This window comes from Erpetoichthys calabaricus, chromosome 9 (genome assembly GCF_900747795.2).
Source record: "Erpetoichthys calabaricus chromosome 9, fErpCal1.3, whole genome shotgun sequence".
NCBI classification, from domain to species: domain Eukaryota; kingdom Metazoa; phylum Chordata; class Cladistia; order Polypteriformes; family Polypteridae; genus Erpetoichthys; species Erpetoichthys calabaricus.
The window spans coordinates 15087354-15159442 of record NC_041402.2 but is presented as its reverse complement, the minus strand read 5'-3'; the positions used below and the strand labels follow the sequence as shown (position 1 = coordinate 15159442).

At 38.1% G+C, this 72089-nt stretch overlaps 1 protein-coding gene across 1 annotated transcript; it reads left to right on the top strand.

Annotated features, from left to right (window-relative positions):
- The first annotated feature begins 16168 nt into the window (after positions 1–16168).
- On the top strand, positions 16169–68816 carry LOC127529162 (uncharacterized). Its single transcript, XM_051931947.1, has 4 exons — positions 16169–16922; positions 27712–27766; positions 67540–67596; positions 67925–68816. The coding sequence occupies exons 1-4, from the start codon at positions 16788–16790 to the stop codon at positions 68323–68325; spliced, it is 648 nt and encodes a 215-aa protein (XP_051787907.1). The 5' UTR covers positions 16169–16787; the 3' UTR covers positions 68326–68816.
- Positions 68817–72089: the final 3273 nt, after the last annotated feature.

Genomic DNA, 72089 nt, shown 5'->3' with positions numbered 1-72089 from the left:
GGGGGCAATAAGTATACCCACACCCGCTCGGCGCCTCTCACCGGGGGCAACTCCAGAGTGGTAGAGAGTCCAGCCCCTCTCAAGGAGATTGATTCCAGAGTCCAAGCTGTGCGTCGAGGTGAGTCCGACTATATCTAGCCGGAACCTCTCGACCTCGCGCACTAGCTCAGGCTCCTTCCCCTTCAGAGAGGTGACATTCCACATCCCAAGAGCCAGCTTCTGTAGCTGAGGATCAGACCGCCAAGGTCCCCGCCTTCGGTCACCACCCAGCTCACACTGCACCCGACCTCCTTCGCCCCTCCCATAGGTGGTGAGCCCATGGGAAGGGGGACCCACGTTGCCTCTTCGGGCTGTGCCCGGCCGAGCCCCATGGGTGCAGGCCCGGCCACCAGGCGCTCGCAATCGAGCCCCATCTCCAGGCCTGGCTCCAGAGGGGGGCCCCGGTGACCCGCGTCCGGGCAAGGGAAAACGCCGTCCAAAGTTTTCATTCATCATAGAAGGTTTGTTTAACCGCTCTTTGTCTCATCCCTCACCTAGGACCAGTTTGCCTTGGGTGGCCCTACCAGGGGCATAAAGCCCCGGACAACAGAGCTCCTAGGATCATTGGGACACGCAAACCCCTCCACCACGATAAGGTGGCGGTTAAAGGAGGGGTTCATTTTTACTTCACTCATTATTTTAGGTGTCATCCAGCTGATAGAAATGTTTTGTTTTGCTTTTCACTAATAAATACTGAAACAGTTTTCTTTATTATTTTCTACTTGAAAATGTGAAAATATATGCAAAGATTATCTCTTGTATGCTAAGAAATTATTAATATTTTCATTCACTCAAGCTCTGTTAGGTTATCTATGGTGTTTGAGGGTTGGGCAATACAGATGTACATATCAGCATAGGGAGCTGATTGGCCATTAGTAAGAACAAAAAGATTCACATGCCATTTGGCATAGCTTTGCCAGTTATAGCACTGAAAAAAATGTGTGGCAGCTCTAGTGTTAAGTTCAAAGATGCAAAGTTTTGTATGAGAATATTAATGGTTGCCTGTGAGATGCTCACGTTCAGTCTTTACCAGGGACATGTGGTCATCATGAAAAGTAATAAAACTAATAATGATAACATAAAATAAATTTCTCCACTGGTCTGTGCTATAAATTTGTTTTCTGTATGATTCCGATAATTGTGACCATTTTTATAGTCAGAATCGCAGAATTTGAGCATTTCCTGTTCAAATACAATGGAGAAACCTCAAGTGCAGCAGCAACGAGCCGAGCCTCACCTTGGACTGCACTCTCCCTCACTTACTGGGCTGATGCATGCAATTGGCACGTGCCTGTTGCTGTCTCTCTGTATGTCACCAATATAATGTTTGCAGACACATTTATTATACACCCTGACTTTCCACAGTCTGGCTAATATCTTAAATGAATGTGTGTGACATATTTAGTCTTGCTGATTAGACATAAAACCGTAGTGAAAAGGCACAAGGTGAGGCAGACAGTACAATGCCACCGTGAAGGGGGTGGACGTGAGCCCAACAGGTGCCTGTTGCTACTGTTCGCATGGACTTCATTTACAAATAAAGGTAAGACCATCAACGGTTTTCAATTTTATAAAAATGGGATCAGACTAAGAAAAAAACAATCCAATATTTAAAAACTAAATTTTGACCTTATTCTTTTGTTTTCTAGTTTTCCTTTTGTTGAACAGTCTATTAAAATTGATTAAAGCAATATTTCAATTAAGGTCAAAATGGAAATCAGTTTTTTTTTCTACACCACTCTATACTTTCATTTTTATTGAATGAGTATGAAATGTGGAATCACAATGGCAAATTTAGAACACATGGAGAGAGCAAAGCAAATGCGCTCTCTCCGCTCTCTCTCTCTCTCTCACCACTATAAATTAGGGGTGGGCGGTATGACCAAAATTCTATATCACGGTATTTTTCTAAATTATCCCGGTTTCACGGTATTCAACGGTATTTTTTTCCTATGCATGAGTGGATGTTAACCACATTTTCCACTGCAGTTACTGGCTAAGAATAACCTATTCCACTGTCAAGTGCATTGTACATTGTACAAAAAAAACATTTTAATGTGCGCACAAGTATTAATACAGGTTTGCATGGCCCCATAAAGTGATAGTTTCCAAGGGGGTGGCACTAATGAAGAGAAGGAATCACATTGCATGACAGATGCAGTCAAAATATAGAACCTTTTTATTGAACAAATTTTGCAAAAACTTAAACTATAATTTTGACAACATATTTTCAACCATCCAAAGAGGCATTTAGACTTAGTAAAATATCCAGAAGTGCTTGTCAAAAGTTGTATTGCACTGAACACGTCTTAGAAAAGGAATAAATAGTAAATATTTTTTGTAAAACAACTACACTTTCTGTTAATGTTAACCATCTCTGTCCACTGACACGTTAAAGTGACTTTTTAAACAACTTTACCATCATTAAACTGCATAATATTTAAACTAATAAATAATAACAATAAAATAAATAATAGTATTATTACTGATAGTTGCACTATTACTTCAAGGCTTCAAGCCCAGGTGCATTACACAGTATTCACCAAATTAAAATAAAATAAAATAAAAAGTGCAATTTTGGTGATGACATCTTTACCAAGTGAACCATCATTTAGGCAAACTGCATTAATATGGACCTTGCTTCAAGCTAAGCTATATGCATAAATAATAAAACTAAAACTTGCATTTATAATGCTATTTGTGGTATAGCGCTACAGAATCGTATTAGGGCTACGGTGAAGAAAAAAATACAGACACGGGGAAGAAAAAATCAAACTATATGTTGAGAATAAAGTCGACATTTCCACTTTATTCTCGCCGTTTATGTCGAGATTAAAGTCGACATTTCCACTTTATTCTCATAGTTTACTTTATAATTAAAGTAGAATGTCGTAAACTAAACTTCATCCTAAAATCATTGTTTAATTTACTAGATTTTCTCAAATCCCATCATAAGTTAATGTAGCACATTAAATGCTTTGGGTTAAGTGTTCCCCAACCCAGTTGTTAATCACTACGCTTCTTAAACTGACTTCTCCCGCACTAAGAGGAGTAGCGATCACCACACAGAATCCATTCACTTCATGATATTCCTGCAATCTGAAAATTTAGAATGCTAAGATAAATACTTGATATCATTTTCATGATGAAATGCATTAAAGCAGGTATTAAACATGCACAGTAGTGAGGCGGTAGTGCTGCTCCCTCGCAGTAAGGGGTCCCCAGGTGTATGTTCAGTGTAGAGAACTTTATGGCAGGTGTGACGAGGCTCCAAAAAACTGGATGTATGAATGGCTATCGCACAGGTTTAACTTAAATATTGTGTAAATGTTGGGTTTGTGATCTGGTGGTCGGAAACACTAACACAGAATTCAATGGATGTTCTTCTGAGCAGGCTTTCTTTATTCCACGCGTGCTGTCTCTATCTGACGTACCAAAACCCCAATTCCTACCTTTCATTTTTCTTTCTCCACATAACCAATCACCACACGATAAACGTCTTTGTGAAATTAAAACTAGTTATAAACTTAGCCCACGGAGTGTTCAGAACTTTAAAAATATCTTCGTTATACATGTTTAATTATGCCATCTATTCAGGGTGGCGCCAATCTCTGAACGAGTCGCCTGCACATCGCAGGGTGAATACGAGCAAAACATACATTAGCAGGGCCAATATAGTATAACAACACCCCACATTCTACGTGACTTTGAAAGGAAACTGAAGTAAACACACCAGAAAAACATGCAATGCAAGGCAGGGTACACCCGAGACACTGTAGAAGAAGAATGTTCTCCTCAGCACCATGTATTTTGTGTGTTTAGTAAATTAGAATTTTTATAATAACTATTTTGTAACTTGCCAGTGAGAGACGCTTTGGCTTATGAACTAACAAAAATATGTTATTCCAGGGTTCAGGAGAAATAGTGTCCACATGAATAAAATGTAAGCTGTTTCTTGTTTTCCCTTTCTCAGAGTGAATGTTTCAGGGACAAGGTCACAAGGCTGCAGAAAATACATGTAGTTTATGCAAAGGCGTCTCTCCTGTGCTTAGCTTCCAAAACACAGATAATGCTTAGTTCAACAGACATATTGTTTAACTTTACTGTTTTGATAAGGATGTTCTTTCTTTTCTTATTAATCATGAGATGCTGAAGTATAAAAAACCCCTCCTGGCTTTTGATCAGGGTTCAATTGAGCTTTGCGGCAATAAGTTATGCTCTTTTGAATCTCTACTTACTGCGACTCCGAATGAATAAATAAAGTGAATTGAGAAAATATTATCTGTCTGCTTTTCAGTGTGCCTTTTTCGTCCACAGTTTTTGGCGCCCGAACGTAGGGCAGGAGACGGGCAGACGACTCCCTGGGCGGGTTCGTCCAAGTGGACTGATTTCCGCGGAACGAGGACCAGCTCCGGTAAAAGTTAGGACTGGCCTACCTTGGGTGTTTTCCTGCGTGGGGAGTCGCTGACCTCCTCCTGACCGAAACGAAAAGCAACTGGATGGGATTTTTCCAGGCAGGCAGAAGGAGTCGCGGTGAGTAGATTCGGGGGATTTCCGTTGGTTTGACTGGTGTGCTGGAAGAAATAGAAGTATACGGGGAAAAGAGAAAAAAAAAAAAAATAATAAAAGAGAATAAAAAATAAAAGCATGCGGAAAGAATAGAGAATCATGCCGTATCGACCTAGAAGGGTTTTAGGGATTCATAGAGAGTGACGGCACAGTGTGAATGCTAGTAAGTCACCCCTTAGGAATTCGAGTAGAAAGGACCGAGTGGCACGTTCCTATATTAAGAGGAATAGGGGTGAAAGGGGCAGTTAGAGTACGTGTGAAATTTTGGAAGAGAGGAGGTTGTGTTTTCCACTTGTCGACTGGTTGATTTTCCGGGGACGACAAGTGGGACGAGAAATAATCGGGGATTGAGTTACTCTCTGTTGAAGGCCTGCCGCTTACTATGGGAAATAAATAGCAAGCCAGTCAAACAGGTCCCCCAGGGTCCTCAAAACCTAATGTTAGAAGGATTATTTTCAGAGAATCACCAGGCTCCTAGTACACCGTCGGGATTGAAAGGCGGGTCCCCTAAACAGTTAATAGAGAAGCAGACTGGGTTGGATTTTAAAAGGCATGTAAGAAGTGGAATAAGCAGAGGCGTAACAACCTGCTGGCTGCTGAAGTCAAAACACAAAAAAGACAAGAAAAAATTATTGCTAGCATTGCAGAAAATGAAGATAGAGACAGCGCCCAAGCCTGAAAGTAAAAGAAAGCAGACCGAAAAGAAAGACCCCCTATACCCCGTAATCTGTCCACCCCCTCCTTACCAAAACTACCCCGCTTCCACCTCCTGCACCCTCTTCTCCAACAACACCCCTGTTAACAGACGAACCGTCTGGAGCAGGTTTTTACGATGAACAATATCTTTATGACCCATCCTCACATATTGACCTTGAGGAAGATAATTCAGATCATTCACAAGGTGCTACTGGGTTGCAATGGCAGAAATTAAAAGAGTCATCTGTCTCCCAGCGCACGAGCAGTCGGTGGACTGCAATTTGTGGAGCTGTTACAGCAGCTGGATAACATGTATGAAACAAATGCTGCACAGTGGACACAGGTGCTCCGTCGACAGCTGAGCACCGCATGGGCAACTGTAAATCACGGTGATCATAACGGTGTCCCTTGGCGTTGGAATGAAGGTCCTTTCCTCGCCCAGTGAGAGCCTTTGAAAGGAGCCCTGGCAGAAAAAATATAGAAAAAGGGCACAAACTGGTCACTAATTTCAGCCGGCTCACCGATTGCAAGATCTGATGGCTAATCACTCTGGGCTAGACAATACAAACGATAGAACTCGTGCTGCAGTGCCCCCTTTCATCTCGAGACTGAGAAGTGCCATTCAAAGCAAAGTCTGCACGTCCTGCAAAACGGCTGGAAGACCGCAACGTTCGAGGAAGACAAGCGTCATGCAGAGCATGCTGACAGTCAGGCTAAATTAAAAGAGTCAGACACACAGACCAAACTTTTGGCTGCACAAATAAATTACTATACTGGAAGAACTGACCTGGCTAGGGGGAGAGGACGCGGAATATTCTTTGGAGGTCGAGGGCGAGGGCACGGAAGAGGACGCGGGTTCCATTTATCAAACCCTAATAATCCTTTTGCTCAGATGCCTAACCCTTCGGAGCAGACGCCAGCGTCATATGCCTGTTACGGCTGCGGTGAACTTGGACATTTCAGACGCAACTGCCCACACAAGCACCTCCGTCACCCCCTCTCCCTGTGCCTAATGACATTCTTTGGTCCTAAGAATTATCAGGGACCCCAGCCATTTTTCCAGTTTCCTTTGCTTACTCGTCATGCTGAAACTGATCTTTTATTGACTTTAATGGCAAAGAAACTGCCTTTGAAATGGACACAGGAGCCATGCGCTGAAGGAGGTTCCTGTGCAGTTACAGCTCAGCATTAACAGTTTCATTATTGACTCGTTGCTTTCTGTTAAATCATTTGTGCCCTGTGAAACTGCTGGGATGGGATCTTATAACTTAAATTGTCAGTCTCAATTTTCTTTAACTGAACAAGGATTTTTGCTGCTCCATTCCTAAGCTCCTGTGCCAAAATTTCACACCCCAAGCCCTCTTTTCCAGCCTGGACCCTGAACATCTCCCCGCACACCTTCCTCTTGAAAGCCCTTCATTCTTTCCCCTCATGCCTATTTTCCTCACTTACAAGTCCCGGACACCCTGCCTTGTACTGCCCAGTATTTCCCTACTGAAGTGGACACAGCACATGCCCTGAAACTTTGCACATTCCATGTATTTTTGTTGTCTACTAAAGCTGTTGCTTCAGTGCACCTCACATATTCACAAAGCGTTTTCTATTTAGGAGATTCGGTTCCTCATGTTTCCTTAGCACTGTGGTCCCAAGGGAAAAATTGATTATGGAAGGATAGCACACTGAGCCACTGGTGATTTTCTCAAAATCTTCCTTCTGCCCGTACCGTGTCCAGGATCCTCTGTCTCCAGAGGCAGAGGCTAGCATCGCCGCCGTACATTCTGATCTCGTGAGGCGAGGAGCGATTATTCCAATTACATACTCTCCAGTCAACTCCCCCATTTTTACCTGTAAAAAAAGGCTGATGGGTCCTGGCATTTTGTTCCAGACCTATAACAAGTTAACTCAGCGGTTTTTTCCTAGAACACCTATTGTTCCTAATCCATCCACTATTCTTTCCACGATACCCCCGTCCGCCCAGTACTTCTCTGTTATTGACCTTGCTAACGCTTTCTTTTCCATTTCCCATACACCCTGATTCTCAATCCTGGTTTGCTTTTACCTTTCAAAACCGCCGATGGACCTGGACCGTCATGCCTCAGGGATATACTGAAGCCCCTTATGTTTATGGTTTTGGCCGAAAAAAGATAATAAATTGATACAGTATGTAGATAAGAAAAAAGAAAAGAAAAATAAATAAGCAACAAGTGCACATGACACTCAGAAAATTGCTATTCTTTTTAGGTGAAAATGGCCATAAAAAAGTGTCGAAGAAAAAAAAAAAAAGAAAAAAAAAAAAAACTGCAGTTACTTCAAGCTATCGTTAAATATTTAGGTCATGACATTTCTTGCGATACAAGAGCTCTCTCTAGCGGCCGTTTAACCATCATTCAAAACCTTCCAAGACCGGTCACAAAACAACAGGTTAAGTCAGCATATTTCTCTGTGGCTGCATAGCTTTTGATGGGAATATTTTCTTGTTGTGGAGTTGTGCTGTGTGTTTCCCGAGATGGATTATCTTTGTTTGCAGTTGGCACTTGGGTCGCCACGGAAATTAGTGTTTCCTTGTTGTCGCTGACCCGGTTCCGCCTCGGACTTTTCCATGATCTGGAGGCTAGCATGTATGGCACCACGGTGAGATGAATTCCTAATTTAAAAGTAGTACCAGCTTGCAGCCTGAGAAGTTGTTTGATTGTAAGTTTTTCAGGAGGTGCACAGCCTTTACAAAATCTAGCTAACACTGCGATCTGGCTGCATGCAGTGATATAGCAGGCTGACAAGGCTCTATGTGATTTAAAAAAAAAAAAAAAAAAAAATGCATTACTCTCACTGACTATTTTCTCGTCCATTCACTGTGTTCGTGGACGAAAAAGGGGGGATTAATGAATGCAGTTTTAACGCAACCACATACAGACAAACAAAGTGCTCATGAGCCCCTAACAGTAAAGGTACCTCACGCCGTTCATTCTATTTTAGTACAGGCTAAAACCTCACATCTCACAACTGCAAGAGCAATACACTATCAAAATGTACTCTATACTTTGTCCAATGTCACTGTTGAAAGATGCTCTACCTTAAATCCAGCCACTCTTCTTCCAACTGAAGAAGACGGAGAGCCACATGACTGTCATGATGAAATAGCTAAAGTTGTAAAGCCTAGACCAGACCTACACGAAACACCGTTAGATATTGGAGAATTAATTTTTGTGGACGGATGTTCTTTGCGATTGGAAAATGGAACACCCTCGACCAGCTATGCAGTAGTGAAAGGTGGCCACCTGCTGGAAGCAAACCGAATTTCATCAAATTTAAGCGCGCAGGCAGCTGAATTGATAGCTATCACCCGAGCATGTCAGTTGTCCGAAGGGAAAATTATAACAATTTATACGGATTCCAGATATGCTTTTGGAGTCTGCCATGATCATGGAGCCTTATGGAAATTAAGAGGATTTAAGACCAGCGCTGGCGAACCGATCCAACATCAAAAATTGATTGAATCCCTCTTAGAAGCTATAACTAAACCATCAAAGTTAGCGATTGTTAAATGTCAAGCTCACATAGGAAAACAAGATCCTGTCAGCAAAGGAAACGAATTAGCTGATCACTTTGCTAAACAGGCTGCATATAATAACACACCAATTTCTTTATTCCAACAGAGAAATAACCAGGACCCTGATAATCAACTTGTTTCTTTACAGAGTGCAGCCACGGACAGAGAAAAAAGAAAATGGTCCAAAGAAGGGTCCCTCTCTGATGGAGTCTGGACCCATAGGCAAACTAACAAACCTTTCCTCCCAAAGGCTTCTTTCCCAGGTATGGCAAAAATCGCTCATGGTCTAGACCAGGGGTAGGCAACGTCGGTCCTGGAGTGCCACAGTATGTGCAGGTTTTTGTTCCAACCCAGTTCCTAAATGAGAACTCAATTATTGCTGATGAAGCACATATTGCTTAAGTGACATTTTAATGCTTCATTTTAGTGGTCTCGCTTGTTAAGGTTCTCCAACCTTAATTGCTTATTTCAATCTTAAACTGCTGCATTCAGTGTTTTAATTGCTCCTTATTAACAATAAGATGTAAAACAGGGGTAGGCAACGTTGGTCCTGGTGAGCCGCAGTGGCTACAGGTTTTCATTCCAACCCAATTGCTTAATTAGAAACCAATCATTGCCAATCTCAGACCTTATTTAATTTTATGGCTTGTTAGTCTGTGCAATGTAAGGCTTTTATATCGTAGATTTTTTTCCTTTCCAAGGATATCATCCAAATGATTTGAAGCCTAAAACAGATCATTTTCAGTCTGTCACATTTTTCTATTAAGTGTTTTATTAAATCAAACCGTGCATGATGAACACACACAGATGTAATTGGAAAAAAGCTAGCTGGAGAACTGCTGGCTGCTTTGTCTTTTACATCTTATTGCTAATAAGGAGCAATTAAAACACTGAATGCAGCAGTTTAAGATTGAAATAAGCAATTAAGGTTGGAGAACCTTAACAAGCGAGACCACTAAAATGAAGCATCAAAATGTCACTTAAGCAATATGTGCTTCATCAGCAATAATTGAGTTCTCGTTAAGGAACTGAGTTGGAACAAAAACCTGCACATACTGTGGCACTCCAGGACCGACGTTGCCTACCCCTGGTCTAGACCATGCTGGAAGGGACGCCATGATTCAGGATGTTGAAAAACACTGGGAAGCTGCAGGCTTTTCTACATATGCAGAGTAGCTGCAGACGCTGTGCATTATGTCAAAAGTCTAATGTAGGAAAGGGCACCCAGGTAAGTCCAGGTAAGTCCCGCCATTACACCTAATCCAATGGGTCCGTTTGAACACCTCCAAATGGATTTCATTGAACTAACTCCGTCTAAAGCTTACCGTTATTGTCTAGTAATTGTTGATGTGTTCTCCCAATAGGTAGAATTTTTTTCCTTCTAAATACGCTGATGCTAAAACTGTAGCCAAAGCTTTAATCAAAGAAATTATTCCTAGGTGGGGCATACCACAGAAATTGCAAACTAATAATGGCACCTTAAAATCTAAATTAGCAAAAATCTGTGAGCAGACAAATTTATCCTGGCCGGACGCTTTGCCTCTGGCCTTAATGGGATTGAGGGGAAGAACACACTGGCAATTAGGACTGTCGCTGTTTGAAATTCTGACCGGACGACCCATGCCTGTGGGCATGGTTATGGGAAATGTTAACCTACATACTGTGGACAATGATCTTCTCTCTTGTCTTACAGGTCTCCGAGCTTCTCTGAAAGAAGTCCACGAGCAGGTTAACCAGGCCTGGAGGACTAATCTTCCATCTACAGACACGCCGATTCCCTTAGGCACTTGGATCCTCATCCGTGACGCTCGGAGGACACATTGGCATCAGCCGAGGTGGAGAGGACCGTTCCAAGTTCTTCTATCCACACCACATGCAGTGAAAATAGAAGGATTGCCCGCCTGGATTCACTCCTCACATTGCAAGAGATGGCACCCTTGATTGCTGTGCTACTATGCTTTCTTTTCCCTTGTCTACTGCCCTGGTCACCTTGACTTTCCCGTTAGGAATCACCACATCAGTGCAGGTTGATTTCTGCTCTATTATCAACTGTGGGACTGGTCGACAAGCCCAGTGGACCTGGTCTGACAAATACGTGTGTATGACTGTTTCGAAGTATTATTAGGGAAGTAACTGCGACACCTGGCAATGGGTTTTTGCTAACACTGGAACTGAGGACTGGGGTTCTCAACCTTTTGAGGCCCAAAAATACAGTTTGAAAAATCGATTTTCTATCATAAAAGGACATGCTTCTCATGAATGTGTTGACAACCATTGTAACCCCTTGATTTTCACTTTGAAGAACCCCTCATTACATGACTCAGGAACCTATATATTAGGGGCATATGTATCTGGAACAGACCCTTTAGGGAGATTTCAAATTAAGATTGACAATCCTGTTACTAACACCTCTCATTCTCCTGCGTTACTCCTGTGTCACCTATATTTTTGTTGGTTCAAAAAGGGGGGAATGTAGAAGAAAAATGTTCTCCTCAGCACCATGTATTTTGTGTGTTTAGTAAATTAGAATTTTTATAATAACTATTTTGTAACTTGCCAGTGAGAGACGCTTTGGCTTATGAACTAACAAAAATATGTTATTCCGGGGTTCAGGAGAAATAGTGTCCACATGAATAAAATGTAAGCTGTTTCTTGTTTTCCCTTTCTCAGAGAGAATGTTTCAGGGACAAGGTCACAAGGCTGCAGAAAATCCATGTAGTTTATGCAAAGGCGTCTCTCCTGTGCTTAGCTTCCAAAACACAGATAATGCTTAGCTCAACAGACATATTGTTTAACTTTACTGTTTTGATAAGGATGTTCTTTCTTTCTTATTAATCATGAGATGCTGAAGTATAAAAAACTCCTCCTGGCTTTTGATCAGGGTTCAATTGAGCTTTGCGGCAATAAGTTATGCTCTTTTGAATCTCTACTTACTGCGACTCCGAATGAATAAATAAAGTGAATTGAGAAAATATTATCTGTCTGCTTTTCAGTGTGCCTTTTTCGTCCACAACACCCTTGCTGCAAGGCAGCAGTGCAACCTCCACGCCACAGTGCCCCCACATGATTAATACATGCTTTAATGCATTTCACCATGAAAATTATATCAAGTATTTATGTTAGCATTCTAAATGTTCAGAAGTGAATGTATTCTGTGCGGCGATCGCTGCCGGGGCCTCCTCTTAGTGCAAGAGGAAGTCAGTTTAAGAAGCTTGGGGAACACTTAAAGCATTTAATGTGCTATATAACTTATGACGGGGATTGAGAAAATCCAGTAAATTAAATATTAATTTTACGATGAAGTTTAGTTTACGATGTTCTACTTTATTGACAAAGTATGAGAATAAAGTCAACATGTCGACTTTAATCTTGACATAAATGGCGAGAATAAAGTGGAAATGTTGAGAATAAAATCAACATGTCGACTTTATTCTCGTCATAAGCGTCGAGATTAAAGTCAACATGTCATCACACTATTACATAGTACCCAGGTACATTACACTGTATTGAAAACAAATAAAACAAGTACAACTTGGCTTGCAGTATTATCCAGTAGTATAGAAACATTATTTACACATCTGACCTTTTAAAACTAAAGTATCTCCAGGCGACGGACATGACTCCTTTTTTTCGGCAAAAGTTCTTCTGTTCATCATGTTCAACTTTACCTTTAGTTCAGTTTCGGAATGCTCTCTGTCCATTTTCACCACGCAGCATACCTATGCTACCGCCCACTATTTGGTGGAGTAGCAGTGAAAAAGAGCCCTAGTGCAACAAATCTGTGTTTAGCAGTGTAGCAGTGAAAAAGGTCCCCACTTGAACAGTTTCCCGCTGCGCCACATTCCGAACGTCGTTTAGGCAATTTAAACCGGTGTTGCGGTATAAGAAAAATCCATATCACAAAAAAAATAAAAAATGGTTTTCGGTATGAACCGGTATACCGCCCAGCACTACTATAAATGTAGAGAATGCTGATGAGATATGAAACATAACCAGTAGTCAATGTGCGGGCTGGCTGCCAATTGAATAGTGAATAAGCGACTCTTTAGGGTTCATATATTTGTAAATCTGACTCTGAAGGAGTCAGTCCCTCACCAGCCATGAACCTCGCCATACGTCACTGATCTTTACTACTAGCTGCCTAAATGTTCCAACCCTGTTCTTTTAACCTAATCAGATGACAGCTTAACCCAGCCAATTTCTCATTCATCTTAGCATGGCTATTAGGAATGCAGCTTGAATATACCAGGTATATGGGAGAGCCATGCTAAAGAGTCTCATTATGTTATATTTGGTTCCAGGGCAGAAAAGTGGGGCAAAACCACTTGTCGACCAAACAAAGATATCTTTGCCTCCTCTTCAGATAAAATTTGGACTGATAAAACATTTTTAAAAGCAATGATCAAGGAAGGTGAATGATCTTGATATTTGAGACTGACATTTCCACAAATAACTGATGCCAACAATAAGGAAGGCATTTTTGTTGGTGAACAAATCAGATACATCATCCATGACGAACAGTTCAAGGGTCTTCTAATGAGGCCAAAATAAACTGAAAAGATAGCATTCAAGGATATTGTTGAGCGTTTTCTCATTAACTACATAGTACCACTCTATGTCCAGCTGGTTGACAACATGCTTCAAGCATTCAAAACCATAAAATAAAACATGTCGCTAAAGATTGGTTTTCTGCATTTAGACTTGGACTTCACTTCTGCTAATCCTGGAGAAGTCAGTGATAAAGATGATGAAAGGTTACACCACAACACTGCAACAATGATATCAGGGCAAATTAAACTACTGGCCGACTATTATTGGACAAAGAAATAAGAAGCATCAGATGCTAAGTACAAACTAAAATCAGAAGCAAAATATTTTCAACTCAACTGAACCAATGCAGTAAGGTCAGCATCGTTAAGTGATTAAATATGTAGAATTCAATAAAAGTTAATGTTATGTTTCTACTTCCTATAGGATAAAGTCAATCTGAAGTTTTACTTGTGTTCAGCTTGAAGCTGTCTACTGAATTCAACAAACATTTTTCAGTAGGAAAAACTTTAAAAACTTGTCTAGTGTTAACAGTAAAACAATGGCTATCCTGAGAAATACAAAAGAAACTCTCTAATACATAACAGGGTCTAATCACAGCAGCATAGGGTCCTAAACAGGATATTAGACCAACGCACTGAAAAAGTTCTATTTAATTTTACTTTAAATTATAAATATTACATGTATTTATTCCCAATATTCTGTTTTGTATGATTGTTGCTATAAATTTTTCTGATTTATTTCATGATTAATAAACACTACATCTATGTATCTCTCAGAAGCAGTATCATTAACAATTTCTTCAACAATAAAGAATGTAACGTAAAATTAAAAAGAATTGGTCTTTCAGATTTAGTAGCACTAGATCACAATGTCAACCTTTAACCAACAGATATAACTGCAGAATAAGAAATTATGTTTTTGATTCTAAAATGAAAATGACCACATATTAATATGATCCAATTCTAATTAGACTGATAAAAAACATCCAGTAATTGCATAGCCAATGCTACTGAACATAAATAATCCACATTCACTAAAGTGACTTCACAAGTGTATTAACAGAACCTCAATACATGTGTTTACTATACAGAAAACCATCACTCAATAATATTACATTTAACAGAGTTTAATGAATATGCTTCCTTTCTGTGTGTCATGGCGGTGTAGTGGTTAGTGTAGCCACCTCATAAATTAATTTGCCTAGGTACCAACACCAGTCATTGTCTGTATGGAGGATGCACATTCTGTCCTTGTCCAAGTGGGATTTTCTCTGGGTATTTCAGATTTTCTTTCATATTACAATCATGTGCATGCTTGACTAATTGTAGATTCTAAACTGCCCTCATGGGAGTGTGTGGATATGCATCAATGTGTCTTGATTTGTAGCAGTGCCCAATTCAGGGTTGCTTCATGCTTTGTGCTCAGTATTGCCAGGATATGCAAGAGCTCTCTGAGACAATGAATCAGGGTAAGAGAGTTTGAGAATATTATGTCAGTTTCATTCTTACATGAACACATATTTTTCTCATATCTAATGAAGTAACTGGTTTGAAACAAATATCTGCAACCACTATGGCCCTCCAGGACCAAACCTAAGATCTCCTGTTCCAGTCAAATGCCAATCCAGACCTAAGTTGATGTAACTTACACATTTAAATACCGTCTTCATTATATTTGATATACAAATAATAACAATAAAATAATACTATTTATATAGCACCTTTCCACCAAGAGCAAGAGCTGGCGCCCTGCCCTGGGTTTGTTCCTGCCTTGCGCCCTGTGTTGGCAGGGATAGTCTCCAGCAGATCCCCATGACCCTGTGTTAGGATATAGCAGATTGGAGAATGACTGACTGACAGTTGCCTGAGTGCAATTGAAAATATACCACATCTGTTAGGAAAGCTATATCAAACTAAACTTAAAACTTATTAAAAAAACACACATTGTTTGTCCATTTGGACATTTGTATTATCGCATTTTTATCTCTTACTGTGAAGCAACACATTTGGATTCTATATGCCCGATTCTACTGTATTATAGGCTTGTGTTTAACCTTTCTTTCTTCATTAGAAAGCATTACTTAATTAGAATTTTAGCCTGTTGAACTACAATGGAAAGACAATTATTATGATAGATGTCCACGGAATAGATCAATTTTGTCCTGTGGTTTTTCCAGTTATTACAGTTGATTCCTTAAATTACATTTTTAATGTTCATGTCCATAAAATATGAAAAGCACCTATTGTCTTCATGTAATAAGTTAGCATCCACTGGATCGATCTCATTAAAATTTTGAACTCTTGTTATTTAAATAAATTTGAAAGGTAAAGTACAAACTTAACTGAGCTATCTCAAATAGTGTGTGCTGCATTTTTGAAATTTAAAAGGCTCCCATTTAAAAACATTGGCATATTTTCAAAATAATCTTAAAACGCTGAAACACTGTGCATGACACTTTAAAAAGTTACCTTACATATTACATTTTTTTCAACGTATGTTTATTTAGAAATGCATCTTGCAATTTGTTAAATAGTGTTTACTAGAAAAAAAAACGTGGCACAGTACAGAAAACATTTTTGAACTTTCATACAGGGCAAAGGCAATGAAAGAAGAAAATTAGCAGAAATTCAAATACAAAATCTAGAGACAAAAGACATGACAAGGCAAAGCTTAAAAAACATACTACGATGTTTCAGTTACAGCGAGAGGCCGGGTTTAGGACAAATAAATTCGTTATTGGATTAATTAAATGTAAACACCCGTGTAATACTAATCTGAACAAAGGTGCCTGTGGCTATATGAATCTCAGAATCTTACTACAGATATGTACCGTCCTTTTAGTGTTTGCGATAATGACGAGCATACAGGCTGGCGTTTGCTAAACACATTTTGGATACACAGTTGCGTAACATGACGGTCCGACGACGAGGGAATGCACCTTTGGCTGCCTGGAACCAGCGTACTTTTAAAAATTCAGAACCGGACGCAAGCAAATAAAAAATGAAGTCAGTGACAGACTTCCTGCCAGTTACAGTACTGAGTTCCGTAAGCCGCTAACTGTAAAATGCAACAGCAGGCAAACCGCACACTGCGTGACATCACAGAGAGTGACAACGGACAGGATCGCCGCGAAGTGCTCCATGTGTCTGCTCTTTTTTTTTGTTCTGCTTCTTCTTCTCCCGACACCCCCTCATCTTTACAAACAATGCTTGATATCTTTCGAGTCACTGGTGGAGGGAAAATCCTGCCAGGGGTGACACGCACTGGACAAAAAAGAAACGTTTTCTTTAAGATGCCGAGATAAGTCCATGAGTGGGAGACTCTTTATTAGCCGATGCGTGGATTGTGAAGACCGCTTAGTTGTTCCAAAGTAAGACGAAGAAAAATGAGCCAAGTTGAAGATGCTGCGAACGTCATCTATGTGCCTTCAGACAGGTGGAGCCGTTGGTGTTGTTTAGTAACAATTCTTATTCTGTCTCTGGCTTTACTCCTTTCGGTGAATGGGAATTTTAAGTGCGCTGTAAGTATAGCCTTTTTACATTCTGTCGTGTCTTGTTTGAAAAAACGACAAAAAACTCTCGGCGCTGAAACTCCGGGGAAACAAGTAATGTTAGCAATGTGTGTAAAATTATTTGGGACTTCCCCCTGCTCTCTATTTTGTTAGTGTTGTTGTATACTGTGAAGATGCATTCAGACGTAGATATTAAAACTGTCCTTTCTTCATCATATATGTACTTAACAATATATGAAAAGGTCGTTTTTATTTCGCATACCACATGCACGAAATGAGCAGAAAATTCAGTATTAATAACGGGCGATGTAACTAGATGAATGGCTATAAAGAAATAATTTCTTTATGCTTCGCGGTTTAAAGATGCAAGGTTTCTACCTGTTTTACTCAGTATAATGAAAGTTACAATGTCCTTTTCATATCCATGCGCAATATTCGCTTGTGATTTCTATACTGTACGTACAGTGAATAAACATATTGTATTGTAATTGAAATCGCGACAATCTGCTTTACTCGTTTGTGAAACCAGTCCTGAAACAACCTTAAGTCATATTTTTCATTGATAACGTCTTTTGGTGTAAAGTATCGTAACATAAACTATGTAGCATCACTTACATATTCAATTACAAATCCCTTTATCCGTTTGAATGAATTAAATAGACCGGGATTGATATTGTAAGGTATATTACGCTTTACTGATTTTTCATGTTTTATTTAATGTGTATGAATGATATGTGGAATGTCTATCCATCTTGTTTCCCGACTATCGAAGTCAGGCCGCGGACAACAGGTGAGGAACATTACATCATACGGTTCCAGAAACTGCAATTGCAACAAAGACATACTCTTTTCTAATGCATAATAATCTCCCAATTTGTGCCATTTTTTAAAAGTTTTCCATTAACCTATCGTTAACAACAATTATTATTACCCTATTTTTTATTATAAAAAGACGCATACTCCTTAAAACGAAAAATTAAATTTTTATGTTCAGCGTACTGGTATCCCGTCTAGGGGAAGGGACTGTGTGTAATGTGTAGAATCCTTTTTTTATTTATTTTTCTTCTTTTGGATGCCAATTCGACAATGTTTAGTATTTTTCCACACTCCGTGGAAAATACGCTTTGGAAGGCATGGAAACGTACCTTATTGGAATATAGGAGAAATGAATAATACACCTAGCGGGGAGACGATGTCTTTTCCGACTGTATTGGGCGCAAAGCCAGAATAAGTCCTGGAAATGGTGTCAGTCCGTCATGGGGTATAAAGACACACGCAGGCGCTCCCTCAGTCGTACAGGGTAAATTCAGCAAGCACTTAGTGAACGTGCAGGAACGTGCAGACTTCATTCAGGTAGACGGTGCCGTAGTCTTGCGCCATTGAACGGTACAGGATTATTGAAATACACGCATCATACGGGGATAGTAAAACTGGAAAGGACGTTCAGTATTCTAGTGTCAGTTTTATATTTAAACACATTAACTGAACTTTAAAAAGTACTGACAATTTGCCTTTGCAGACAGCACATCAGCGAGTTCTACGGGAAAATACAAGGATAGTCGAGTTGAAATCTTAATTGAACATTTGGTTATCAGAATAGATCTGACCGTTAAGAAAGACATTCCAAAACAGCTAGAACTTCAGCCGCAGCGCTAAAAAGTGTTCTAAGAGAGTTGTGTAACTAGTAAATAAAATAACCCTTAATCACACATCTTTTTAAATATATTTGAGAGAGCCCAAACCACCGGGGCACTATTCAGTCGCCGGCGGCACACGCCTTTCCTAATGTATTTACGCATGGTTTAAATTTTGAATTTCATCGCAATGTAATTGTGCGACTTTGAGCGAACATTCAAAGTATCTAAAGAAACAAACTATCTGAACAGGTGTGACAGAATCGGTTATTCATTAAAAGAGGAGGCAAAAGTGCTGCGTCCTCAACTAGAGATACCGGAAATGTCAAAAAGTTCAGTTCTGACGCAGTGAAGGTTTAGAAAAATAAGTGTTATTGATGTGAATAAATGGCATGACAGAAAATATGGCTTTGAAAAAATATTACTGATTACTGAATAATTACAGCATGGGGTTATGACAAATGCTGTATGCTGGATTCCAGTTTGCAGTAACGGTTTTTGGTAGTTATTCATGTATTTATTGTGTGTTTAATTGAGGACAGAAAGCTACAAGGTGGGTTTCACTGGGTGTACTGTATTGTTTACAGACTTTCTTTAAATAATGTTGGAATCCACTGTATATTCTTAAAAATAAAAATGCTGAAGCAGTTTTTCAGAGCAGTGCCACAGAGGAACCATTTCAGAAAGGTCAGGTCAGGTTGGGGGATATGCACCAGTACAGCTTGTTGCCGCATCCAACACACAACCAAACAGCTCAGGATCCCAGTTGGCAACTTCCCAGGCAGACGTGAAGTTCAGTCCCACCCTCCGGAAATGACCATCTGTCTGACGCACCCAGGTGTGCGTCCTCTTGGCCAGACGCTTGGGTCCTCAACAATGAGGATTCTGCGAGCAAGATCACCGTCGGGGAAATCACGCCACATGGAGGTAATTCTGTAACTGATGTGCCCTCACAATGCAGGTAATGTGCCTCATTTGGGACTCAGTGAGCAACTGCTCGTTCAAAACAAAGTGAAACTAACTGTACCCAAGGACTCTCCAAAGAGACACAGTACTGAAGGAGCCCGGTCTTCTTCTCAGGTCATTGGATAGCGTCCATGTCTCATAATCATATAGCAAAACAGGAAGTACCAGGGCTCTAAAGACTTGGGCATTCGTCTTTTTGCAAAGATATCTGGAGCACGACTCACCCCTTTCCAGTCACTTCATGACCCCCCGACCCCCCATGCTCTCTCAATCCAACTCCCGACTTAATAGGAAGAGTCACCAGTGACATGAATGTTGCTGCTGAGGTAAGTAAACCTCTTGACGTACTCAACATTCTCTCTGTAGACAGACACACTGCTGATGGCTGTGCCCAAGAGGTCATTAAAGGCCTGGATGTTGGTTTTTATCAGGGACACTCGCAAGCCCAGACACTCAGACTCCTCGCTCAGTCTCTCAAGAGCCCCGACCACAGTCTCTATTGACTCTGCAAGGATCACAGCATCATCAGCAAAGTCAAGATCAGAAAGAACCTTTATTTATTTAGATCTGTAACAGGTGCCATAAATAACCAAAAACAGATGTTGGCTGACTTGTGAAGTACCAATGATTTTAAAAGAATTCTTCCTGCATGCATTAAAGCAGGCTAGGTTTGGGTTTTCTTTATGTTAGTATACTGCTAGGTAGTCTTTCTATATATTAAAGGTTTCTGTTTTGCTCACATATTAGGGACCTTTTTAAAGCCAAAAGAACCAATTTCATATGCAAAGAAGCCTTCACAGAATTAAACAGTTCATTGTCAAGCAGTATTTCACACAAGGAATCACACAATGCAGCATAGTGCCATTAAAGAACCATTATTTTCAAAGGAAGTGTAAAATGTACTTATGAATTTTTATTTCAAAATATGTCTGACATATATGTCAGTAGTTGAATATATATGTTGCCAAACATGAACAAATATTTTTGGTATTTTTTTTTTTGGTATTACGGCAATTGGTGATGAGTGGTTAAGATGCCTGGTGATTCATATCCACAAACTGTGCACGTCTCTGACTCATAGCTCAAAATAAACATATCTACATGCACACATTTCTTAAATTTGTACAACAAATAAAGATGCATTGAAGGAGGTTTTTCATTACTCTGTATACATTACATGAGTGGTACTGAAAATAAACACAAAAGTAAATGCACACTCTTAAAAACAATGGTTCTAGAACGTCATTTTAATGGGTTGTGTGGTTCCTCATTAAACTATTACTAGACAAAGAACCATTTCATTTTAGGAAAGGTTCTTTGCATATTACATTGGTTTTTAGGGCTTTAAAAAGCTTTGTAACATATGGACAAAACAGAAATATTCAATGTATAGTAGATTGGATGGATGGATGGATGAAGAAAACATGAACTTAGCCTGTATTATTGTATATTAAAATTTGGAATTTGTTAATACTCTACAAATCTGAAATTATCTGTTTTTCTAATTATTTATGGAGTTGTTACAGATCTAAATAAAAATTCTTTTTGGAACTTTAATGGGGGTGGGTCTTTTGAGAACTAAAAATGGTTCCTTTACAGCTTCACTCTGAAGAAACTCTCTCTTATCTTTATTTGTAAGAGTGTAGGCTATATCATTGTAGGGTTGACAAATATCCAATAGTAAATCCTCCTAATTTACTAAATAATCCATGCACATAACTTGTTGCCCTTCTTAAATTCCAGACAAAATTGTTTTCAGTCTGACTGCACCTTACAAATGATAGTATGGCAGGCTGGCCAAAAACATTGTGTACTGCTGAAAAACAACAACTTGGTTGCATAATAGTATAGACATTCATGGAATTTGACTAGAGAAACCTAATCCTGTAAGCAACACATAGATAAAATTACCTTTTGAGATGTAAACTTGCTTTGAGAAAGCTGATGCATTGTAATAATAATAATAATGATTAATTACATGTGTATAGCGCTTTTCTCACTACTGAAAGCGTCCTTTAAAAACAGAGGGGAACCACTTCAACCACCATCAATGTGTAGCACCCACCTGAATAATGTGACGACAGTCTTTAATGCACCAGTATTCACACTACACATTAACTATTAGGTGGTGAAAAGGAGAGAGATAGTGATCCGGTTAGAGATACAGAGTATGATTAGGGGGCCTGAATGGTCAGGCAGTGCTAGTAAATTTAGCCAGGCCATCGGAATAAACCCTTTTCTTTTGGAAAGATGCCAATGGATCTTTTATGACCACAGAGAGTCAGGACCACAGTTTTGTCTCATCCGCAAGACAGCACCATTTTTATAGCACAATGCCCCTGTCACTGCACTGCATTGGATACTTAGTGGGCTCCACTACATGCAGAAGGAACTACTTTTAATATATGCTTGAAAAGGACAAGCATTTAATCTATAGTAGGTTTTTGTGCCCTGATAAGCTTTGAACCACTAAATCTTTAATACGATAAGCAAGGTCTGAAAAAAAAAAACAAATGCATAGCATTTTAAGACTTTGTGTTTTTTCTAAAACTCTTGTTAAGGATTACAGCAGACCAGAACTCCCTTCCATTTGAAGAGAATTCTTAGGCTGACAATTTACACTTAAGCAGTTCCCAAAACATTTCATGACATGGTTACTGTTAAAAAAATGATCATCCTAGAAATTCTGATATCTACTTTTACTTTAAAATCACCTAAGCGCAATACAATATGAACAAAAATCCAATTAGAAGAAACTGATTGCCAATATATATCAGCATATGCATTCTAAGGCATTAGTCTAATCCTTGAAATGATGCATAATGAATAAATAAAAAATGGACAACACAACTATGAAGCCGTGCTGAGCAAAACAAATACCCACATAGGATGGGCAGTGTTCATGCACCCCAACAAGAGGGATGTGTCAGCTTTTAAGTAACTGTAAAGTTCAATAGTTAAAAAGCAAGAAATTGAGTATAGAATAACAATTGCCCAGCTGCTCACATACTTTGCCTTCCAAAACACCCTCAAAATCTACCTTAGAATAGGCTGTTTACAGGGAGACACAATAGCACCATTTTGTCCCTCATGGACTATCAAGATGACAAAAAAAAGATAAGAAAGAAGAAACCAAATGTGAGAAAGATAAATAATTAATAAAATATGAAACAGCCCAAAGTGGCTGAATAAATCTGCTGACAAACTGAACTGCCTGCTCCTACCGTTTCAAAGTCTGTTACTCCAATTCTCAGAAGGCTAAGGTCATACAAAGACCTGACTGGCATCAGTCTCATTTCAATTGGTCACCACGAGAACAGGGCCTCATTGGAGGAAAGGAGAAATCAAGCTAAAAAACTCTTGATTGTGACTAGGTTTTTCTAGAAGTCATGTATGTGGGAGAAACAGAAACTGTTAAAGAACATTTCATAACCTGAAACAAGCAAATAGTTTTGGCCCCTAGTGCAACACCTCAGATCATCTTTGATATGTAAAGCATGGTGGTGACAACCTTCAACGAGAGTCTTCTTTGCATCAGGGCATGAAGGACATGTGTAGGCATAAGGTAATTTATGCAAAAACACTACAAAGAAATACTAGTAAAAATGGGTTGGTCTGCATAGGAGCACACAAAATGTCATCTTTCAAAAGAGCAATGATTCAGAATTACACATATAAGTAGCACTGAACTGATTTTACCAATTATTCATACCAAGATTGGAACAGCTGAACAATTTTGTAAAAAGTATGAAAAAGCTGATAAAGGTTTATTTTATCCTTATCCTATGGATTGAATTTTTTATGAAAAGTGAATTGATCATGTATTGGCTGAAGTGAAGTGAATATTTATGAGAAACATTTTTTAAAATGAATTATTTATTTAAAATTATCTGAAGAATTGTATTTGTTTGGAAGTTTTTAGCTTTTTCTGAGTGGCAGGAAACCTCAAATAATAATCTAGTTTGTAAGAACGTTATATGTGAAAAGTCAAAAGGGAGGTAGTTTTCCACACTTCATCATTAAACATTGTTTGTTACAGCCTACTAGCCTCTGTTTTTATATATTTTTAAATACTGAGTTTCTAAATAGTAAGCAATGTCTGCTGTGCTCAAGCTATGGTACACATATTGCTTCATGCATTTGCTGAACTTTATGAAGCTCACTCTATACAATCTCTGTATATCTGTGACACTCTTTCTAATTCATCATTTAAATCCAAGATGAAGGAACTCTTTTATATGTTGCTTTTAAAAACCTGACATTTTTTCTGTACCTGTTACTTGTTAATATCTTTTTCAAATTGTCTCTTTGATATGCTGTCCAGTTTACAATAATGTATTGCTGCTCCTGTATAATCTAGATATTATCCTTTATAATCTATTTTCTGCCTTGTTAGTAAGCAGGTTAGTGAAAACACAAGCTTACTGGAACAGTAGCTAAGTGGTCACGCATTTTTGCCTCATAGCTCTGGAGGCCCTAGATTTGAATCCAGACTTGCGTTACTGCCTGTGTGGAATTAACATGTTCATGTCTTTATGGATTTTCTCCAGCATCCTAAATGCATTTATGCATGTGTGTAAGCAGTGCCATTCAGTGGACTAGTATTCCAATAAGAAGGGGTTCTTGTCCTGCAATCAGTATGATCTGGATAGACTCTAGTTCAGTTTTTCCCAAACTCAGTCCTGGGGACCCCCTGTGGCTGCAGGTTTTTGTTCCAACCACATTCCTAATCAGTGACAACACCTGATAGCACTGATCTCATTTAATTAGCTGGTTTTTTTTTCTTTTATTCGACATTCAGAAAAGCATAGCAGCATGATTTTTACATTTATAAGACATTAATAAATATTTCTGCTTTTCCTATAGATTTAAATGCTTAACTCTCTTTTGTCTTTTGTTTGCTCTTTCTCTGTGCAGTTTCCCCCCTTCATTGTATCTTAATAATGACAATTTAAAACAAGCAGATCAGACACCCAGGCAAACAACACTGAATAATCAAAGGCTGCAACTACTTTAGAGTCAGACCCACTAATTAGTAAATAATGGATTAATTAAACAATTAGAACACCTTGAAAAGTAGAATGATAATCAAGATGAAAATACTGTTAAAAAGAAAAAAATACATTATTCCTATATAACTGCTTGGTACATTTTAATTTTTTTTTTTTTTTTTTTAGCAAACTTAGTTTTCTAATTTCTATATTGCTCCCTAAACACAGGACTTGGGAAATAACAGTTCACTTAATTAGCCCAGGAGTTCAATTAAAAACAGAAGCTGGTTGGAACAAAAACCTGCAGCCACAGGGAAACACTGCTCTAGTTGCTCAAAACCTTGCAATATAGGTATGTTCAGAAAATACGTGGATGACAGTTTAAAAGTGCAACAGAGTAGTGAGCATCATTCAAAGCTGCCAGCTTTTTGACCCCCAGTTCTATTCCCGAGTTGACTGTCTACTATGCGAAGTTGGCATGTTAGCTTGAATTTCCCCCTGAAACTCTGGTTTCCTATTTATCTTGCCATTTAATATTGCAAATATAGTATGTTTTTTACATGATATAATTTTGTTCAGATTTTACAAGCTTTGTTCAGATTTTTCAGCTTTGATTATAATAAATGATCAGTACTAATCCAAAAAAAGACATGAAATGTAAAAATGGATTAAAAATAAAAAGATTAAACATTCTTGCCTTTTACATTTGTAATTACTTTTAAAATGCAGCAAAGTGTATACAAAAAGTACATAAGACCAGAAAATTAAATTTTTTACATGTTAGGAGTGTACGTAAAAATTAAATTCTTACTGAAAAGAACATCATTTCTTTGGTTTGGTCTCTGCTCAAAAAACCTTTACGGAGCAACAATGTGGCTTTTACAGCCAAAAAGTCAACCCTACTGCCATTCTGGAGACATACATGGCTGGGAAAGACAGTGACATATTAGACTTTGGCAATGGAAACTGGCTTTTGGGATGATAAACTTCTGTGAAAAGGGAACCAGACCTTATGAGGAAGGTTGGTTGTGCAACATAATATGATGTTTGTAACAGTGGATAAATGGTAGGTTGAAAATTACTTTGATGTGCAGAGAGTAACTCTTGGACTGTTTAGAGTATTTGATCTATTAATAAAGCACAGGTACTTCTTTTGGGAGAATTCAACACTCTTGTGGTGAATTACTAAAATACCTGCAAAGTAATAAATGGAAGGATGGCCATTAGATTCATGATTTTTTATTGGGTTGTTACTGTGTGCAAGTCATTGATTGCATTAATGAGGTTGTTGTAAGAACACCTGGCATCAGGCTATCTTAGACCCAATGTCTAAAGACTGACCTTATATGCTATAGACACTTCTTCTGCAAAGGAGATGTTACTAGCAGCAAGAGTAACAAGGGACCAGAAGAGAGGACGTTAACCTAAATTCTAAGCAAAGTTTTCAACCTGGAAGTCAAAATTATCTGTGGTCAAGCCCAAAACAAAATTCCTAAATCAAGGTTGAGATACGTACCCTATGGTTTTTTAACCTGGAAATACTAACCAAAGTCATTTGCAGGTCTGTGGAGTTATTACACAAAAGCTTTGTCTCCAAATCCAAATCCAATTCCTCAATTTATGATACCTCCAACTCCTGTATTTGTGATTGAAGCCAATATATACAGTACTGGTTAAAAGTTTGGGGACACCCAGACATTTTCATATTTTTAATAGAAATTGATACAATTAAACTGTTTAAAAAATATAGCCAAGACATTACTAGTGTGTACAATGACTATTATTGCTTGAAATAGTAATGTGTGGTAGACAGAGGTGACTTTCAAAACTAGACGATGTTTTTTTAGAAGAATTAAGTGGATACGACTGGCATGCTTTGTGGAGCTCAGTGGCCCGTTTCCATCTAGATTGTTCTAATGTTCTAAAAAATTGCTTATTTTTAATTTATTATTCACATACGGCTGCAAAACCCCATTCACACTCATTCACACCAAAATATTGATTGGTAGCATATTTACTATGTTGACTGAAAGAACACCACATACAAGGTTCAAAGCATTTTATCGCTGTCAATAATCAAAGTGGTTACCAAGTCCAAGTAAGTAACCCAATAATTGCTATCAACTCTGATTCCGACTCCAAAACTCCAATTCTGAATCCACACCCTAGCAATTTGCACACCAACATTAAATGATTCATCCACAATTTTAGATAACCAGGAAGTTCATAGCAGTGACCTTCATACTGTCAAGGTGGAGACATTACACACCACACAGTTTCTACCCTTTTCCCTAGTGACATTCTGGTGGAGACCAAGAAATAGACACAAAAACATTTTAACTATGTTAAAGATAATCTTTTTCTTATAAAAAAAACACATCAAACATTGAATGTGCATACTTAAAACCCCAAAATAACAGAAAACATAGATATATTTCAAAACAAACTCAGTTCATAACAGACACTGAAGTAATGACAGAACCTAAACTGTCAAATAAACACCATAAGAGTGGCAGGGAATGACAAATTGATGCATCTTTTTGGTATGACTTTAACTGGGAAAAGCCTAAGAATTAATAGGTCCCCCTAGGAAATTTTTAATGGAATAAACTGGCCTGGTGTGTTCCACATGGCATACTACAATCACAACCCTCACCAGGATAAGTGAATGAAAAGTGCAAGTGAAGTCAAGAAAAAAATATGATATAGAACCAAGCAATACTTTTGACTATTTCAGGGTTAAATGAACAAATCATTTCATAATTTATTTAAAAAAGTAATTAATTTATTTAGGAGCATATGTCAAAATGTGGTTCCATAATATATATATGCAATATAAACGCACTAAAAAGTATTAAACCCTACTAGTTAAACACACAAAGGCTGAAATTAAAATCACAATATAATTTGAAAAACTTTACTGTACTGGAATCAATAAATCAAATCTGCTAGTTTTTTATTTAATATCATAGACTAGTGTAACTGCTGAAGCATCATGTGAATATGAAATACGTTAAACCAATAATATACAGTAATACATATGGTGTAATTCTGGGACTGATTTACATTCCCTGTTATTGAATGGACTTGTACTATTTCTTTATGGTATTGCTTTAATTTTTTATTTACTCCTAAAATGAAGTTATTATCCTAATTTTGCAACTAAATAAAACTCATTGTTACATTTTATTGATTTGTTTTTGTTAGGAATGTTCACCAAAGTCTGAACCAGTTAAAGCCAAGAATGTTGTACCCATCAAAGGTAGGAAAAGAGTTTGAAACTATGCAATTAATTAGGCAAGAATAATTTGTGGCTGTGATATTTTGCACATACCATAGTTAAAGTAGGTGTAAGTCAACATAAATAGTGATTAAACCAATTAATGTTAACAATGTTCATAATTCTTTTTTTTCTGTTTTGGTGAACTCCATATAACAAAGAATGCTTTTAGTTAATTATCCTTTCAAAAGCAGTTTACCTGTAGCATGACTTAGTGACTGGAGTAATTAGTCTTAAACATCATGTTTCCAATTTAGTTTATAATACCAACCTACTATATAACTCTGAGCAAGTATTTTCACATGACATTGCTGCAGGTCTATAATTATAAAACTTCGTATTGTGTTTAACAACTTAAACTAAGTTTTTTACTATAACATGTCTGAATAATGATGAAAAAAAATAAAAGCAACTAAAATTAGATCAATCAGATTTAGTCTATAAACAAATTTCAGATGCCCTTGTCAGTACAGGCTTTACCAGACATAGCCCACTAGTAGAAGGTCTGTAACAGATAAAAGGCATACTGGATGTATTATGTATATGAATATCAGCAGGCCCTGGAAAACCTGGGGTTTCCCGGGGAGGACCAGTAGACTGCTGATGCTGACTGACAATAAATGCAAGTAAACAACACAATAAAGTCTGTAGTTACTAATTCATAAAAAGCACAGTGTCAAATAGAAAAACACCTTACCAAAGAAAAATAAAACCTTGAGAATGTCAGGTCCATACAAAATCCTGGGATATTGGTTTTAGATCTGGAAGCTAGTTCCAGTAGAAAAACTGAAACTAAATAGCATATTGGCTGCTTATTTGTCTTGAGAACTGTCTATGTTAATCTAGGTATGGTCATTTATGGTGTTTAAAAAATAAAACTGGGATGCTGGACCAAGACAATATCAAAGCTTCTTATAGTTGTTTCATATTGTTTTGTGGTGGATGTCTACTTCAAATAGCTCATTAAATTTTATCTCACATATGCTAAGCTACAATAAGATTTAGATATTCTGGAGGCCGCTGCATTAAGATGAACTATGTCTTCATGTTTTTGGAACTACTGCAGTATTTCCATAACCTTTAGAAATGGAATTTCGCAAAAAAAAAAAAAAAAATCACAAGGGCATCACACCTGATAGGAAACAACATTATGAGATCCTGATTTGGAAGTACTCAATCTATTAATAATTAATAAATTTGTAATAATTTTTTGCATTTATATAGCACTTTTCTCACTACTCAAAGCGCTTAGCAATTGCAGGTTAAGTGCCTTGCTTAAGGGCCCAACAGAGCAGAGTCCCTTTTTTGGCATTTACGGGATTCGAACCGGCAACCTTCCGATTGCCAGTGCAGATCCCTAGCCTCAGAGCCACCACTCCACCTATTAGCTGTTATGCAGTCAAAGCCACTTGGTTTTTTAAGATTTTTTAATCTTGTATAATCTAATCTAAACTGTACACATGATTTCTTGGTTCCTGCTCATTTACTTTAAATAACACCACATTATGATGCTGTCAGCAATTGAGTACTCATCTATTCATTGTGTTAACCAACTAAATTTAATTTTGAGTGACTGCTAAACACACATAGTGTACAGTTCAGCCGAAAAACATAAATTTGCGCAGAAATATATGGTAAAAAATTGTAGTTTATCATATATAAATACTGTCTATCATATAGTATGGATACAACAAAAGAGTTCATTCTTTACTAATCAAAAGCTGATACAAATGTTGTTCTTATATTTAAAATCTATATTAAAAATTTTACATTCTAAAAATATTTACACTTCAAAAGCATTTCAGAATACTGTATATGGAGAGTGTAAATTTAAAAAGATATTTCTCATATGGCTAAGAATAATAGATACTGAGCTTTATCATGCACTTATGTGTTTCACAGCCCTTCGTTTCACTTTTACACACATTAGGATGACAGTTATGACTTTAAAAATAACTTACCAATATAACTAGAGCAATAACACTGTGTCCAAGCTCCAGAAAAAAATCTTTATCATTTTAATTTGTAATTCTGGAAATGAATTACAAATTAGAACACTAGAGGACAGTTTTGATAGCAAAAGGATCTTTGCATTACAAAAATATACGCCATATTATGTCTCTCCCACATTCTCATGTGAATAGTTTTAAGAAAGCCAATGTAGATGGTTTAACACGTCAGTTCCCATAGCGGTTAAGGTATGAGGTTACCACTGAAGCACTGTCAGTCATGCTTTCTCGTAATTCTTACCGGAACATCAACACCTGCACTCATGCCAAATTTAACTTCCTTTTCCTGAGATTCATAGATAACAGCCTGGTAAACAGTTTGATTGTTATGCTTTTCAAAATGTAGTGTACACTTAATATACTCTTTACTCCAACTCTTATGACAAAGTAGATCACCAACAATTTTCCTTTCTTGTAATTTAAACCTATGGGTTACAGTTTATTTCAATATATTATGCATTGCAATTCTGTTGCTATATTTTTATTTTAAATCATATTTTATTTTAGAAATGCTTAAAATAATAAAAATAACAATAACCGTCCTGATTTTAAAAGTCCAAAAATATCACACTATTTGGAATCGTGTAATTTTACATTTTATTATACTATTCCTTGTGTTTTCATTATATCCTAAATTTCTTAAATTTGCTATTAATTTAAACAGCACTGAAAACTATTTAAAAGTGTCTCTTTAAAATAATCAAACACAATCATTTTCAGTTAAACTATTGTTTGTTAACAGTCATATAATATTTTTGTTTGTCTTTTTTAATCCTGTGTATGTCCAACATTTATTTTGTTTTTAAAATTTGTACACTGCATTCCAAAAGTTTTATACAAGGATTTACATCCTCTAATCTTATAATAAATACAATTTAGTGTACTTTTGACTTACAAATATTATTTTATCTTTCCAAATAAATAAATACAGCAAACAAGCCAAATGCAACAGTGTTCATGAATGCTTAAAAAGGAAACACGGCAAAACATTCTTAAAGGTGTTTTTTTTAATAAAGTTTGTAAGACTGAAAAAAATGTGATCATGTTCAGCACTGAACACCCTGATGAAACATCCTTTTGATTTAGTATTTGGAAAAGTACTAAAAGTAATAATAATTTTCAGCTTCTCCATGTGTCATTGTTGCCTTAGAACCAGAAATTTTTAAATTTTTTTTAGAAAAGTAAAGTTTTCAATCATTTACTTTCTAGCAGCTATTGGTATCTTTGAACTATTGATATTTCAGTTGTCCTTAAATGTTAGGGCTGTTAAGCTGCTTCTGCTGCCCAAATCTTAAAAGTAACATCACTAATCCTTTCTTCAAAGTAAGGGACCACAGGCTGCTATTTAGTAATTATTTGGGAGAGTTTCCCTTCTCCTGCTAGTATTTCCTGAACTTATCCCAAATGGGCAACTTAGTCATAGATTCCGTAGCTATATAATAAATACTGCATACTGTATAGTATAAATGTATATGTAAAAACATCAATTCCAGTGTTGTCACGGCACATAAAGACATAGGCGGCGTTTTCCCACAGACAGAAAATGTTGTGGTGCTGCTGCAAAAATTCATAAGCATTTCCATTTCATGTTATGAGAACTGTACATGTGTGAGCAGCCATCTGTTTGCCGGGCAGATTATTTCTGCACTTGCCTATAGATTTGGCCTTTGCCATAACACAGTAAACAAGCATTTAAGTGACACTTGGAGTGGTATTCTACCTTTATATTTTGATTTCTTCAGAGACTCATCGTTAGTCATTTAGTGCCAAAGCAGTGGCAACTAAAAATCAAACATGATTCTTTTTACAAAGAAAAGAAAGACAAACTACCTTGGTTAATTATAGAATTGTGGATGTGCAAGCAGTAATGGGGTTACCTGACAACAACAAATTGATATCCTGCTAAATATATATTTTCAGTAAGGGCTGTCAACATTTTCTTTTATTAATATTGACTTGTTGCGGGCATTTAAATTGCATCGTAACTTCACATTGAGACAGAGACAAAGCCAGAACTTTGTTGTGACATGAAGTTTTAGTGTGCTTGTTTAGAAAATACGACTGTACAATTTTAAATTGTAGGCATTTTGTACACACAACCTTAGATTTTTAGCATACTGTGTTTTTAAAACAGGATCCCATTGCAACTTTATTTCATTGTTTATTCTTAGTATTTCTCCTTAACATTGATGTCTATTAAATTACTGAGAATGTATTTATCGTGTTCATAACCAGAAAGAAAATAAAACTGTGTCACTTATTACTACAGTATTTAATTAAATTGGCAGCTTTACTTCCCTTTCTTCTGCTTTCCACACCACACACTCACCAAGTATTGGTTTCATTAAAATAACAGTTTAAAAAGTAAAACTTAGGTTTGCAAACCTGATTACCTGTAGAGGGTTGTTTTTGTTGTTTTTAACTTTCTGTGTGTCATCATAGCTGTAATTGTAAGGTGATTTGTAAAACATAGTTATGCAATACGCCTCAGCAATTTCAGATTTGACTTCTATGTTGAGTAAACATCAGCAAAGTACTTTCTCTTTATGATAAGTTGAAGTTGCAAGTTAGCATTTCCCATGAAGTATAAAAGTGTGTCAGTGTGCTATAATAATATACAACAGAATGGCTTCTGAATGGAATGAGTTTAGGTCAGGGGAGCCCACACTTCTTCGTCTTGCGAGCTACTTTTAAAATGACCAGGTTGAAATTATCTACCTACATTAAAAATCAACATCTTCCCTAAATGGATAGCACTTAAATGTAGCAATTGGCTCAAGTAAAGCTGAGTCTTGAAACTGTCTGTCAAAGTTTGACTTACAATTTTCAATCTGCTCTGTGTAGCGTATGCTGTCAAGTTGCGCACACGCCTTCCATTGCGTCTCCAGCTCTAACATGAGGTTTTGGATGTTCCCCAAATCAAGGTGCTGCAGCTTTGAGGACAGATGTTGCATTTTTCGTTTGAAAGCTTTAACTGAGCTAATCATATTGACCATGGTTTTGTCTTTTCCTTGCAGCTGTAAATTAAGCTCACTCAACATATTGGTCAGATCGGGAAAAAAATGCCAAGTCTAGTGGCACATTGACCGTTATTAAGTTGCTTGTATTCTGTATGTTTAATGACAAGGAGAAACTCCTTTTTCTCCGGCCAGGGGTCTCACAATCTCAGCAGGAATTTCTCCCTAGTCATCTGCCTCAACGAAGGCCTCTTTTATCATCTCTCCATCTTGGAAGGACTTCTTATGCTTAATGATCGAGTGACTCACCCGAGTCACACTTCGGTGTGTCTGCCTTTGCTTTTGAATTCAGCTAAGTGAAAAATGACAGCTGTCCAATTAACTGCGATTTTAGTTCCCTCTCCTTTCTCTTTCTCAGATCGCTTTTCGGAAGGAAGTCAGTTTCGTAATTTTTATGAACAATTCGAAAGTGCCTTTCCACATTTTCCTTCTTTGGAATAGCAATGATAGATTGACAGATCAGACAAACGCACTTCAATTGTGACATTGTGAGAAAATAAAAAACCTCTTCCAATTCCACATCCAGCCCATACCCTTCCATGAACAAATTTTTTTAAAATCCCTTCTTTAGTCGATATAAATTGGAAGGCTAACCAGATCACTTAGATAGCCGGAGTTTTGCAGTAGCTCGTGCATTTGATCGTGCGTGCGGGATGACCAGTGTGTTAGAAGAAAAGAGATCTCAGACTGGCCGCCCTGTATGTCCATCAAGTGGCAAATGCCATAGGGAGGATATATGATAGACTAACATCCATCCATCCATCCATTGTCTCCCGCTTATCCGAGGTCGGGTCGCGGGGGCAGCAGCTTGAGCAGAGATGCCCAGACTTCCCTCTCCCCGGCCACTTCTTCTAGCTCTTCCGGGAGAATCCCAAGGCGTTCCCAGGCCAGTCGAGAGACATAGTCCCTCCAGCGTGTCCTGGGTCTTCCCCGGGGCCTCCTCCCGGTTGGACGTACCCGGAACACCTCACCAGGGAGGCGTCCAGGAGGCATCCTGATCAGATGCCCGAGCCACCTCATCTGACTCCTCTCGATGCGGAGGAGCAGCGGCTCTACTCTGAGCACCTCCCGGATGACTGAGCTTCTCACCCTATCTTTAAGGGAAAGCCCAGACACCCTGCGGAGGAAACTCATTTCAGCCGCTTGTATTCGCGATCTCGTTCTTTCGGTCACTACCCATAGCTCATGACCATAGGTGAGGGTAGGAACATAGATCGACTGGTAAATTGAGAGCTTTGCCTTGCAGCTCAGCTCCTTTTTCACCACGACAGACCGATGCAATGCCCGCATTACTGCGGATGCCGCACCGATCCGCCTGTCGATCTCACGCTCCATTCTTCCCTCACTCGTGAACAAGACCCCGAGATACTTGAACTCCTCCACTTGGGGCAGGATCTCGCTACCAACCCTGAGAGGGCACTCCACCCTTTTCCGGCTGAGGACCACGGTCTCGGATTTGGAGGTGCTGATTCTCATCCCAGCCGCTTCACACTCGGCTGCGAACCGATCCAGAGAGAGCTGAAGATCACAGCCTGATGAAGCAAACAGGACAACATCATCTGCAAAAAGCAGTGACCCAATCCTGAGCCCACCAAACCGGACCCCCTCAACACCCTGGCTGCGCCTAGAAATTCTGTCCATAAAAGTTATGAACAGAATCGGTGACAAAGGGCAGCCCTGGCGGAGTCCAACTCTCACTGGAAAACGGGTTCGACTTACTGCCGGCAATGCGGACCAAGCTCTGGCACCGATCGTACAGGGACTGAACAGCCCTTATCAGGGGGGCCGGTACCCCCCTACTCTCGGAGTACCCCCCACAGGATTCCCCGAGGGACACGGTCGAATGCCTTTTCTAAGTCCACAAAACACATGTAGACTGGTTGGGCAAACTCCCATGCACCCTCCAGGACCCTGCTAAGGGTATAGAGCTGGTCCACTGTTCCGCGACCAGGACGAAAACCACACTGTTCCTCCTGAATCCGAGGCTCGACTATCCGACGGACCCTCCTCTCCAGGACCCCTGAATAGACTTTTCCAGGGAGGCTGAGGAGTGTGATCCCTCTGTAGTTGGAACACACCCTCCGATCCCCCTTCTTAAAGAGGGGGAACCACCACCCTGGTCTGCCAATCCAGAGGCACTGTCCCTGATGTCCATGCGATGTTGCAGAGGCGTGTCAGCCAAGACAGTCCTACAACATCCAGAGCCTTGAGGAACTCCGGGCGTATCTCATCCACCCCCGGGGCCCTGCCACCAAGGAGTTTTTTGACCACCTCGGTGACCTCAGTCCCAGAGATGGGGGAGCCCACCTCTGAGTCCCCAGGCTCTGCTTCCTCATTGGAAGGCATGTTAATGGATTGAGGAGGTCTTCGAAGTATTCCCCCCACCGACCCACAACGTCCCGAGTCGAGGTCAGCAGCGCACCATCCCCACCATATACAGTGTTGACACTGCACTGCTTCCCCTTCCTGAGACGCCGGATGGTGGACCAGAATCTCCTCGAAGCCGTCCGAAAGTCATTCTCCATGGCCTCCCCAAACTCCTCCCACGCCCGAGTTTTTGCCTCAGCAACCACCAAAGCCGCATTCCGCTTGGCCTGCCGGTACCTATCAGCTGCCTCCGGGGTCCCACAGGACAAAAGGGTCCTGTAGGACTCCTTCTTCAGCTTGACGGCATCCTCCACCAGCGGGTTCGGGGATTGCCGCCACGACAGGCACCGACCACCTTACGATGCAACGTGATCTACCTGCACTATCTTTCCGATCTACCGGTCGATCGCGATCAACGTATTGGGCACCCCTGGTTTAGGTACTGTATATTATAACTGCCACTAATGGTGCTCACTGGATGAAAAGAAAAAAGTAATCTTGTGTGAAAAAATTGTAATAGTCATCATAATCATCACAAAACTGATTTAAATATGAATTAACATATCCCAGAAAGGTTTCAAGGCAGGGACAATCCAATTTAGCAATCTGAAATCACCTAACCTAAATGTCTTTAGACCTTGAAAAAAATGAAGGCTATACAGGCAAAACATTGTATTCCTCCCCAGTTTCATTTTCAATGTGGAAATAACCTTTGGACTATTTGGTCTTGCTGTAACAATTATTAATAATAAAAGATAACTAGCAACATGATAGCAATAACTAATTATCCCCATGATCCCAAGAAAAAAAACAGATAGCTTACCTACTGCAATACAAAGTCTCTTTTTCTACCTAGTATAGATGTCTAATGATATTTTCTTCAGGCAGTTTGTAGTCAAATCCTTCTCCATGTGCAGAACAGAAAGAAGTGGGAATTTCTTCTAAACCATTGCAGATCTGAGCCAGTTTGTAATTCTCCTTAAAACTGACAATCTTCTTTTCAATATCCATCCATCCATTTTCCAACCCGCTGAATCTGAACACAGGGTCACGGAGGTCTGCTGGAGCCAATCCCAGCCAACACAGGGTACAAGGCAGGAACCAATCCCGGGCAGGGTGCCAACCTACCACAGGACACACACAAACACACCCGGGCCAATTTAGAATCGCCAATCCACCTAACCTGCATGTCTTTGGACTGTGGGAGGAAACCGGAGCGGCCGGAGGAAACCCACGCAGACACGGGGAGAACATGCAAACTCCACACAGGGAGGACCTGGGAAGCGAACCCAGGTCCTCAGGTCTCCCAAATGTGAGGCAGCAGCGCTACCCACTGCACCACCGTGATTTTTCGATATTCCATACCAAATCACAGAGTATTAACTGTAGAAGTCAAAACAAGGCTTAAATGGTTGTCCTTGAGCATTCCCTCATTCAGGTTTTTTAAGAGTGACTGGTGATGCCACTGTAGACTTCAAAAGGTGCATTTCAGTTGTCACAAGTTACAAATGGATCGAAGGCTTGCATGTGTGCAAAGAGGTTGATCGATGTCTTTTTGTCAAAATTGATCACAACATCATATGCTACACTTTAGGAACATGGCTTCATCTAAAAATGTCCTGTATAATTCGGCCAGCATAGTGTCATTCACAGGGAGATACTATACTGTGACTGCACACTATACTGTACATGCCTGTATATGCAGCAGACAAGAGAGGTGGTTGACAGCTCTTTTTTTCTGTTTTAAGACAGTTGGCTGAGTCATTTGCTACAGGTGCTGAAATACCACTAATACCCTTCTTTCAACTGTGGTTCGCACTCCACTACACAACTCCTCTTCCTCTTAGCATTACTGGAGATGGGTTCAGAGGCTACTGAATGTACAGGCTGCATCTGCAATGGTTGTATGCATAGCCTGCACCCTCTTGTGTATTATATGTACAATTCAGAGTATGTCCTAAAGGACAGTGATCAAGGTAATAAAGCTCAGAGTTTTCATATATTGATATAACCCCTTTGCCTCCACATAGCACTTGTCTACCTCTTCTTGCATTTCTTTCAAACACTGCAATCTGACTAAATAGGTTCATCACCATTTGCATGCCGAATGGGAGTGACTAGGCTGTACACTTTGCATGGGCTTAAGATGAGCGCTATCTGGTTCATAAAAAACCCTAATAGTGGCTTGGATTTGCAAACAATGACTCTATTACATTTAGAGTAATTCTAATGTTTCTGTTGAGCGTGCACAATTCAATGAGCACCAGATTCAGCCTGTACTTTATGCAATGTTCCCAAACAGCACAAAGGCATTCCTCTTTGATTCGCTGCTGACCTCCACTTAAATACCATAACATTACAATGTCTCCATCAAATGGTTGAGCAATTATAGGCACATCCAAAAATCCCTTCTTTATGATGCCAATAATCCTTGCTGCATGATGGAAAATGTAAGTCAATAAAGGAAATAAATTGTTCCTTAAGGTGTAGCGCCTCTGTGTAACTAATGTAAACAGAAAATCGATCAGTCTTTTTGGATTTAGCTTCACAATGATTGTGAAAAATAAATGCATTTTGGAGGATATTTTCTAATTAATGTGTTCTGCATACAATGTAATGATTTCATCTTGTAAGTTGCAGCTTATGTAACTGAAGCATTTTGACTAAATCGGTTTGAAATCTGGGTCATACCTACGATAAAAAAATCTCTTATACGCACATGATTGTTTCTTGTGTTTGAATCCGTGCATTTGTGGTGTCTACTCAAGGGCAAATCTAATTTAGTAAGAAATTTTACAATAGCAATAAGTTTTCACAAGTACTCTCTGTTCTTTTCTTTCATCCAGAGTACCTTGATGGCTGTGAGATAGTTTTACCACCACCGATCCAGATGTCTCTGTGTGCTTATAGCTCTCCCACATCAGCATACTGGTTAAATGTGATTGAGATAATGAACATTTAGCAAGCTTCTACAATACTTTTTCCAATTCAGAGGTTCTACCCTTGTAAGCAGCTTGTTGACATCTGAACTTGAAACAGAAAAATGGTGAAAGCTAAACAAAACACAGAATTCAGCCATGGAAACTTACAGTAAGTAGCAGAGAAAGCTCGACTAGAGTTCAAAATGAGACATTTAGGCAAAGCAGAAAGCACTGGTCATTTAGAACCTGTATTTTTGCCCTGAGTTCATTGATGTCTCTTTATGCAGATCTAGACATAATCAAGCATTCATCACCTAGGCAGCTACTGTATGTCACTACACCTAGATTGCTAGAAGTTCTTCCAACCTTTTGCCAAGTGTTTCTGGTTTCTCTCCACCTCTCTCTGACACTCTTTGTGGATCAGTGCAATGATCTGATGCCATTCTGTAGCATCCAATACAGATACAGGGCTTACTGTACCAACCCTCCACTTCCACACTTCCATGTTTGTGATCATTTTGGTGCCAATTTGATTTGTATCTTTTGGAGATCGGGTGCCTCCAGCAACTCTTTTGTTAGCCTGACACTCATTCACAATAGACAAAAAAATACAACGTAGATAAATTTTGTCAAATTATCAGCTCCTCAGGAAATAAATCTGGCCATCCCCAGATTTGTTGAGCACATAATATTGCTTGTCTTGTAATCCAAGCTGAACTACACACTTTATTAATTTAAAGAAGGATTTTTGATCAGTTCATTACATAACCAATCAGCAAATAAAGGAGTGACATGGTAACTCCAAGTACTTGTTAACTGCTTTTCCATTTTAATTTGAATTAACTGTAGTGTGACAAGACTATTTGACTTGTCCAAAAATACAGCATCACCATTAACTTTTTTGCTCACTTTATATACTTCAGCTAATTTTTTTCAATGTTACACATTAAGAACAAATCAGCTGCCTCTGGGGGTGTGTGTTCATCCAGAGTCAAGAAAACTTGTACAAAAAACACTAGAGCAGACAAGCGGATAGACCACCCTAACTGGCAGACAAGGACTTAAGTCTGTATAGGTATGCCCAGAGAGGCAACAGGTTTACCCTTATGTTCTAGTTCATGCTTTTGTATATCTTCCACTGGTTCAGTCCTCACTTGTCCTTACAGTATTTACATAAAAAATCTTCATTTTTGTAAACTTTCATCTTCTTTGAATTATTCTGGGCTAAAGATCTGTTACGAGGGCATCACCTACTCTTTATACCGTTTAATCCATTTCAGTCTTACTGATGTCTGAGCCAAACCATTCAATATATAGATATGAGCAAACAGATAATGAAAGACACTCTCTCTCTCTCATTGTGGGTATATATATTGTATGCTATATAATATTTTAAAATTGACTCCTCGTACTGAATATATACATTAAATACATGGTGATGTATTAATATATTAATTTAAAATAAGTCCATACTATGATCTCACTGAATTAGAGAACTAACAAGGTGTGATAATAAAAGAATAGTGTATTAGGATTTTTTAAAATAAATAATGTTTATACATATTTTTCTTTCATAGAGGCAACATATCTAAAGAAAAATAACATAATAATATAATTTACAAAATGTGAAAATGGTAGATGTGCAGTAGAGGGTATCACGCCAATTCTAAACCAAAGTACGGTACACTAGACTACAATGATGTAGTTTGATCTCTGTCACTCAAGTACATTTGCAAAAGCCATTCAATACCTGATGAGCCAAAAAATAAAAAATAAAAATACTGAGAAAAACAATGGGAAAATGAAACTATTGTAGGCATACAAGACCATACTATAAAATTCCAAATTAGATGTGTTTTTTTAAATTTTAAAGTTTAAATTTTGAAGCATTTCACAATCATCCAGTCAGCACTGTATTAGCTACTATCAATCAATTTGTAATTTTATTAGAATCCTGTGAGAACCAAAAAGTACAGCAGCCAAGAAGGGAGAAACTCTTGTAGTGATAAGCACTCCTTTCACCTGATGAAGCTATTATGCATAGTTTGCAGTTTAAATGAAGCTGGAGCTCAGAAAAACATTGTACAGCACCCACCAAAAGTTAAAAGTTTAATACTCAAAGCTGAGAGAGAGACTACATTCTGTATAGAGATCAGGATACTTCATTTGCCAAATGCAACACTTTCTCTGGTGTCATTGTCAAGTAAGTATAACATCTGAATAAAAGTTACACTTTTTAGTGAAGATTGTAATGAGTTAAATTTATACATGTTCAGTTGTTTTATTTTTATGTTTGATCATTCAGTATATTAGCCAGTCTATTGGCTTGTCACCTACACCCTGTTGTGTATTACATGCACAATTTGGAGTTTGTCCTAAACGACAGTAGTAATAAAGTAATAAAGCATCAAGATTTTGCTTTTTTTGTTGGTGTCTTTCTATAAAATAAAAATCTCTTAATACTACATGCTTAAATAATTTTGGGCATTTAAGGAACATGCTGCCAGTGACAAAAACAGAAACTTTATAGCAATCAATTTTTAATGGGAATTCAAACATGATGATAATTTTAGCATTTCCTGTAAAAGATAATAGTCTGTTATATAGCTTTATTGATCTTTTATAGTTAAAAAGGAAACAGCCACTTATTTCAGGATAGTTGGATAGTTGGTGAAGGTCCAAATTGATACACTGTGTCAGTATATATGTCCTTTATCCCTGTGTTCTACTCATTTCAGCATGTCTTGGTAAGCGAGTTTCCAATAGTTCTGATTGGTTGGGCCATTGTTCCCTCTCAACTGACAGTTGAAGCCTAGGGCTAGTTAGTCCCGGCTTATGCAGCATTTGCTGTGAGCTCAGGTTTGGTGCTAGAGTGACCTGGATATTTCTAGGATGTTGTTTGGTTACCGCTTGGTGAATGGCATGCCTTCTGTGGCATTACAGCCTCTTAATCTAGATCTCACAGGAGTGTTTACTCTAGGTTTTCTTTCCCGTTCTGATGTGTACTCTGACTTGAACTTGAACACAGCTTACGAACATGAATAGTTATCCTCAGTTTGACTGTGCAACATATAATTTTAATAAGCCAGAGAAAATGTCAGACTCTGTGATAGATTCAATATTCTGACAGATGCTGCATATTCCTATTTTGCCCCTGCTAAGCCTTTAATTTTGTCTTTTAGGTTGAGTACCTTATTTGAACTGAGCTTGTATTTTATTTTGTCTTTCTTGGAAAAATTATCATTATTCCAATTTTTGGATGTTTTACAGCTGTCAACCATGCTGAACATGCTTTTCTAACTCCCTGCTCCCTAACAAACAAGGTACATATAAAAGTCAAACTTGTGCTTGCCACCTTGCATGTTCTGCATGGGCTAGTCTTCAGCCATTAGGTGGCGCAGTGGTAGTGCTGCTGCTTTGCAGTAAGGAGACTGTGGAAGATTGTGGGTTCGCTTCCCGGTTCCTCCCTGTGTGGATAGCGCTTTGAGTACTGAGAAAAGCGCTATATAAATGTAATGAATTATTATTATTATTTCCCTGTGTACTCCATTCCTCTGGCATTGAACTGGTAACGTTTCCTGAAATGAAACTCTCCTTTGTGAGAGGCAAGTGTTTCAACTGTATGATCTATAAATTGTGAAAAATTTTACCCCAGTGTATATGAGTCCCTTTTTTCCCTTCTTCATTCAAAACTGAGCTGAGGAAAGCTATGGCTCCAGCGAGGAAATAAGCATGGTGACTGGGTTTGCAATATTTTCTATTGTATCTGGCACATTTCAAGATTACAAAACTCCAAGGACACATACAGTAATTTTTGAAAACCCAAAGCAAGTTTTAAAAGCTATCAACAACTTTCAAGCTACAGGTACATTCCTCTTTTAATGGAAGCTGTTCTGTTTTTTAAGTCTCATATAAGATTCCTTTTCTCCACTAAGCCTCCATTAAGCAGTGCAGATAGAGATGTACAATTTCAGACTTTTGTATGTACATGGCAAAATCTTGTTCTTCTAAATAATTTGAATATTATTACTGTATCCACAATACCTGTACCATTATTGAAAATTAATTATATTAACAAAGTATTTTGTGGTCAACAGAAATGTCTAGGGCAGTGTCACGTAGCTCTTGTAGAAAAATGTTCCAACAAATGGATGATGTATTAGTTTCAAATTAAAAATGATAAATCCAAGACTAGAACTGAAAATAAAAATAAGCAAATTTTGAAGTTACAGGATCGATAACGAGCTGAATTGTAAGTCTTTTTGTATTGTAAGAATCTGTACCTAAGTATGAAACATAGGGTGTTAGTGAATTTGGTAACAAGAGAAATAAACAAAGCACATAATTTGTTTAAAGTAAGATCAACTGACTATGTATATGTATTAGTTGTTAATCATATAGGGTTGTTTTGATAGTTAAAGTTTCTTCAAGTGATCCCAAAACATAATGGGCCCCATGGCTGTGTAGGAGTGTTTCAGTTTGAACCTAGCAGCAAATGTTGGACTTTTTGTCTTGCATGACACATGAAAAGTAACCTTTGAAGGTGTGGTTTGCAATCTAGCATCTGTTTAAATTGTAAAGGTCATATTAGCTTTCCTTACGTAGGTTCAAACAATTAAAATAACAGCTACGCACAACAAGAGACGAAACTGTAAAGACTTACCTTGCAGAATCAGAATAAATAGCAAATACTTCTGGAGAAAACTTTCAGCCTTCTGAATCATTTTCAGGCACTGTTATTGTTTAGCCTTAAAAAATGAAAATGCAGTGGTTTACAATACCAAATAATTTAAATGCCAAATTCATCAAACTTGTTCATCATTTAATACACCCAGAGCATAACATTTAGGTTCGGATTGTATGTCGACTGGTGTTTGCAAAATAATCCAGCTTTTTATAATGAAGGTCTTAGACTGCAGTAAAATAGTTAGGAAATAGAAAGCTCTCATGCAGTTTACAACTACAGTACTGTTTGAGAATTTTTGGATTATGACACATAGAGTTTATTTTTTAAAGCTGGTTCATATACAATTTCATATCATTTACTGCATCATAAATTAGAAAGGAAATTATTAGGCATGGGTAAAAATATCAATTTTCCAAGTAATTGTTATTTTTCATTTAAACGATTCGATATCAATTATTAAAATCTCAAAATTGATCTCTATCCTGCTCAATTACTATATGTAGATTTTATGCAGATTTTTGCTTATCTTCATTTTTGGGGTCCGATCCAGTAGATGAGGATAATGCGCCAGTTAAGGCTTTCTACAGAAAAATTAATACCACCGTCTTCGATACCTAAATCAGATGTGTAGACGGCTGAATATCCTGGGCAGCAGATTACATGACAATCACACATTATAAATGACTAAGCACCTGTAGCGGATATGTCGCAGACAAGCAAGTTGCATGCCAGTCACACTGGGTGCAACCTCACTGTCTGTATGCAGAGCTGCTGAGATAACTTGCTCTTGTTCCAAAAAACTTTCTAGCATTTCCAACACACTGTTCCTTCGTGTGACCATATCAATCACAAGTTTGTGTGTTGGCAAGTCCAATAAACAATTATTCTCTTTAAGTATGTGGCTAGCTAGCTATACTGCTACAGTGGAAACTTTTGCAATATGCCTCACCCAGCAATGCAAGTGGGCAATTGTTGGAATTTTCAGAGCAGCCTGCGATACAAAAGAGAGTATGTGCGCAAAGCAGCCAACTTGAAGTAGCTCCATAAGAATGGCATTATGAGTCACGATGGTCGGTTCTTTTTCTCTTATGTTCCATTCATTCAGTGCCACTGTCAACAAACATCAGCTCTAGATCCTCACCTTAAAATACTTGCTTTTTGTCTGAGAACTGTGAGGACACAAGTCTTCCCGCTGTAACTTTATTTCTGACTAATTCAAGATTATTTTAAACATCCAATAAGGGAATAAACTAACAGTTTAGTTGAAGGTTGTCTACATGGATATTCATAACAAAGAATAGGTTATTGGATAACATTTATTATTTAATGAGCATTATTTGATTATGTTATAATAATATTATTTGCAAGATTATATAAATGTTTTATAAAGTAGATGCCATTGCACTGTATTAAAACAAGGAGCTGTCCTATAATATGTGTGGATTCTGATGTGGTGACAGATATGTTAGTTAAATTATGTTGAATTTTGAATGACTGCAGTGCTGTGAAGAAGTTTTTTTAAAAAAAAAAAAGAGGAATGATATTTTGTTCCAAATCTTCTGCATACTGATGTTAACTGTTCATTACTAATCAAGCATTTCTTCTAAAATGCCATTCCATGCTTATCTATATGTTATGAAGTCACTATGACACCCTTCAAACAAAGAGTTACTGAAATTTGTCACATTATATTAATGTTCTTTATGCATGGTTAATTAATTTATAAAAAAGGCCACAATTCCAAATATATCAGTGTACGCTAATTTAGTCAAGATAGAAATCGATATTGAATCGGGGCATCAGTGCTGATACCCAGCCGAATTAATTATGCTTTTTTTCATTTCAAGTCTACTGTTATGAAAGAGTATCCACTTTACGTTCAGAAAATTTAGTGTATAAAAACATAAAACACATTATTTCCATTAATCTGCTTCTTGCCTTAAGTTATAGTGTACAGTGTAATTTGTGCTTAGCTATTATACATTCTTAAAATAAAATAATCCAGTTTTATACAGTTAATGTATAGCATCAGTAGTGGTGTTTAAAATTATTCCCAAGGTTTACCCATTAAGATATTTACCTTTTGACATTTCATTATTTTGAATATTATATTAACAAAGATGCACATATCAGGAAATGATGTACTGTGTAATATTCAGTGTGTTGCTGAATGAAGTCCTCTGCTCAACAAAGCTTCTAAAGGCAGAAAACAAAGTGGTTACATTAAAAAGAGAAAAAAAATGACAGGAAGTAAACGGAGAGAGCGTTTGAATCAGCATTTTTTTAATAAAACATGTTTGTTCTGCTGCTGAAGTATTTTACTTTGGGGACAAGTATTTACATGGGATATTCATTATCATGGACACATGTCTATCTGTACTAATGTTGAACAATCGATATCAAAAACACTGTAAGGATTAAAAAAAAGGCACATAACCTTTTTAGTAAATGTAACTTTTAAGCTTACACTGTGATCAACATGTAATTAATGAAATTCATGTCCGCCATCCTGTGTTCAAATCCTACCCCAAAATATTGTCCATTTGGAATTTACACATGCTCTTTATGTAGTTCTTCAACTACATCTCCAAGGAGGTTAAAGTCAGGTAAACCGTTGATTCCAAATTGGTCTGTGTGTTGGTGTATGTATGAGTTGGCCATGCAAATTGACTGACCATGTATATAGTATGCAATTTTCTGTCTGAGATAAATATGCCCAAGTCATCCGCTGAGGAGGCTGAGCCAAGAGAGGCAACAGAAGATATCAAATGTGAAAAAGATTTAGGCCTGGACTTAGGCCTAGATTATACTCTGCAATCTACTGTTTTCTACTTATTAAAGATGCTTTAGCCTGTAGATGTCTTATAAGCCTCAATATAAATATGGTAGTTATTTCACTTTAAACATGACAATAACTAATTAAGATGTTAAAGATATACACCACTCTTGCTGATGGACAAAGACTAAAATACTCAAGAGATTACAAACAGCAATTACAAAATTACTTTATCCTGACCAAACCAGTTCCATTAAATCTCATTGTTATTTGATCTGTCACCTTTACTATATAACTGATCCTGTGTTCCAAAAATTCTACTGTTTTAAATTGGTCCTAACTCAAGCAAACATATGATTGTGTTATAAATGAAACCTAATCCAACATATTAACAAAGTGTGTGGTGGATTACCGGGGCCCTTACCTGGCTAGGATGCCTGTGAACCAGGACCAGGTGAGAGAACAAACACAGTACAGTACTTCCCTTGGGCAGCTAGATGGCAGTCCCCCTGGGTTGCAGCAGTGCCTAGGATCTCCCTGGTACAGCATAAAGGAAGCCACCTACCTTCATTCCTGGAGCCAGAGTCAGGGAAGTGGAGGACAAAGCCTGCCAGGAGGAGTGGAGGTGGACTGAGAGAGAGGAAACAAGAAGACGACAGAAGAAAAGACACTGTTGTGTGCGGTGCTTATTGTGCTTGGAATTGTGTTGTGCAGGTGGGAAACAGGGGAAAAAATAAAAAAATATGTGTGCTGAACTTGTGTCCACGTGTGTCTGTGTCAGGGATGTCTGCAAGGCAGGAACCTGCAACTTAAAACATGTGGCCATCCCAACACAACAGCGCAGCAGCACGCACACATCATCAAAGAGGCACTGAACCACCACTACTGCTCTGATGAGGAAGAAGAGGTCCAGGCGAGGCCCAAAGGCAGTGGGCAGCCAAACACACGCCATCGTGGTCAGAAAGCAGATTGATGTGCTGGAAAGAGAGGCCACCTGGAGTAGTGTAGCTCCGGAGGACGGAGTTCAGAAGGAAATAGATTGCACCCCAGGGACGACCTGCCCTAGGAGTGTCTTATGTCTGTTTCGTGTACCTACCTCCTAGATAGGGAATATCCAGACCCATGGTTGTGGCCGAAGCACTCTGATCCATGGAATGACGGCAGGGTGAGCTCAGACTAGTCAAGCGATGAAGACCTGGGCCCGCTGCTCATCGAAAGACAGCAGTGGGAGGATCGCTTTGAGCCTCTAGCAGGAGACAAGATTCCGCAAAGGGTTGAGGGGGCAGTGAATTGCCGAACCACCATCCCCGGAGCAGGTAATGGCTCAGGGATTATGTGCCGTAATCCTGCTGGTGAATTGGTTGAGAGGACTCTGGCTAGCCTGGCTGAAAGCCTTCCTGAGCCTTTGCGACATTCAACTGAACCTGTGAGGCACAGGCATAATGGCTCATGGTCGCCGGCCAAAACTAATAGCTGTGGATTTGCCATATGGGAGCTGGAAAGGGTTTTCCAGCCCATATGGGACTCACTGAAGGTAATCATCTTACTGAAGTGCATGATCGCGAACCTGGGAGGCTCGGTGGGGGACTCTCCACTTTAGTAGATGAGGTGATACAGATGACTGATGTCCATACCATACAGGAAAGAGGGGTGCAGAGCAAAGGGGCCCCAAAATTAAATAATACTGGGTGCCAAGCAGTCACAGCCACTACAGTGGACATGGGTGTAATAACCAACCGTCTGGTGGTGTGGGAAGAAGATCGAGGGCTGGACGAGACAGGGCGGCTTACTGATGCGGTCTTCTGGGTTTCCCAGACCCCCAATCACCTTGGCGATATTCGGGGAACTGTGTTTTGTGCAGGTGGAAAAAGGGGGAAGGAGTTTCCCACGGGAAAAAAAATTTAAAGTGTGTGGTTAGCCTGTGTTCACATCCATGTGTCAGGGTTGGGGAGCTGGTGCACCCCCTCGTGGCTACAAGTGTTACATTACACACCAAAAAAAGAGTTTTTATGACTATCTCTAAATTTTTTTATGCCCTCCTAATTAAGCTGTGAATTTGACAGGAATGTCCATTGTCCCCATTGTCTGTTCTCGCATTGGAAATTTTGGTGGCCAGAATTTAAGGCAATGGCTATTTTTCTTTCCATAAAAGTTAAAAACCTCCACTACTAATTCTATTTTTTATGTATATTTACACTTTATATAGTATAGTATAGTGTAGTGTATAAACCTACCAAATTTTCTGAAAAATCTATGAAACCATACCTGGTCATAAAATTAACTTATGAAAATTTTCTGTCCTCCTTTTAAACTTATCACTTAACACTCTTCAATGTTTTTTATTTTTTATTATCTAGTTAGTGAAATTATCATCAGTTTAACTTTATTAAACTTGTCATAAATTATATCACATGGTGGATGTATTATAAAAAGTCAACTTTAAGATTGTTGACTTTATATAATATGCTCTTCTGTTCTTTGTATATTAAAATTAATCTCTCTTAAGTCAAAATTGTTTTGCTCTTGACCAGCATAATTTCTTATTCAATTTTTTTTTAATCTTTCTCCATTTACATCTCACATCTTGTTTTTCACATTGGTTTTATTTATTGCTGCTTAAGTAAAACTTACTCCTGACTGTGTGACTTCACATCTGAATTTCCCAAATGAAAACAATAAGCCCTCTGGCAGAGTTTCTCTCCAACCTACAAGCTCTTTCTGAGACCATTACTTGAACCAAGTTAATTATCTAGGGATTTCTTCCTGAACTACAATTGTATCATTGGGTATTCATTATTAATGAATTGTTAGTTTATGGTGTATTTATTATATGTGACAAAGAAAATAACAGACCAAACTATCAGTTCTCTAGTTAATTTAGTTAGGTAAACAACAAACATAAAGTTGTCTGAAATGGCATTACAGTTGTTTTCACACAGCCTGAAATAAACAGTACATAGCTAGCATTAATTTGATATGTGGAAGCTAGACATACAATATCATACATTGTGGACAACGCAAGCTGCAAGCAAAAAGTACAGCACTGGAAAGCAGCTCACTCAAACATTTTTACAGACAGAGCAGACCATCAATGTATGCAAATGCAAGAAAAAACAGTCATCTTTCTTTTTTTTGTATTACATGAAGATCCTAATCCAAGATTGTACTGTGCTAAAGCTGGCAGGACCAATAGAATGTAGGAGTTGGCGGTGAATAAAAAAAAGATCATATGATTTGAATACAACTACTGTATATTGAAATGCTGGTTAATGTATTAAATCACATGCACAAGTCATGGTTTGACAGAAGATGCCTACTCAAATCATATGATTGTTTACATCATTGTGCCAAATTACTCATTGCATCTCAATGTAAAACCCCAGAGCTTGTCACTTGTAGCAATTGATGTCCCTAAGTTTTGTGTTAAATCGCTCTTGAACTACCCATATCCCCAATCAAGCAGGCTTTCAAGTTGTCTGCCTTTGTTGTTTTTTTTCTAGCCTACTCAGGAAACTAATAATGCCTACTGCCTATTTCCCTAATGTTTTCTTCCCCTTTATCTATACATTAGTCTATTTTTGCTTTTGTTAGGCTCTAATTGAGATATCTATTTGATACACATTTTGATTCAATAAAAATAATCATAAAAGGTATTTAAATAACATACCTTTTTACTATATACAGTATCGACACAAAGCACAAATCACAGCAATGTACTAATTATTGATTATATTTGTTACGCATGGCATTCTTCATTCTGAAACCACATAAGCAATCCACCAGATTTCATAAATCACTCACTGCAGATAGGAGATGGGCACTTTGAGTGTGTCCTCTGTAAGATATCAGAATCCTGGAAGATGCTTTTGACAAGCAGGACTTTGGATGTTTTTCACAACTTACTTGAGGACTAATTTTTTTTCTTTTTTCTCTTACAGCTTCACTATTCTCTATAGTGAAGCTGTAACTCCTAAATTGCCTCGAAAGCTTGCATATGGTAATCTTTTTAGTTAGCCAATAAAAGGTGTCATTTTGCTTGACATCTCACTGTAAATTCTTTTAACAACCTTTTCTTCTCTTTGATACCTGCAATTATGTTATTTCCCACATTTATCCTATTTACTGTTGTTATTTACCCAGGACATTATTGTAAAAACCGAACCCTACTGTTTCTACTGTCTCCCCAACAAACCAGTAACTTGATTACATAGGTTCTGATTCAACGTCTTCTTTTTCTGGTTTGCTGTTGCTTATTTTGATGGTGGAGTATACCTGATGTCTTTCTCACTCTGGACAGTGTTTACAGGTTGGAATTGGGATGGGATTGGGAAGTGCTGTTTGGGGTTTGATTTTATAATGATATCTCATAAGGTTAGTCAGCAGCCAGTCATAGTGACATTTAACTGTTCATATAGTGTATATTATATATAATTTGTGTTTATGTTGTATTCTGTGTGTGCTGTTGTACTCATTGTTTTTGGCTTGGTCAGAAATTAACCTCCCAGAGGCCACCCGCCCATCACAAATAAAAACATACCTACTTAGCTACTATTTGCCAAGAGATATAATCCTCTCTCAAAACACAAATGATAAAATATTTAGTTAAGAAATTACTTATCTTTAACACAAAAAAACAATGATAAAGTACAAATGTAATTAAAACAAAAAACAATAATTAAAAAACTAGTCAAGAAACAAAGAAAAAAAAATTAACAGAAGAACAGTTCCAAAAATGTATTAAAAATACAATTAATTTAGCCTAAACAGGAAAGAATGGAAAACTACAAAACATCCATCCATCCATTATCCAACCTGCTATATCCTAACTACAGGGTCACGGGGGTCTGCTGGAGCCAATCCCAGCCAACACAGGGAGCAAGGCAGGAAACAAACCCCGGGCAGGGCACACACACACACCCATACTAGGGACAATTTAGAATCGTCAATGCACCTAACCTGCATGTCTTTGGACTGTGGGAGGAAACCGGAGTACCCAGAGGAAACCCATGCAGACACGGGGAGAACATGCAAACTCCACACAGGAAAGACCCGGGAAACGAACCCGGGTCTCCTAACTACAAGGCGGCAGTGCCACCGTGCCACCCACTACAAAACAAGAACTGAAAAAAAATGCTATAGAAAACCTTCACCAAATACTTTGATTTATACAATACTAGCTGAAATATAAATAAATATAAATATAATATAAAAATAAAAATAAATTAACAAACAATGAAGACTCACCAATATGCCTTTCTTGCAGACTTGCTCGGAACCAGCCAACTCTATTTAATTTCAAAAGCAACGGGGTGCGGTGGTGCTCAAACATAAAGAATGCTGCCAGTCACCTCCGGTTCGCCCTCTGGTGGTTGTTCCGAGTGTCAACTGGATGATAACATGCATACAAGACTGCAAGGTCACGCCCCACCCTACCCAGAAGGTGGTGGGTTAGGGTTCATTTCACCCTACAGTATTTTTAGTTGACCAATGACAAACATGTGTACCAAGTTTCATGAAAATCGCTCCAGCTGTTCGGAAGTGATGCTGGAACATACATACATACACACACACATACATTTACATTTATATATACAGTAATCCCTCCTCCATCGCGGGGGTTGCGTTCCAGAACCCCCCGCAAAAGGTGAAAATCCGCGAGGTAGAAACCATATGTTCATATGGTTCTTTTTATATATTTTAAGCCCTTAGACACTCTCCCACACTATTATAAACATTTCCCGCACAATTATACAGCATAAACCCTTTGTATTCTCTTAGATATTAGGTAAGATTCGTTGAAATTATGTATGTAAACACAGTTTATATACAGTAAAACCTAAATATTATTTTAAAGATATCGAGCGTCTCCGATATCACATATGTTACTGCCATTACGACAGACAGGCCACCAGCAATAAATACGTACAATGCAAGAAAAATTGTATACAGTAAAATGTGTGTACAGTGACACTAAACTATGCACATGTAATAAGTACTGTACGTAGATAATTATGGTTACTCACCAACAATGACACGACGACTTGTCCGATAATGATGAGTTTAATTTTACTGCACAACAAAGGATAGCGTTACAGCTCTTCTAAAGGAGCCTCTTCAGGCGACTGTGTAGCACCACCGTTGTTCTTCTTCCAGCACTCTTCAATCCAAATCCCTAAAGCAGATTCCATCCAGACTACTGCCTTATCACGTCCACTTGCAACTCGTTTTGCGCCCTGGTTAAAGGACACTGCGGCCATAGATCTTATATGCTTTTCCTCCTTTTTAAATAAAAAGAATCGTGGACTCATTGATGCCGTAATGGTGTCCTGCAGCGGTGTAGCTGTTCCCTTCCTTCAACATATCCAAAACTTTTACCTTTTCTGCAATCATTTGCATCTTCTGTTGGTGCTTGGACACGGCCCCTGAAGCAGTAGCAGGAGCACGTTAGTGCTGAATGAGTGAGATGAGACTTCCTGGTTAATGCAGCACTCCGTCGCTGAGCCAATCAGCAGCACACAGGAACTTAACTGCGTGCTCTGATTGGGTAGCTTCTCAGCCATCCGCCAATAGCATCTCTTGTATGACATCAACTGGGCAAACCAACTGAGGAAGCAAGTACCAGAAGTAAAAAGACCCATTGTCCGCAGAAACTCGCGTAGCAGTGAAAAATCCGCGTTATATATTTAGATATGCTTACATATAAAATCCGCGATAGAGTGAAGCCGCGAAAGTCGAAGCGCGATACAGCGAGGGATTACTGTATAGAAGATTACAACATAAAGGGCAAATCCCACAATCAGAATCTAATGGCAAAATAACTGAAATGTTAAAGCAATACAGTACAAAAACCAAAGAGAACAAATCTATAACTGAAAACTTCCTAACACTCAGCAAAGTTTAAAGCCAAAGGAGAACCAACAAGGATAATAAGAATTAGGGCTAAAACATAAGAGTAAGGAAGAGTAGGCAAGAAAAACTAACACCACCAAAACCAAACCAAAGTACTATGACAAAGATTAGTCCTTTTTTTTAAAGCACCACAAGTGGTTGAAACAGTTACTGGAGACCTCATCCATTTTGTCCTTGATATCAGATTACACAACTTCTAGTCAGAGGGGATGTCAAAGTTGATTAAAGTTGCTGATCTTGTCATTGGAGCATATATATAACAACCAGAAATCACAAATTATTTCAAATTTGCAACTGTGTGCAGACCTTCAAGCATAGTCCAAAGTATTCCAAAGTATTGTGAACTTGCCGCTTTCTCTAACAGTGAATAGCATGCTGCCTGACAGAGCCAGTTCTCGTGTAAAAGGTTTCCAAGTACGGAGAGTTCATCCACAATATCTGAACTTTTTTCTTTTCTGTTGTGGTACGTAAAAACACAATACATTAGGCAGACCGGTCTCACTTCTGATTATGGAGTAGAAAACACTTTTGTTCATTATTCCTTGACATTGCATTATATGTTTTGTACTTCCAGGTGAGCTTTCATTGGTTGTCAGCTCTCATGCACACATAGCCTGGCTCAGCAACATAAGACAAAAGTAAACCAGTTTGATTTTGTTGGGGCAAGCTGCAGACTAGTTGGACTAAGTCACTAAGTATGTCGGACTACCCGATTGACAATCACAGAAGTTCACTGCGACTAGATCCAACTCACTAAGATTATGCAAATGAAGTCTACAACTGAAAATTACTGGAAAAACTATGTAATGTGACATGGCCTTAAGGTAAGCAGGGTTAAAATAATTAATAAATAAAAGCATCAGTTGGGGAAAGAAACCAAAAGAGCCCCAAAAAGAACATGACAGCAAGAAGTATATACTCCGTATAGGCTAACTGCCCTGATTCTTCCATCATTTTGTCCTCCTTTCCAGGAAAGGAGTCAACTCCCAACCAGGTTAGAAAACCAGTCCAACGTTGTCCTTCTACACCACCCTTCTACCTGGACATATACTTGCATGTACTCATCTTCTATTACCTTTATATTATAAATAAATTATATTATTTGGTTTATTGCAGCAAGCATGCTTGGGTTATTTGTTGAAAAATACTCTATCACCTTAGCCAAACCACAAGAGAAAGTGAAAGTTATTTAATTTGATTTTCACCAGTTTATGAAATTATATAGATCTCTAAATGTTTCTGGAGTCCTGGATGGAAGGTGAAACAGAGATCCCTCACATGCACTATAACTGAACAGTACTACCTATTGTGAAATTCCAATATATATCTATTCCGATCAATTTCACAATTAGTCCATTATTCTAATATCAATACAGTATTAACTAGTACACTACTCCAAAAAAATTAAGGGAACACTTATATACCATATACGCTTGTTGTAACAAACAAAAGAATATGAGTATATAATACAATAAGCCAAAAGCAGAAGAAGGATATACAGATTCTACAGATTACGCAGGTACACTGCAGAGGCAACAGCAAGACAAACCCCCAAAAAGGAATGGTTTTGCAGGTAGTGGCCACAGACAATTGCTCGGTCCTTATCCTTCCTGACAGACTCTTCTCTAGTTTTGCACTTTGCTAGTGTCCTTATCACTACCAGTAACATGAGGCGGTACCAGCATCCGATTCTGGCTGCACAGGTAGTCCAGCTTCTGCAGGGTGGCACATCCATATATGCCATCACAAGAAGGTTTGCTATGCCCCCCAGCACAGTCTCAAGAGCATGTAGGAAATACCAGGAGATGGGCCGTTACATGAGCAGAGCTGCACAGTGCCATAGTGGGGCATCAATCCAACAGCAGGATCAGTATCTGCTTCTTTGTGCGAGGAGGAACAGGAAGAGCACTGCCAGAGACCTACAAAATGACCTCCAGCTGGCTACTGGTGTGCATGTTTCTGTCCAAACTGTCAGAAACAGACTACATGAGGGTGTCATGGGGGCCCAGCATCCTCTAATGTGATCTGTGCTCACAGCTCATTACCTGTAGCACAACTGGCATTTGCCAGAGAATACCACAATTGGCAGGTCTGCCATTGGTGCCTATTTCTCTTCACAGAAGACAGCAGGTTCACACTGAGCACATGTGACAGATGAGAAAGAGTCTGGAGACACCATGGGGAGTGTTATGTAGCCTGTAACATCACCCAGCATGACCAGTTTAGCAGTGGGTCAGTGATGGTCTGGGGAGGCATAACCTTGGTGGGACACAGAGACCTCTACGTGTTTGACAATGGTACTGAAATCAAAGCCTCAAACCCATTGTCAGATCTTACACTGGTGCAGTGGGCCCTGGGTTCCTCATCATGTGGCCAGAGTATGTTGGCTGTTCCTGGATGGCGAAGTCATTGATGTTATTGAGTGGCCTGCATGTTTCCCAGACCTGAATCCAACTGAGAACCTCTGGGACATTATGAATCAGTGCATCTAACACTGCTAAAAAGCACCAGAGATTGTCCAGGAACTTACTGATGCCCTAATCCAAGGAGTAGCATACAGGCATGTGGGGGCCATACACACTGCTGAGTCACAATATGATTTGCCGTGCTGAAATTCACATAAGTTGGATCGTCCTACGATTTCAATTTTTGACTTCGATTTTCAGTGTGATATTGAATCCAGCCCTCAATGGGTCGGTGATTTTGTTTTTTTTTGACCAGTGTTACATCATTTTGTTCTCAACAAATTACACAGTATTACTCAGTAAAGACTTTCCACTTGAATATTCTGTTCATCGAAATCCACTGTGTGATTTATGTGTTCCCTTAATTTAGAAAGGCCATTCCAAACTCTGGGTACAATTTAGCTGAAAGTTCTATCTCCCTCATTGCATAGGTTAGTTTTGGGGTGTTCTAAGTTTACCAGCATCAGATGACCAGAATCAGCAACAGATGTACAGATGTAGGGCATACAACTACAAAGGTGGATAGGAAAATTCAGTTCAATTTAGTTTATTTTTCTATAGTGCTCTTCACTAAGTGCAGGCACAAGCACTATACAAGAACATGCTGCACCCAGTCAATAGAGGCAAGCTGGGATAAAAAAAAATCCTTGGTTAACTGACATGCACAAAATTCGCAATAAATATTAAAATCATCAAAGAGAAAGACTGTCTGAAAAAGAGAGTGTAACTGAGTAAGTAATTCATCACTAGTTGTGCCATTCAGATATTTTCTTGTAATGGTAAACTGAGAAAGCAAAGAAATCTTAATATTAATAAGCATGTATCCAGCTGAACAAACAGAAGAAAAGTATAAGGTTTAACAATTTAAAAAAAAACTGTAGTAAGTAAAAATAATAGTGGCCAGAGATTAGAAGTTCAGCAGAGACCATTTGTTACTCTCCACTCCATAGGCTTGGTAATTAGAACATTAAGTCAGTTTTGATGGGAACAGGAAATTCAGACCAACAAGCTTTCTACAGGTAGTCCTGCTTAGATTCTCCAAAATAACATCAAGATGACATCTGAAGGCCACTAAGGGCCTGTTCTCTACCACAATATGGGGTAATTCATTCCATGTGTCTATGGCTGTTTGTTAAGAATCACGTTCTAATATTTGTGTGAGATTTATTCTTAACAAGTTTCCAGCTGTGTCTCTGTGTTCTTGTTGAAGAATTTATTTCAAAGTAACAGAAAGAATCTGAAAAAACATTTTGTGAAGATGAAGTACACTTTAGTTTCCCTTTTTGTGGTTGAAAACCGACTTCCCTTTTTTACATGCATCCCGTTACTGTCTGTTAAATCAGTCGTAGCTTCACATGTGCATATACATACAGTACCATTAAAACAGGAAGGCATGTATTTAACCACAGGGTGTGTATGTTTGTGGAATTCAATGTGAATGTGCAACACTAAAGACTTACAACATCTTGAAAGCAGCATGGTAGTGAGTGTGAGATGCACCGGTATAAGAGTATCACTAACATCATCCCCACTGTGCCACACATGTACTGATTATTGTACTTCCAAGGTGCGGTCTGGCTGCCAAAACACACAATGAAATTGTGACAAGAAAACAATCTGCAGTGTCATCATTAAAAGAGCTGAGAATAACGGAGTGAACCATATGACACCAATCAATCTGGCAACCACAAACAAGTTGGCCATGCCCCTGAAAAACAATGCATAACCATAGACAATGCAAACAATGCAAAAATAATCAGAAACAACACCAACAGATATGACAGAATGTTAACCATCCATCCATCCATTATCCAACCCAGTATATCCTAACTACAGGGTCACGGGGGTCTGCTGGAGCCAATCCCAGCCAACACAGGGCGCAAGGCAGAAAACAAACCCCAGGCAGGGCACCAGCCCACCGCAGGGAGCGCACACACTCACACACACACCAAGCACACACTAGGGACAATTTAGGATCGCCAATGCACCTAACCTGCATGTCTTTGGACTATGGGAGGAAACCCACGCAGACATGGGGAAAACATGCAAACTCCATGCAGGGAGGACCCGGGATGCAAACCTGGGTCTCCTAACTGCGAGGCAGCAGCGCTGCCCATTGCACCACCGTGCCACCCTGTTAACCGTTAAACCTTAATGCCTTAGTTTCAAACACGTCCATCAGGACACAAAAGATAAATGAAAACCAAAATCTTATAATAAGTTTGGAGCATAAAAATCTAATGCAGCAACCAAAAACTGTTTTTTTGGACCTCGACTGTGCCAATGTGCTAAATAAAACACACCATTGTTTTTTGATTACAAAATAGACTAAACCTAATACTCCTATTCATTCTCAATCTCAATAGGAGGTGAAGAGTCCATTTTTAGGTAAAGAATATGTCCAGACAGGTTTCAAACATGACATAAGGAAGGTAGGATGAACTTTAAAATGACTTGGCAAAACCAACTATATTTAATACACTGGAGCAACCTTACTAAAATCTTGAACAGATCAACAAACTAAGGAACTCTAGAAGAGACAGAAACCTCAGGCAGATGTTGAGTGTAGTGAGAGATACCTTTTTCCCACAAAAAAATCAGGAACTTTCCTACATTTGCCATCAGCACATTTTCTGTAAAAGGTCGCCTATTTAAAAGCACAATATCAGCATTTTTAGTTTAAAAAAATCTACTATATGAAAAATAGTATTATGACCATGCCAAGGAGAAAAGTCTGAAATACATTTAGTGATATGCTCTCTCAAACTTGGCTGATATTGGTAATATGTGAAATAGTTCCATGGGAATGTCACACTATGATCTGTTAAGGTTACAAACCTTACAGGCAGCAACATACTGTATTGTTTTATATTATTTTTCATTGTTAACCACCAGATATAATATTTAACAAATTTCTCTGTTCTACTAATTCCCAGTGTCCTACTAAAGTTGAGGCATAAGAGAGATCATACTTTAAAACTTTGATTCAATGGAAGTCTGCATTAATGTTACTGTAATAAGCTAAATGTTAAAAAGTTAAAGAATGGACAGAGAAATGTAGCTAATTAAAAGTAAAAAGTCTTTAAAAAGACAAGAAGTTAGAACAGGAAAGAACAAAAAAATCTGATTTTAGCTCAAAATCTCAATAGCCTTTTCAAAAGTCCAATAAAATTCTTGCTTAGTCTGAAGTGTAAAAGAGCGATGTGTAACATTTTATTGTGCTAAAATTATGAATACACCTCCGATAATACATCAAGAACCCAATGCAACGTTTCACTTTCTTAAGTCAGTTAAAATACAGGCACATGATGCTAATATAATGTGTACCGTGTCACTTTCATGGCACACACTGGGATGTTTAAAATGAGCTGAGTAATATATGAACTCTGTTGCTATTCAGATGTAATCCTTCAAAGCTGCAGTAAACCAACTTGAAACACAATTCATAACAGGGCGAGGAAATAAACAATAAAGGAGACCTTAGCAAAACAATTCCTGCTTTACTACATCAAAAGGAGGCAGTTTATGTAGTTTAGATATATATTAGGATGACCCCATTTGTCTCCCACAGGGGATAAACCAGTCACAGTTTATGGGGAGAAGTTCCAGGAAACACTGGAGGAGATACAAATTTTGCTTGAACTTTTGAGCACCTAAAAATGCTAATGAAAACTGTTGCAGAAAAGAAGGTAGCTTGGAGTGTTCACCTCTGAGAGTGTTCAACTTGAACATCATTATCGTCTATCTAAACAATCGGCACAATAATTCTAGTGTGATAATTTTCTTTGGTAACTAACAGCTAAGTTTTTAATTGATAAAGGCAATAGCTACATGTACAAAATACCAAGATATGTAGGGTTAATGAAATAACTACATATTTTACAGAGGAAATGGAAATTTGGCTTCTTTCAGACCACTGCACACGTAAAATAATAGACAAGGATTAAAGCAGCAGAGGAGATTCTGGTGCAAAATCCTCGATAGTTTGGGTTAAGAGACAGATGTATCAATCAGAGCCACCATATAAAAATGGAAGATAGAGAGAATATTTTCCTTAAAGATATATACAGATCATGAATTGCACATTAACTGGGCTGAAGTTAGTAGTGACTATTTAGAAGTCATTATCGCATGTACCTTTCTTATGGAGCTTGTTCAAACACTGTGTAACTCCTCATTACTTCTGCTGAAAAAATGTTATTTCTTAGCTTAGTATGTTTTATATAAATATTGTAAAGAGTTAAGTCTAGCTTTTTAGTATTTTCTAATCTATTAAAAGTTTTTTTCAATAAAAGATTGACTATTGTGCAGGGGAAATGGGGTTAAGATTTAAAAAAGGATTGCTATACATTTACATTATAGATCTGAAATCAGCACCTTTATCGTAGACAAAGACCCAGAAAAATTGAGGTTTTTTTATTTTATATTGTTTACATATACCTAGAACCGAAAGACAGAATTATATTCAACAAAGGTCAATGTCAAAATGTTTTTGAAGCTCATTCTTTCATATAAGCGATTATAATATTGGATAAATGTAGGTTGCTAAGGAAATGAAACTGCTGACAATACATGGTATATTTCTAACATTTTCATTTTAGGTAAAGGGAGCAAAACTCATAAAAGTACAGGTTCATAATAGTCATATACATTATTGTGTACTTTTGCTTATTCAGTGTACATTAAATGTAGATTTATTTTTATAAATTCATCTTTATCAAGTTCTTGAAGATTATTTTTTCCTTATATAATACTCCCAGTGGAAAAACTCTAAATATATTAATATTTTTAGATACATACAATATGAAGATGCAGCAAATCCCTACATATACACAATCACTTGTGTATGAAGCATAATGTTTGCCAAAACAACAGATCAACAAAAATAAAAAAAATCAATAAATAATGCATTAAACCTCTAAATAAAGTCCTGTTGAATCTTATTTCAAATGATTTTCTTGTTTTCAAAATATACTGTTTACTGTTTTCAATGTATCAGTTAGCTTTTTGTTATTATTTAATATTCATTTTTTGGTACTTGTCAGTGTTATAGTTTTATGATGTAAATATGTAAAGCAACTTACAATTGTGTTATTATTTTACTTTTGTATCTCAAAAGTAAATATTATGTAATAACAATAATAATAAAACATTTTATTTATATAGCACTTTTCCCATACTCAAGGCACTTTACAGAGGTTTAGAAAGAAGAGCAGAGTATATGTAACAATTGGATACAAATAACATTTGCATAGACCACTAAAACAGATAATGTACAAGGATGTACAAAACATTAAATAGAATAATAGGCAACAAACAAAATACAAATTCAGTACTAGAATAAAACACTGAACAAATAACATAATTTGTGATATAACACTCACAAATTATCCTGAGCATCTGGACATAGAGGTAAACTGACAGAAGGGTCAGAATATTATGTTAAACGTCCTCCTGATCAAATGAGTTTTAAGTTGTTTTTTTAAAGAATATATTGAGTCAGCTGATCCAAATAAATTAGGGAGGTCATTCCAAAGTCTGGGCGCTACACAGCTGAAGGCCCTGTCATCCATGGAGTGCAGGTTAGTGTGGGGCACAACAGGATTGCCACAATGACGGAGAAGGTCACCTATGCAGTCTGGTGGAAGGTCATTTAAAGCTTTATAGGTTATTAAAATAATTTTACATTAAATCCTGTAAGACACAGAGAGCCTTACAATCTAAACATCTCAAAGCTGTGCCAGAATATGCTGCAATTTGTTTTTCACAGACTCTTTTATATACTATAACCCAGATATGACCATATTCATTATGAAATAAAGAAGGAAAAAAAACAGCTCATCAGAAATTGCAATCAAAGTAAATCTTTTTGAAGGAACTCATTAAGTTGAACCTGTTAATAAATTACAGTCAAGTCCAACAGTCAATGTTATTGTGTTATAGTGTATTTCTTATCAGGACCAAAGTGATGTATACTTGTATGCTTTTATTTTATATATTTATTTAGATTTGAAGCCACTACAAATTCACCATTGAAATGTGTTAAACAGACTTTGTGCCTGAAATTGATACAAATAGAGTGGTTATCACAGTTATGGTGAGCAAAGCTGAGTAAAACAATATAAATTAAAGATACCTTATGTGTATATGAAATGCTGCAATGGTGGGATGAAGCTGCCCTTTTAAAGGACTGTTAAACTGCATACAGTAATCCCTCCTCCATCGCAGGGGTTGCGTTCCAGAGCCACCCGCGAAATAAGAAAATCCGCGAAGTAGAAACCATATGTTTATATGGTTATTTTTAGATTGTCATGCTTTGTCACAGATTTGCGCAGAAACATAGGAGGTTGTAGAGAGACAGGAACGTTATTCAAACACTGCAAACAAACATTTGTCTCTTTTTCAAAAGTTTAAACTGTGCTCCATGACAAGACAGAGATGACAGTTCTGTCTCACAATTAAAAGAATGCAAACATATCTTCCTCTTCAAAGGAGTGCGTGTCAGGAGCACAGAATGTCACATAGATAGAGAAAACAATCTCTAGCAAACAAATCAATAGGGCTGTTTGGCTTTTAAGTATGCGAAGCACCACGGCACAAAGCTGTTGAAGGTGGCAGCTCACACCCCCTCCGTCAGGAGCAGGGAGAGAGAGATAGAGAGAGACAGAGTTTGTTTTTCAGTCAAAAATCAATACGTGCCCTTCGAGCTTTTAAGTATGCGAACCACCGTGCAGCATGTCCTTTCAGGAAGCAGCTGCACAAAAGATAGCAACGTGAAGATAATCTTTCAGCATTTTTAGACGAGCGTCCATATCGTCTAGGTGTGCGAACAGCCCCCCTACTCAATCCCCCTACATCAGGATCAGAGAAAGTCAGCGCAAGACAGAGAGAAAAGTAAGCAATCTAGCTTCTCAGCCATCTGCCAATAGCGTCCCTTGTATGAAATCAACTGGGCAAACCAACTGAGGAAGCATGTACCAGAAATTAAAAGACCCATTGCCCGCAGAAATCCGCGAACCAGCAAAAAATCCGCGATATATATTTAAATATGCTTACATATAAAATCCGTGATGGAGTGAAGCCGTGAAAGGCGAAGCGCGATATAGCGAGGGATCACTGTATACTGTATGTGTGTGTTAGCTGGAGTGTCTGATGCCTTAAAAGCTGCCTTAAAGATAATCTTGTATGTTGCAGCCTCATTTCAGACTACAGCCTTGTCTTTTTGCCTAATGTGTAAAGGCACTCTCTTTTAAAATTTTTTGAAAAGGCTATGTTTTTTCTAATCCACTTTAGGCAGGAACTGCAAGACTGTATTGTGAATGTGTGAATTTTCTTCTACTGGTCTTGCCCACAACTACACCCAGAATTTGTCTACTATTTTTGTTACATTTTTGTCTTGTTTTAGGCCTAAAAATGTAACAATATTGGTGTCTATTTCTGGGACATTAGGCATGCTGCCACAGTCCAATATAATTTTACTGTCCATGCTATCATGGTAAGATCAACTAGATTTGCCAATGTAATTCTCTTTGAGGCTGTACCAAGTCCTGTGTCATGTTGACGGCCAGCACCCAATACTCCTAGCAATCCTTTGATAGTCACGTAAGCAATTATTCGGGGGTTAATAAGCTATATAAGTAATGCTAACGCTAATAGTGGAGTTAAGTCCTACATTAAGACATCTGAAGGGCTGTAAATATCAAAAGCAAAATGAATACTTAAGTGTTAAGATATGGGCTTTATTTCATAAACCAAAATTCTGTTCTCTAAATTTTTAAAACAGAGATATCCAGCAGGTTACTTAAAGATATATTTGTCATACAAAATATTGACTGCACTAGGTCTGAGTCTTAAGATGGCGCCATAGCAGAGGTAGCCTGTTACAGAAGCTTAAGTTATTTTGTTGTCTGTGTTTTTATTTATTGAAATCCTAAATTTCACTTCGGTGAAATGTTATCGTATCTTAGAGAAAAACAAATTAAACATATGCACAAAAGTTTATTTTAAAACAGCTAACCTGAAAAAAGAAAGAAAGCATTTTCTTAATATTTACCTATACACTATGGCACTCTAGCAACATTAATGAAATAAACTGGTACCCTATTTGGGGATTGTTCTCTGGTCTTGAAGTTCAGAGTGGAATTCAGTGTATACCGCACAAAGTTAGTATTTCCAGCCAATTCTCATTTTTAATGCGTGAATTTCCCACACATATTTGTTAGGTAAGCATTGTTTCTTATTTGTTGCAGGAATAGTTGATTTTTTTAAATCACTAATTTATAATTATGCCAAATGAGTTACTTAGGAACTGATTACTTTTCTTGTTGGTTGTTTATGTTTGCAGTTAGCTGTTCAAGTGTACAGCATTAGTCGAGGAAACGTAGCTTGTGGTGTCTTTGTTTAAAGTTTCCTTCATAACTGGGTCCGTCCAACGGGATTAGATTTAAACATATTACAGTAGGACCTGTGTCATTTTTAAGATATATTCAGGCGGAATTAGTTTTTACACCGGTATGTGGTGTAAAGTCCATGTATGAAATGAGGTAGTGACACCCTGGTACTCTGCACTGGCATTCCCCTCTTCTCTGTAGTCAGTTCAGATCACATAAACAATTCCTAGTTATAAAACCAATCTTTTCTAGTTAAATTGTGTATATTAGCGTGCCTACAGGGCTCTGAAGGGATATTGTCAACACCCATCCCTTTGACTTACCCAAACTCTCCCATTATTCAGCACGCTCAAGGAAGAGTACAAGAGTACAGCAAAATTTCTTTTCTTCCACGTCAGACCTGGGTAATGTTTTATTACTGGATGACCTCTGTAATTTATTCTAGTTCGAATCGCTAAAATGATAGACTTACTAATGCACAGGGCTAGTTTATGATGTTTATTTATTTTTACGGACTGTTTATACAAGGTAGAAGTCTCTGTAATTTTTATTGAGACGTGTCTGTGCAGTCCGTTTTAAGTTATTGAGTGATTCAGTTGAAACTAAAATTACAGAGCTCCTCCGGTAAAACTTTTTTTATCTCCTACTATTTTGGAAACTACTGTAAACAGAAAGAATAAATTCTGACGTTAAAAAATGCATGAAATATTAAAATCAAAGAGCTTTTTAAACTGTGGAATTTTGGAAAAAAAACACTTTATTTCTTCCACTGGAGTCTGATACCCTTCTTAGATAGATGCAGGTATACAGACAGACAATAACTTTGTATAATGTTAACGTTTACCCCCCCCCCCCCCCCCCCCGTGTGGGATTGAAGAGTCGCATAGTTTGGGGACGGAACGATCTCCTCAGTCTGTCAGTGGAGCAGGACGGTGACAGCATTCTGTCGCTGAAGCTGCTCTTCTGTCTGGAGATGACACTGTTTAGTGGATGCATTGGATTCTCCATAATTGATAGGAGCCTTTTTAGTGCCCGTCGCTTGGCCACAGATGTCTGACTGTCCAGCTCCGTGCCTACAATAGAGCCTGCTTTCCTCACCAGTTTGTCCAGGCGTGAGGCGTCCTTCTTCTTAATGCTGCCTCATCAGCACACCACCACATAGAAGAGGGCGCTCGCCACAACCGTCTGATAGAACATCTGCAGTATCTTATTGCAGATGTTAAAGGACGCCAGTCTTCTAAGGAAGTATAGCCGGCTCTGTCGTCTCTTGCACAGAGAATCAGTATTGACAGTCCAGTCCAATTTATCATCCAGCTGCACTCCCAGGTATTTATAGGTTTGCACCCTCTGCACACAGTCACCTCTGATGATCACAGGGTCCGTGAGGGGTCTGGGCCTCCTAAAATCCACCACCAGCTCCTTGATTTTGCTGGTGTTTTAAGTGTAGGTGGTTTGAGTCGCACCATTTAACAAAGTCCTTGATGAGGTTCCTATACTCCTCCTCCTGCCCACTCCTGATGCAGCCCACAATAGCATCAAGTTCGTGTCATCAGCGAACTTTTGCACGTGGCAAGACTCCGAATTGTGTTGGAAGTCCGATGTATATAGGCTGAAAAGGACCAGAGAAAGTACAGTCCCCTGCGGCGCTCCTGTGTTGCTGACCACAATGTCAGACCTGCAGTTCCCGAGACGCACATACTGAGGTCTGTCTTTAAGATAGTCCACGATCCATGCCACCAGGTATGAATCTACTCCCATCTCTGTCAGCTTGTCCCTAAAGAGCAGAGGTTGGATGGTGTTGAAGGCGCTAGAGAAGTCCAGAAACATAATTCTTACAGCACCACTGCCTCTGTCCAAGTGGGAGAGGGATCGGTGTAGCATATAGATGATGGCATCCTCCGCTCCCACCTTCTCCTGGCATGCGAACTGCAGAGGGTCGAGGGCGTGGCGTACCTGTGGCCTCAGGTGGTGAAGCAGCAGCCGCTCCATGGTTTTCATCACATGTGACGTCAGAGCGACAGACCGGAAGTCGTTCAGCTCACTAGGACGTGATACCTTTGGGACTGGGGTGATACAAGATGTTTTCCAAAGCCTCGGGACTCTCCTCTGTTCCAGGCTCAGGTTGAAGTTGCACTGTAGAGGACCCCCCAGCTCCAGCGCACAGGCCTTTAGCAGTTGTGGCGATACTCCATCTGGACCCACTGCTTTGCTGGCACGAAGTCTCCTCAGCTCTCTGCTCACCTGGGCTGCTGTAATTGTGAGTGGGGATGTCTTTCCTATGCTGGTATCAGCAGAAGGATGGGTGGAGGGTGCAGTACTCCGAGGTGAGAGTGGGTTAGGGTGGTCAAACCTGTTAAAGAGGTTGTTCATCTGGTTTGCTCTCTTCACGTCTCTCTCGATGGTGGCACCCCGCTTCGAGCTGCAGCCAGTGATGATCTTCATCCCATCCCACACTTCCTTCATGCTGTTATTCTGCAACGTCTGCTCCAGCTTTCTCCTGTACTGCTCCTTCGCTGCCCTGAGCTGGACTCGGAGTTCCTTCTGCACGCGCTTGAGCTCATGCTGATCACCGCTTTTAAAGGCTCTTTTCTTCTGGTTCAAAAGGTCCTTGATGTCACTTATAATCCATGGCTTGTTGTTAGCATAGCAGCGTACTATTCTTACTGGAACAACAATGTCCATACAGAAGTTGATGTAGTCAGTAGTGCAGTCAACAACCTCCTCAATGTTCTCACTATAAGATCCCTGCAGGATATCCCAGTCCGTAGTTCCAAAGCAGTCCTTCAGAGCTTGCTCTGCTTCAGGGGACCACTTCCTGAATGAGCGTGTGGTTACAGGTAGCTCCCTCACTCTTGGTTTGTAGTGAGGCTGAAGCAGAACCAGGTTATGATCTGCTTTCCCAAGCGCAGGCAGCAGGGTGGCGCTGTATGCGTCTTTAACGTTTGCATACAGTAAATCAATAGTCTTATTTCCCCGGGTGTTACAGTCCACATACTGGGAGAAGGCAGGTAATGTTTTGTCCAGCGTCACATGGTTAAAGTCTCCAGAGATTAGCGCAAGTGCCTCAGGGTGCTGTATTTGTAACTTAGCAACAGCAGAATGGATGATGTCACTCGCTATCTCCACGTCCGCCCGAGGAGGGATGTAAACAATAACAACAATGACGTGTCCAAACTCTCTGGGCAAGTAATAGGGACGCAGACTTACAGCCAACAGTTCGACTTTGTGTTAAATTTATAAATTTAAGGAGGTAACATCCCCAGTCTCCAGATTCCAAAAAGGAATTTCAAGCTCTGATTCCTGTCTTGCATTTAAATTCTGCCTTGACAGACTCCAAATTCACAATATGAATAGGCAGAATCAGAAAAAAGATGGATAGAGTGTAGCAGGTTTCAGCAAATTTTTAACTTGTTAGAATATCAAAAAAATATTGTAATGTAGAAGAAAAGATATAAATAGTTGCTAACTGTCTAACTAATGAGACTGGTTCTGAAAATTTTTAGAGAGAACATTTAAAGGGCACGTACAGAGAACATTAGGTACACATGGGTTAAAACACAATAAAGTACCAAAGTAATTCACAATCACTGCTCAAAACCAACTTTTCTGGGTTTTTTTTTAATTTTTTTAAATTTTCCTCTTTATATTGATTAAGAATATAATTCTCCTGCAAATATGATTTCTTTATTTGTCCAAAGTTCAGGTACTACTTAACAAATGGTCCTGGTATAAATAACCAACTGTCATGTCATCACAGATTGCACAGCTCTCACGCCTAGTGTCACAGAGTGTCATAGCACCAAAATGGCTACACCCCACAAAAGTGAAAAAAACAAATAAAAAGCAAAACTAATAAGAAAATGAAACATTACCACTTAAATCCTGATTTAGTCAAACTAGATACTGCACTTTTCTTCCATTACATCAATAATAGGGTACTTCGGCAGTAAGAAATAATAACTATTTTTAATGAAAAAAGAACAGCTATTCATAGTAATACAACATGTCCGTTTTTAACAAAACTGTCAAGGTTAAATGTAAGGCAGCTTCTAATAAAGGTGACAACACCTTTTTGAATTGTGGAGTTCTTTCTAGTAAGAGCATCATCACAAATTTGGGCTGTTCACTCAATTTTATCTTTGTTGTTTTTAACTGCATATAAATATGTTTAAATATTAATATATTAAGATAACTTTTTTTATTCCCTTGTATAGATGTATTTCTACTAAACATCGCAAGACAGCAGTACAAGGCATATATTTTTGTTTCTGGTAAGTACCTTTTACAGTTTTTGTTTTTGGAACTGAATTCCAGTATAGTTTCCTTCTGTTGAAATATGAATTTTTAAATGTGTTAAAAACAAAGTACCTAAAAAATCCATTACTGCATGACAAGCACTGCTTACAATCTACATAGTAACAGATATCACTGGATGTACGTTACAGTGGACGTTTTTCATTCCATACACAAATAATCTTGACTATCAGAAGAGTTTATTATGGAAATTATAAAAAAAGATATTATAAGTATACTTTAAAGTACTTTAACAGTATATGTTACTGTTCATAAAGTCTACTTATTTGTTTAATATTGTTACAGGTGTTGAAATGGAGAACGAGGCAGTAATATGGCGATTGGAGGAATCTATGCATCAAAAAATGTCTGTAAATAAAACATTACTGACTGCTGAAGAAGATGGAATTTATTTCATTTATTTCCAGATCTCATTTCATAAACCTTGCAATTGTTCTGAAATAAGTGTACTTTTACTTTATAATAAGGCAGAACATTATTCGGCTACATATAAGAACAAATGCCCAGAAACAGTTAATGGAACCAGCACAGACTCTGTAAGCAGTGCAGTTTTCCTGCAGCTTAAGAAAGGAGATAACATAACAGTGCAGGCAAAACCCTCAGAGAAAGTGGATATACATCATAACCCTAAGCATACATATCTAATGGCTTTTAAATACTGTGATCTTTTAGAAAGCATGGAATAAAGCAGAGAACAGTGTATTGCAGATAAACTGGTTATTATCTCAATCTATCTCTAATAAGCATAGCACTCTAGATAAATATTTTTTTCTGATTTTCTTCAAAACGTGTACAGTATGTTTTATTGTGCACTTCCATTTTTATGACATAATGTAGTTTTGATTAACCTAACTGAAATTCTCAAATAAAATTGAGATTTGTACCAAAATAAAATTTATTTTCAAAGAAACATTCTAAACAGATGCAGCTTAATGAAGATATACAGTACATTCCTCAGGATTTTTATTTCACAGACATAAGTGCAAAAAGAACAAAAATTTTCTCTGACCTAAAATTAAATCTGCAATGGGTGACCAAAAAATAAAAATGGAAATGCAGAACATTATGTATAGGAACAAAACGTAGAAGTTGTTGCTGTTAAATGTCAAGACACCATTATTTATTAGTCTTCCACTAAATATCTAAAAAAAACACTGAAGAAAAAAAATTAATTTTATTTTTTATTTTTATAAAAACTACTGTCTACCACTGGTCTCTCTCTCTCCATATTCTATACAATTTTTATGATCTGACTGACTTTCAAACAGAAATATCACAGTGTTGCTATGTTAACTATCAATATTTATTTTCCTCAATCATTTGTACAAGTTCTTTCTGCTTTATAGTTTATGTACCAAAATCATAGATAATTAAGTTCTATTAAACAAAGTCACTCAGTCAGTTTCCAACTCACTATATCCTAACTACAGGGTCACAGGGGTCTGCTGGAGCCAATCCCAGGGTGCAAGGCAGGAAACAAACCCCAGGCTGGGCACTAGCCCACCACAGGGCACATACACACACACACACACACACCAAGCACAATTTAGGATCGCCAATGCACCTAACCTGCATGTCTTTGGACTGTGGGAGAAAACTGATGCAGACACGGGGAGAACATGCAAACTCCACGCAGGGAGGACCCGGGAAGCGAACCTGGGTCTCCTAACTGTGAGGCAGCAGTGCTACCACTGCACCACCGTGCCGCCCATTAAACAAAGTTTACAGCTTTATTTTTTTTATATGTGACATTAGTACCTCTTATGTCTTATGTTAATAGATTTTTTTACAACTCAAATTGTTTGACAGCTCCAGTTCAAGTTGCTCTGTTTTCTTGATGCAGTTTTTGTCTTCTTTGTTGTACTATCTGGTTTAAGTTTAGTTCTAACATCTTTCGATGATTGGCCAACATGTTTCTTCAGAAAAATAAAATAAGAATTTAGTTTGACTAGTGTCTGTAAATTAGTCTAGTGAGGGTGTGTGCAAAAGTTTGCATATTTGGGGTTGGCATTTATTTTGAGCTACACAGCACTGAGATAAGCTATGGTCTCCTGTGAGAATATGCTAGAAAAAGCAGGGTATGAAAATGGATACCTGAACTTTTTCATATCCTCCAGACAAGAATTTTAGACAAAAATTAGGTAAAATTTCTTTCTTAACGTGTATAAAATTGTAGGATTTTACATTATTACATAAACAAAAGACTTTTCAAAGTAAAATCATTATGCTTTCACATCTAAAATACATGTATGCTAATGAAAAACTTATGAATGTATTTATTTTAACATCTTTAACATGTATTTATGGATTTGAACAAACATTATTTGTTTACAAAATCCACTTAATATTATACCTGAGTATAAATGTCACCAAACTAAGCTACACGCTAAAAACACTGCGTAACTGCTGTATCATGGTGGGGTTTTAGTAGTCACAAATGCTTAAAAAAGAAATGCTTCCAGGAATTTTCTGAAATTTCTAAGCTTTTCCAAAAAGATTACAATATGCAAGCTTTCAAGGCAACTCAGGCCCCTTCTTCAGGCAAGATGGCTAACAAGGTACGATACCCTAGTACTACTAAGCTTTTCCATATATTGTTCAGTACATTATTGATACCAACCAACTTATAAAACAATAATTACACAAACTGAAAAGACTGGCTTGTAGTACAGTCAAAAGTAATCATTCTGAGGGAAAAAACCGAGGTTATAAGCGAAACAGGAAATTGTGAAGGCGATTACCCCATCTGTCCATGGGATCCATTGCGTCGAATCCTCTAGGACAAAGTCTGGATGCAATGAGGAATGAATTAAGAATATGTTTATGTTTGGTAGATTGCCCAGTGCAGGCTTGGTGGTCTTTGGGAGCCTCTACAGATTCTTTTCTCCAGCTTATCTGGAGTTTTATTGTTTTTTTCTGTCCTCCTGGCCATCTGAACTCATCTATAAAGACTTACAATATGATATGATACAGACTCTACTTTTTTAATAACTATCTATCTATGTTATGCAAGCTCTACTGATTTTTTATTACAAATTCATTATTATTCCTCTCTAATTTGTTTTTCTTTTCTTATAACTTTGGCATCTTGTAAAACACTTTGAGCTACGTTCTGTGCATGAAAGTGTGCTATAGAAATAAATGCTGTTACTACTTGTGGACAACAATATTTGCAAGCTGTCCAAACAATGCCAAGAATATGCATAAATAAACAAAAGGGGACAGTTTAAATATTGTATCTACTTAGCCAATTAGAACAGTTTCAAAACTGACTTAAAATATAAGCAAGAGACTTTTTCTTTTTTGGTTTTAGATTAAACCAAATTGTTAATTTACCAGATATACTGCATGTGTTCCTCTTTTTCTCTTGCCATTATATAACACAATACAATACTGCTTTTTTTCTTGTCAATTTGTATATAGTGACACTTTTGAAAAAAATAAGAGTATCAAACGATGTTTCCTGAGATATCAGTGTGGCCAAAGTTGTCAATTGACTTCCATCGAACCATTTATTACCAAATTCACTTTCAACCAGAAAAAGCCTTTGCTAATGTCAGTATTCTGATAAATGTAATGTAATTGTATTGTGCCATGGGTTTAGAATGTGTTAAGTAATTTCCAGTAAAATTCAAAGTAACATTGCATAATCTCTGTAATTGCATTTCACTAAATATTCCACCTTACACTTGTATTTGCATTTCCTTCTTATTTATTGTCAACCACAGAATGTTATGAGGAGGTGACTTCAAGTTCACAATTTTCTGTACCCAACCACTGCAACGGAATTCTTACTTGCATTTCTGGAAAGCATTTGTGACCTTCACATTGTCTGTATTATAAATCTTTTTTAAACAATTTGTTTACTTTAGGAGTAGTAGAAAGACTGACATATTACTTCTACAAGTAACGCTTACTTTATGCTTATTGTACAAAGGTAAAATTATCATTTGATTTATTTTTGTGATAAAGCACAAGTCTCCTTGCATCACCAGATGAAGCTATGATCACTATCATAACTTTTATGAAGCTCTTCGTTTTTTTTCATTCTTCATTTCTAGAGTTATTTTTAAAGATACAAATCCAAAAAGTCTGAAACTGTGTACAGTATATGTATAATTTAGTATCATTGTACTTTCTGTATTTTTATTTTAATTATTGTATAAAATATTTATCAATGCATTGTACAAAAGTTACTTTTTATCTACTAAAAATCTTTGCACAAAATGTGTACATTTTTTATTTTTTAATTTACAAATAAATTATATAATTCAGTGTCTTATTATGTTGTTATTATTTGCAAATTCTATAGTTGTCATTTTCACTAATAATATTGTAACATGTAAAGTTAGAGATTTTTGGAGTTTTTAAATATTTATGTTCATATCCCTCTTAAGCATTTTATGAAAACTTTAAATATTTTCTAGCATGTTATAATTAACACAACCTT

Excerpts from the sequence above, each read along its gene's own strand:
- LOC127529162 (XM_051931947.1), top strand. The coding sequence starts at position 16,788 with ATGAGCCAAGTTGAAGATGCTGCGAACGTCATCTATGTGCCTTCAGAC. Across the intron at positions 16,923-27,711 it reads ATGGGAATTTTAAGTGCGCT|GAATGTTCACCAAAGTCTGA; the intron begins GTAAGTATAGCC and ends TGTTTTTGTTAG. Across the intron at positions 67,597-67,924 it reads GGCATATATTTTTGTTTCTG|GTGTTGAAATGGAGAACGAG; the intron begins GTAAGTACCTTT and ends ATATTGTTACAG.